Source organism: Mytilus californianus, unplaced genomic scaffold (genome assembly GCF_021869535.1).
Source record: "Mytilus californianus isolate M0D057914Y unplaced genomic scaffold, xbMytCali1.0.p SCAF_11, whole genome shotgun sequence".
Taxonomy (NCBI): Eukaryota; Metazoa; Mollusca; class Bivalvia; order Mytilida; family Mytilidae; genus Mytilus; species Mytilus californianus.
The window spans coordinates 25852112-25924200 of NW_026262593.1; the positions used below are offsets into that span (position 1 = coordinate 25852112).

General features: G+C 33.4%; 1 protein-coding gene across 2 annotated transcripts; it reads right to left on the minus strand.

Moving 5' to 3' along the window:
• Positions 1-1169: 1169 nt before the first annotated feature.
• Positions 1170-40300, minus strand: LOC127719787 (zinc finger protein 239-like). Of its 2 annotated transcripts, XM_052226060.1 has the most exons (3): positions 40267-40300; positions 35465-35521; positions 1170-3500 (listed from the first exon to the last, which is right to left on the minus strand). In XM_052226060.1, exon 3 carries the CDS (start codon positions 3479-3481, stop codon positions 2507-2509), a length of 975 nt encoding a protein of 324 aa, XP_052082020.1. In that variant the 5' UTR covers positions 3482-3500; positions 35465-35521; positions 40267-40300; the 3' UTR covers positions 1170-2506. The 2 variants fall into 2 exon arrangements, with proteins under 2 accessions (XP_052082020.1, XP_052082021.1); XM_052226061.1 differs by lacking the exon at positions 35465-35521 and having other exon boundaries at positions 40267-40294.
• Positions 40301-72089: the final 31789 nt, after the last annotated feature.

Below are 72089 nucleotides of genomic sequence, written 5' to 3' on the forward strand. Positions count from 1 at the left end.
TGGTTAAAGGGTGGGGATCTTGACTGTTTACAAGTTCTCAAACAAGAGGGGGTGGGGTGTCCCCATGGACTCCCCCTCTATTTCATTTAATTTGTTTATTTTATATGTCCCATACATGAATATATATGGTTTAGGGGTGGGGATCTCGACCATTTCCAAGTTCTCAAACAGGAGGGGCTTGGGTGACCCGAGGAACTCCCCATATATTTCATTTGATTTGTTATATTGTCCCATACATGAATATATATATGGTTTAGGGGTGGGGATCTTGACAGTTTACAAGTTCTCAAACAGGAGGGGGTGGGGTATCCCGAAGGACTCCCCCTATATTTCATTTGATTTGTTCTATTGTCCCATACATGAATGTTTATGGTTTGGGGGTGGGGATCTCAACCATTTCCAAGTTCTCAAACAGGAAGGGTTGGGGTGACTCCAGGGACTCCCCATATATTTCATTTGATTTGTTATATTGTCCCATACATGAATATATATGGTTTAGGGGTGGGGATCTCGACCGTTTACAAGTTCTCAAACAGGAGGGGGTGGGCTACACCGGGAACTCCCCTAAATTATTTTCATTTTATTTCTTTTATTGTCCCATACAAGTATTTATATTGTTTAGGGGTGGGGATCGCGACGGTTTACAAGATAAAAGTACATTTTCAAATTGAAGGGGTTGGGATGACCCCAAGGGATTCACCCTATATTTTTTTTATCGTCCTGTTCTCATTACTGAAGACTGCATGTGTCTATCACTTACTGTTTTCGAGAAATAGTCATTTGAAAATTTAAAAAAATAAAATCCCATAGTGTTCTTTAGTAAACCCTCCCTTCTTCAGGCCCCATGAACAATATTCCTGCGCATTTTGCCCTTTGGGAAATATAAACGACTTGTAATTACCGATTTTCGGCGATGAAATATTTCATACAATTGTTCTTTGACATCGTAGCCAAAAGCACAGGTGATAATAAACTACGTACGGGGGATTTCTATTGAGCACAGTCTACTTCCTATGTGCAACTTCAAAAACTTCAAAAGTTTTGGGTAGTTCGACGATCATTTAAGGTTTTTCTGGTCGTATTTTTTGTATTCCAGGAATAGAAGTATTAAAAAAATGTCCAATTATAATTATAAATAACATAATAGCCAGATAGATAATAACAATGGCACGTATTTCAGCATTTATTGGGTAGAACACAAATCTAGGGTGCTCGCATAAGGCAGCTTAACTGCCTAAAAATAATAAAATAAATTGTAGAAAACAGAATTATATCATGACATCGTCATATTACATGTATTAGAAGTAATGTTTAACATAGTTTAATACCCATGATACCCAGATGCAATCTCTCACATATTCATGACATTGTCATATCACAATAAATGTTTTAACATAGTTTAATACCCTGATGCACTCTGTCATACATTCATGACATTGTCTTATCACAATTATTGATTCAAAAGAGTTTAATACCCAGAAGAACTTATGAGGAGGGATAGGGGCCTGCCAAACATATTTCATCCAACCAGATTATGTATGTGCCTGTCCCAAGTCAGGAGCCTGTAATTCAGTGGTTGTCGTTTGTTTTTGTGTACAATGTTATCATACTTGTTTTGTGTTCATTATTTTGTACATAAATTAGGCTGTTAGTTTTCTCGTCTGAATTGTTTTATATTATGTCATTTTATGGCTGACTAGGCGGTATGGGTTTTGCTCATTGTTGAAGGCCGTACAGTGACATATAGATGTTAATTTCTGTGACAATTTGTCTCTTGTGGAGAGTTGTCTCATTGGCAATCATACCACATCATATTTTTATTTTTATCTCTCAAGCATTTACGACATTGTCATATCACAATTAATGTTTTAATATAGATTAATACCCGGATTAAATCTCATACAGTTATGGCATTGTAATATCACAATTGATGTTTTAACATAATTTAATACCCGGGTCGGGATGAACTCTCGTACATTCGTGGATATTCATCTGATCCTTTAACAAAGATATAACATTAATTTGGTAAACAACTGAACAACATGAACAATATGTATATACAATTCAGCTTTAACCTATGCATTATCAAATATGCATACATGCAAATCGCCTGAGTGCTGCTGATGAGTTCAATTCTAAAAATACATCACAGTTTAAAGACTATCTCCAGTATGTGTTCTTATACATCTCTATGAGTCATCATATCAAATAATGTTTGGCCCATAATTTAAACCTCACAGTATATGTTTATATGCGTCTGTCAGTTTCCATTATTATAAAACCCTCTTCTAAATTAAATACATCACATATATAAGGTTTAATAGGTATTTCCAGTATGTGTCTCTTTAATGCAGTTCTTCTGAAAACAACTTTTAAGCATGTACGCCATTTTTATGATGTTTGTCGCAAGTTTGTGTTCTCTGCAAGTCTGAATTCATGCAATTTGGTACGAAATTAGATTTGCCTTGATTTGACTAGTGTGTGTTCTCATGTGTCTATGTAAATATCACTCACACTGAACCTCAACTCCATATATCTCATTGTGAGTGTTATCTGCTTTAACCTCATTATGTATTCTCATGTGTCTCTTTAAACTACCAATCTGACTAAACCCTTTTCCACATACATCACAGTCATAAGGTTTTTCCCCTGTATGTGTTCTCATGTGTTTCTTTAAACTACCAATTTGACTAAACCCCTTTCCACATACATCACAGTCATAAGGTTTCTCCCCTGTATGTGTTCTCATGTGTCTCTGTAAATGACCAAGCTGAATAAACCCTTTACCACATACACCACAGTCATAAGGTTTATCCCCTGTATGTGTTCTCATGTGAATCTGTAAATTACCAAGCAGACTAAACCCTTTACCACATACATCACAGTCATGAGGTTTATCATGTTTATCCCCTGCATGTGTTCTCATGTGTCTCTTTAAATTATAAAGCTGACGAAATCCTTTACCACATACATCACAGTCATAAGGTTTATCCCCTGTATGTATTCTCGTGTGAATGTGTAAACTACCAAGCTGACTAAACCCTTTACCACATACATCACAGTCATAAGGTTTATCAGCTGTATGTGTTCTCGTGTGAATCTGTAAAAGGTCAAACCTTCTATATCCTTTACCACAGACATCACAGACATGAGGTTTTTCGGTTGAATGTGTTCTCATGTGCTCCCGTAAATAACTAATATGACTAAACCCTTTACCACATTCACCACAGTCATAAGGTTTATCCCCTGTATGTGTTGTCATGTGTTTCTTTAAGTTACTATCTCTAGAAAATTCTTTCTCACACATATCACATTTATGATGTTTTTTAGCAGTTCCTGTTCTCATGTGTATCTTAAAGTCTCCACCACGACTATTTTTTCTAGCACACACATCCCTTTCATTCAGTTTATTATCAGCTTCTGTTCCCACATGTCTGTGTAGAGTACCATTGATTGTGACTAGATTATCTACCAAATTCATCTTTATAATAAGGTTTTCTCTGTAAGATACAAAAAAAAGTTAGGACTAAAACCATTTTAAACCTCCCTAGTAAATTACCTATAAAATATCTATGTTGTATACACTGTTTTGGTCTATTACACGATATTCCGCATATATGCATCTTCATGTTTATAGGGTAATTCTACTTCAATACTATGTATGACATCTACATGTTAGGTTAGTTCTACTTCAATACTGTATATGATGTCTACATGTTAGGATAGTTCTACTTCAATACTATATATGACATCTACATGTTAGGATAGTTCTACTTCAATACTATATACATTGATATATGACATCTACATGTTAGGTTAGTTCTACTTCAATACTGTATATAACATCTACATGTTAGGATAGTTCTACTTCAATACTATATACAATGATATATGACATCTACATGTTAGGGTAGTTCTACTTCAATACTGTATATGTCATCTACATGTTAGGATAGTTCTACTTCAATACTATATACAATGATATATGACATCTACATGTTAGGGTAGTTCTACTTCAATACTACATATGACATCTACATGTTAGGATAGTTCTACTTCAATACTATATATGACATCTACATGTAAGTTGTTCTATTTTAATACTATATATATGACATCTACATGTTAGGATAGTTCTACTTCAATACTATAATTGGCATCTACGTGTTATGTTAGTTCTACTTCAATACTATATATGACATCTACATGTTAGGGTAGTTCTACTTCAATACTATATATGACATCTACATGTTAGGTTAGTTCTACTTCAATACTATATATGACATCTACATGTTAGGGTAGTTCTACTTCAATACTATATATGACATCTACATGTTAGGTTAGTTCTACTTCAATACTATATATGACATCTACATGTTAGGGTAGTTCAACTTCAATACTATATATGACATTTAGCTGTTAGGGTAGTTCTACTTCAATACTATATATGACATCTACATGTTAGGTTAGTTCTACTTCAATACTATATATGACATCTACATGTTAGGGTAGTTCTACTTCAATACTATATATGACATCTACATGTTAGGTTAGTTTACTTCAATACTATATATGACATCTACATGTTAGGATAGTTCTACTTTATTACTATATATGACATCTACATGTTAGGGTAGTTCTACTTCAATACTATATATGACATTAACATGTTAGGGTAGTTCTACTTCAATACTATGTATGACATCTACATGTTAGGATAGCTCTACTTCAATACTGTATATGACATCTACATGTTAGGGTAGTTCTACTTCAATACTATATATGACATCTACATGTTAGGGTAGTTCTACTTCAATACTATATATGACATCTACATGTTAGGGTAGTTCTACTTCAATACTATATGACATCTACATGTTAGGATAGTTCTACTTCAATACTATATATGACCAGAGGTGGATTTAAGAGGGGGACAGGGGGCCCAATCCCCTCTTTTCTGGGAATAATTTGGTTGATTATATAGGGAATAACTGGAGCATGACTGGAGCGGGCCCCCACTTATGAAAATTTCTGGATCCGCCACTGATGACATCTACATGTTTATAGAGTAGTTCTACTTCAATATGTTCAATCCTACATGCCATTTTAAATGTCATATAGTATTGAAGTAGAACTACCCTAAAACGTTAATGATTTCAGTTCTACAATATAATATGACATATGTACATGTTATGGTAGTTCAATTCTATTTATGACATCAACATGTTAGGGTAGTTCTACTTCAATTCTATTTATGACATCTACATGTTAGGGTAGTTCTACTTCAATACTATATATGACATCTACATGTTAGGGTAGTTCTACTTCAATATTATATATGACATCTACATGTTAGGGTAGTTCTACTTTAATATTATTTATGACATCTACATGTTAGGGTAGTTCTACTTCAATACTATATATGACATCTACATGTTAGGATAGTTCTACCTACGTGTTAGGGTAGTTCTACTTCAATATAAAATTGAGAATGGAAATGGGGAATATGTCAAAGAGACAACAACCTGACCAAATAGCAGAAAACAGCTGAAGGCCACCAATTGGTCTTCAACACATGGAGAAAATCCTGGATCTGAAGGCATGCTTAAGCTGGCCCCTAAACAAAAATGTGTACTAGTTCAGTGATAATGTAGGCCATACTAAACTCCAAAACATATAAATGAACAAAAATTATAAAATCATACAAGACATACAGCAGAGGCTCGGGACTTGTGATTGGTGCAAAAGTGCAGCGGTGTTAAACATGTTTTGTGAGATCTAAACCCTCCCCTTATACATCTAGCTATTTGATAGTTGTTAGACAAGTTAGCATGATACAATTTCCCAAAATATACCTTATTGTCGAGACTTCGACTTTTGTTGAAAAATCGAGACATAGCGATCCTACATTCCGGCGTCGGCGGCGTCCACAAATATTCACTCTGTGGTTAAAGTTTTTGTCGAGCCTGCGACTTTTGTCGCAGAAAGCTCGACATAGAGATAGTGATCCGGCGGCGGCGTCGGCGGCAGGTGGCGTTAGCTAACTTCTTAAAAGCTTTATATTTTAGAAGATGGAAGACCTGGATGCTTCATACTCTGTATATAGATGCCTTATGTTACGAAGTTTCCATCTGTCACATGTCCATTGTCCTTGACCTCATTTTCATGGTTCAGTGACTACTTGAAAAAAAAGTTAAGATATTTTTTGTACTGTTAATTTCTCTCTTATTATGAGTAATAGGATAACTATATTTGGTATGTGTGTACCTTGCAAGGTCCTCATGCCCGTCAGACAGTTTTCACTTGATCTCGACCTCGTTTCATGGATCAGTGAACAAGGTTAAGTTTTGTTGGTCAAGTCCATATCTCAGATACTAGAAGCAATAGGTCAAGCATATTCGGTGTATGGAAGGACTGTAAGGTGTACATGTCCAACTGGCAGGTGTCATCTGACCATGGCCTCATTTTCATGGTTCAGTGGTTATAGTTAAGTGTTTGTGTTTTGGTCTGTTTTTCTTATACTGTATGCAATAGGTCTACTATATTTGGTGTATGGAATGATTGTAAGGTGTACATGTCTAGCTGGCAGGTGTCTCCTGACCTTGACCTCATTTTCATGGTTCAGTGATCAAAGTTAAGTTTTTGAGTTTTGGTCTTTTTTTCTAATACATGTACTAAATGCAATAGGTCAACTATATTTGGTGTATGGAAATATTTTATGATGTACATGTCAGTCTTGCAGGTTTTATTTGACCTTGACCTCATTTTCACGGTTCATTGCTCTGTGTTAAGTTTTTGTGTTTTGGTCTATTTTTCTAATACTATAAGCAATAGGTCAACTATATTTGTTGTATGGAAGGATTGCAAGCTGTGCATGTCTGCCTGGCATGGTTCAAATGACCTTGACCTCATTTTCATGGTTCATTGGTCAATGTTTAGTTTTCTTGGTTAAGTCTGTATCTTAGAAACTATAAACAATAGGTCAACTATATTTAGTGTATTGAATGATTGTAAGTTGTACATGTATTTCTTGTTTGGTTTATATGACCTTGACCTCATTTTCTTGAATCATGTTAAGTTTATGTGATAGTTGTATTTAAGACTATCAACATATCAATGATTAGTAAAGAAGGCGAGACATTTCAGCGTGTGCATTCTTGTTGAAATTTTAATAACATTCCTAAACTATCTGGGATTTCTACCAAATTTGGACAAAAGCTTGTATATGATCATAAAATAGTACCCAGAAATAATTTTATAAAAAAAAATCCTGTTTATCCGTATGTTACTTATAAATGGACTTAGTTTTTCTGCCAGTTAACATTACATTCACTCTGTGGTTAAAGTTTTTACAATTTTAATAACTTTCTTAAACTATCCTGGATTTCTACCAAACTAGGACAAAAGCTTGTTTATGATCAGAAGATGGTACATGTACATGTATCCAGAAGTAAATTTTGTAAAAAAAAAAAATCCTTTTTTTCCTATTTTACTTATAAATGAACTTAGTTTTTCTGCCAGTTAACATAACATTCACTCTGTGGTTAAAGTTTTTAAAAATTGTAATAACTTTCTTAAACTATCCTGGATTTCTACCAAACTTGGACAGAAGCTTGTTTATGATCAAAAGCCATGAAAGCTAGTACTTATCTAGAAGGAATTTTTGTAAAAATATATTTCCTGGTTTTTCCGTATGTTACTTAATTATGTATGTAGTTTTCTTCCAGTTAACATTTATATACAATCTGCAGTTAAAGTTCCTGAACTATTTATAAGCTTCATAAAGTAGGCGAGACGCTGGGTTCCGCGGAACCCTTACAATTTTTTTTTACATTTAATCTTTGCTGCATATCAATCAATTTCATTTGAATTTTTCCCTTGAACTTCTCTAATCTTGCTACATATATACATGTAGGGATAATTGGCGTGTACCAGATAGGTATATACATGGTATAGAGGTTTTACTTTATAAAAAGAAGATGTGGTATGAGTGCCAGTCAGACAACTCTCCATCTAGGTCACAGTGTATATAAGTTACAAAGTTTGATTAACTTGTTTCGAGCTTGTTTCTAAGATCTTTGCATATTGAAGCAAATAAAATACGTTTAAACTATAATACATTTAGATAACTGTTACAAAATTATGTGGATGTGTGTAACCATAGTTGGGGGCAAATTGTTTTCCCCCTGTCTGTCCGTTATTACGCACCATTATGGGTAAATAAATATGCAATCCAACTCCTACAGTTTGATTGCAATCTAGGTCATGGTCAAGTAACTGAACTTATTACGAGTTTTTAATGTTATTTTCTGCTTAGGTTAATTTGGTATATATATCAATGATATTTTCTATGAAGTTGTACAATTAGTAAAGCATATAATGCATATCAGTTTGACAACTATTTTGATGTTCTATCCCCAGTATGTTCATGGTCTAGCAACTTCATATTGATATTAAGCAATTTTTCTGTCCATCAGATTATCTCTTCTGAATTTTTATTATGCAGACAGACGAGACGTATCTCTGCGTCAACAGTATTTTCTATTATAGATAAGAAGATGTGGTATGAATGCCAATGAAACAACTCTTAATCAAAGTTGCAATACATGAAAAATTAACAATTTTTATATACATGTAGGTCAAAGTACGGCCTTCAACACGGAGTCCTGTAAATAATGTTGACATTTACCAACATTGTTTTCCTTATGAATAAAGAGGATGTGAGGTATACATCAATGAGGCAGTACATCATATAAAATTCTTGTATGTGTTGTATATAGTATGGGATAAGAATTATCCAAACATACATGCAGATGCATAAATACAGAGAATGTCAAAATAGATATTTTAATATATATATATATATATGTGTAAATTGCAGAAAGGTATCAAAAGGTTTATATATCTTTATTTTTTTTTGTTCCTTACAGAGTCATACAAGAACGCACATACTGGAGATAAACAGGTGACATCTGGGTATTTTTTTTTGTCTTTTAAATTATATTTCGGCGTTTGTGTCATTCTGTGCTGTTCTAGTTTGCTGTTTTTTTTTTGTCTTGATCTATCTTCTTTTTTACTAGATCTTCGGTTTCTCCCTTTTGCGTATCAGGGGAGTGCGGTTTCACCACTATTAACTACACAATTAAATATATCAGAGTTGGTCGCAACACTTTCTCCCCCTTGTATCACTCATCTGAGTTTTATTTAAATTAATTTTGTCGCGGAAATTAGCGACCAATGTAGCGTCAGTCAAAATGAGAAAAACAAAGAGACAGATACAAACCAAGGTCCTAAATAATAAAATGACATATAAGGAAATATGTGCTCCAAAAAGATGAGCAATGCCTGCTTCTACCAAGACACCTATCCGTACGATTTTATGAATATCATGTTCGGGAATGTGAATCTAGGAAATACGGAGACAGTACAAAGCACTTCCAATAGCGATCGATCAGACATAATCTGAGAGATGACACTTAATATATATGTAGGGGTATCGATTATATATCCCGAGCTTATTTTCAAATCTAGAAAAACATACCTCTTTTATAATGGTTGGGGGCGCGGCAGGACTGATGAATTACTACAAATCTATTTACGAAAAACAAATATCACACTAAACTACCAGCTACTGACTTAGGACAACCAGACTCAAGCTAGCGAATAATAAACCAGCGAACAATAAGATGCATCAAGCTAGCGAACGATAAGCCAGTGAACAATATGAAAACGCGCCAACATGATCATGCCTAAAAACCGAAGACTTGCAATAACACGAAACGTCCTTTTAAATCTGATGACAATAATTTCCAGTTGGAAGACGAAATGCAATTCCAATTTAACTCAGGTTCCATAACTTTACCCACCTGGGTCTTTTAGTCCAGGCAACTTTAGGCAATTGCTCATCATTTGTACCTAGTAGGGACAAAAGCTTTGCCGTAGGGACTTTTTTATGAATTAAAGTTGGGAGGTGGTAGGGTCACCCTACCCCAAATTTTGACTTCAATTAAACAAATTCTGTAACTTTACCCACCTGGGTCTTTGGGTCCAGGCAACTTTAGGAAATTGCCCGTCAATTGTACCTAGATGGGGATAAAAGCTTTGCCGTAGGGACTTTTTTATGAATTAAAGTTGGGAGGTGGTAGGGTCACCCTACCCCAACTTTGAACTTCAATTTAAAAAAAAATCCGTAACTTTACCCACCTGGGTCTTTGGGTCCAGGCAACTTAAGGTAATTGCCCATCATTTGTACCAAGTGTGGGCTTGTTTAAAAGTTGTTTTAATCTTGGATTTAAAAAATGTGTCGTTACGATTTACCAAAAATCATTATATCAATTCATATCTGGTTCTATTTGTGTGTCACCCTTACATAAATCCCTATTACTATCGAAATTTATTTAAAAGGTATACAGGTTTATTGACATAATTTGGAATAATTTCAGGAAAAAAAAGTAGTTAATAGTTAGAAAGCAATGAGTTATTAGCTTTTACTTCAACTTAATAAATCTGACAACACAATGCTGTACTTGACGTTCCTTACATCCGATTGCATTGAGTGTGTAGGTAAAGGTAATATCTTTGATAAGCTTGCTTGCTAGCTGAACCGTGAAGTCATTATTAGGTAAGGTATACTACCCTCCTTTCGAAGTAGCCTAGTCATACAGACGGATAGATTAGTTATCTGTCGGACTAGTCAACTCTTAAAGCAGGGTAGTTTACCTAACCTAATAATGACTTCACTGTTCAGCTAGCAAGCAAGCTAACCAAACATATTACCTTTGCCTACACACTAAATGCAATCGGTTGTAATCAATCTGCTTTATTTTCTTTTTCTTTTTAAACGAATATAAGCTTGATGATTTAATTGTTTCGTTACACTAGTTTAGTATGAACTATGTCTATTAATTGTTTCATTATTATAAAGACTGCAAACCCATCTTTAATCAAATAACACTTAAAAGAGAAAGGATTAGCGAATAGGAACTTTTAAAATCCTATAAGAGATACCTGGCTGTCAAAAAAAAAATGTTTAGATAAATGAATAACTAATCAAGTTTGTCTTTGAGAGAATAAATTGCATTACGTCTTCCTCCTGAAAATGAGTGTCGTTAGATTTCAAAGAACGTTTCAGGTTAATGCAAGTCTTCGGTTTTTAGGCATGATCAGTTTGGCGCGTATTTCTTATTGCTCGCTGGCTTATTGTTCGCTAGCTTGAGTCTGGTCTTAGGACAGGCACATTAAGCCGGAATGCAGCGAGGTTAAAAATTATTTGAAAAGGGCTTGGTATACCGCAATCTCGAATTGTACAATCACAGTAAATAATCGGTCTAGTTCTTTGCCCAAATCTGCAAATTTCGAGACAGATTTGCAATTTATTGGTTACACTGTTTATTTATATAAAGAAAGCTTAGTTATTCATTGCATTAAAGAAAATGTTTTAACAAATACCAAATATTTGTGCTTTTAGAATTAATTTTTCAAATAAGCCATTTAAGGGGAGATAACTCTTTTAGTACAAAATTTATACTGGACATACACAGGGAATTTTCATTTTATACTTGTAGCAAGAAAACAAGTTCGGTGACACCATTTTTTCTTTTTATTTTCTAAAAATATATTATAAAACCTATCTTCTCATTTTTTATTTCAAAATTCTGTCTAATATATTTCTTTTTATGCACAAAAATGTGTTTTTTCATTAACAATCTAAGCAAATTTTGGCAATTTTGAACGATTCGTACATTGAAAAATAGCGCGGTGACCCATACTTTTTATCATTTGTTTGAAAAAAGCATAGTAAAATCTTCATTTTGGCAAGGGGCCTCGGTGGTCGAGTGGTCTTAGTAGTTACTACTGTAATCACTAGCCAGTCAGCACTGAGGTTGTGAGTTCGAACCCCGCTCGTGCGGGTGCATTCGACTCCAATCTTAATTGACTAGGATTGTCAGTTTTCCTTTCGAAGGTTGGTGGTTTTCTCCGGGCACTCCGGCTTCCTCCATCAATAAAAACTGGCCGCCACGAAATAGCCCAAAAGCGGTGCTTAAAAGTTGCGTTAAAACACCAAAAATTCAAAAACTAGAGGCTCTAAAGAGCCTGTGTCGCTCACCTTGGTCTATGTGCATATTAAACAAAGGACACAGGTGGATTCATGACAAAATTGTGTTTTGGTGATGGTGATGTGTTTGTAGATCTTACTTTACTGAACATTCTTGATGCTTACAATTATCTCTATCTATAATGAACTTGGCCCTGTAGTTTCAGTGGAAATTATTTTGTAAAAATTTACAAAATTTATGAAAATTGTTAAAAATTTATTATAAAGGGCAATAACTCCTTAAGGGGTCAATTGACCATTTTGGTCATGTGACTTATTTGTAGGTCTTACTTTGCTGTACATTATTGCTCTGTACAGTTTATCTCTATCTATAATAATATTCAAGATAATAACCAAAAGCTGAAAAAAATTCTAAAAATTACCAATTCAGGGGCAGCAACCCAACAACGGGTTGCCTGAATGGTCTGAAAATTTAAGGGCAGATAGATCTTGACCTAATGAACAATTTTGTTTTTGAAAGATTTGCTAGAAATGCTTTGGGTTTAGATATATGAGCCAAAAACTGCATTTTACCCTATGTACTATTATTAGCCATGTCGGCCATCTTGGTTTGAGGGCGGGGTCATCAAACAAAATTTTTAAACTACATACCCTAATGATGATTGTTTACAACTTTAGTTAAATTCATCTTAGTAGTTTCAGAGGAGAAGATTTTTGTAAAAGATAACAAAAATTTACGAAAAATTGTTAAAAATTGACTATAAAAGAGCAATAACTCCTTAAGGGGTCAACTGACCATTTTGGTCATGTTGACTTATTTGTAGAACTTACTTTGCTGAACATTATTGCTGTTTACAGTTTATCTCTATCTATAATAATATTCAAGATAATAACCAAATAAGGCAAAATTTCCTTAAAATTACTAATTCAGGGGCAGCAACCTAACAACGGGTTGTCCGATTCATCTGAAAATTTCAGGGCAGATAGATCTTGAGCTAATAAACATTTTTACCCTTTGTCAGATTTGCTCTCAATGCTTTGGTTTCAGAGATATAAGCCAAAATCTACATTTTATCCCTATGTTCTATTTTTAGCCATGGCGGCCATCTTGGTTAGTTGGCCGGGTCACCGGACATATTTTTTAAACTAGATACCCTAATGATGATATTGGCCAAGTTTGGTTAAATTTGGCCCAGTAGTTTCAGAGGAGAAGATTTTTGTAAAAGTTTACGGACGACGGACGACGGACGCCAAGTGATGAGAAAAGCTCACTTGGCCCTTTGGGCCAGGTGAGCTAAAAATCAAATCATTTTGGCAAAGAATAAGAAAATTCTGTAATTTTTTTTCTATACCCCTAAACTACCTTAACTCATCAGATCGATACAAAGCACACAAACTTTTAACACTTATACATACCGGACGTGACAGGGTATTCATACATCCCTCACAACAACAAAAACACAAAGTACAGATCTGAGAGTATTCGCAGCTATTGACAGCTAGTTCAAAGCCAGTAACAACTAATAAAATATCATGTATCTAAGACAATGTGTGACATTCTTGTCCCGCGTGTGTCTTTGTCAAATGATTTTCCTTCTCCTGGACCTACTCTTGGTTTGTCTACCAGCAGAATCGTCCACCTTATCCTACATTGACGAGTTGGATAAATTCAGCCATACTGGAGTAACACGTATAATATCCAAAACAGAATAGATTCTATATTTTATAAAAAAGCAAATCATACGCTGACCTCGCCGAATTTGTTGGAAATATTATAGTATGATGAGAATGTGTACAAATAATTCCCTGTATAACGTAATTCGAATTCTGCATATATTCACGTAATTAAATTCTGTATAGTGTGTATTTGCGTTTACGGTATGAAAATAATTGTTACGTCATGATACTGTTTATTTTTTACGGAATTCGAAGTCTATCCAAAAGGAAATAGTTTTGTTTTATCCGTTTTTAGCTCACCTGAAACCACTGGGCCAAATTTACCCAAACTTGGCCACAATCATCATTAGGGTATCTAGTTTAAAAAATGTGTCCGATGACCCCACCAACCAACCAAGATGGCCGCCATGGCTAAAAATAGAACATAGGGATAAAATGTACTTGGTAGATTTCCTTATTTTGCAGTTAACTTATCAATGTTAAAATATTGATAGACGAGTAGGTTTGAAAGATGGAATATTATATGATGCCTATATATATGAGTGTAATAAACACTTATATTTTTCTATGGTCAATACAGTCATGTTTTCCAGTATAGAATTTCTACAAAGAGAGATTCAATAAACTAATTTTAATCAAAAACTTAGTACATTATGTGTCTTGGTTAAATATAAAAATTTGAATCATCTATTAAAATTTTGCTTACAATGAACACTGACAAAGGCAATCTTGTCACTCAGAAGAAAAATATTTAGATATTATTGATTTTAAGAAGGCAGTTCATATGTTAATTAAGAATCAGTGCTCACCCATTGCATTGGGAATTGAAAATGCCAGATTATCAAAAAATCGTATTGCAAGACTCTGAGAGCAACTGTTTAAATTGTACAGCTGATAAAGTTGAGGATGAGCGTCATTTATCAATCGAATTCTCACTTCATAATAATTTGAGGGATGAACTCTTTCAGCATATTTCTAGAACTTGTCAGAACTTTAAAAAGTTAGATAAACATGATAAATCTTCGAAATTTGTTTTGATGTTAACACAAGAAAACTTTACTATTAGGGGGGAGGGGGGTGATAATTTCATTGTTAGTTCTTTTGACTTAAGTAGAACAGGTCTTGATACTGTTATTGAATATCAATGTGTTAGTTGTTTTTTCTATTTTGTTTTGGCTCCGATTCTGACTGAGGACCATGGTGATATAATGATAATTTTATTATACTAGTATTGTAATGTCTTGATGTTGACCCAATCATTATACCGCCGCTTCTAAAGTGGGGTATACTGTTTTACCTCTGTCCGTCCATCCATCCGTCAGTCAGTCAATCAGTTCGTCAGTTCGTCTGTCCGTCCCATGCATGATTTCGTTACATCTTTCTCATGAACTACATTACAAGGATTTCTGAAATTTGGTATTAGAGTTTATTGAAGTCAGCTATACCGTGTGATGCGTTTTCAGATTAATCACTCAACAACTTCTTGTTTACCGAACACTTTCACATGATAGCCAAGTGGAAAATTTTCGTCAGATTTTTCTCAGAAAGTACAATACTAGAATTTCTGAAATTTGGTTTCAAGGTTTATATAAGTCAGCTATACCTTGGATGCTTTTTCAGATTCATGACTCAATAAGTTATATAGATACAATGGATAAGCGTTGATTCTTGTTTTTCATGAATCAACGCTTATCCATTGTATCTATAACTTAAACTATTGTGTTAATGTCTTTTCAAAATATTAGAATATAGCAAAGTGCTCTCGACCAATGAAAGTGTAGAATTTGGTGTTCCTTAATTGTGAAGAATGAATGTAAATCATGTTCTTAGTAAGGGATTATCCTTTTGTTTAGGCCTATTTACAGTTCAAAACAAAGAATTTGTATAGATGAGTTACAACTGCCTGAAGCACATTTATTAGGATTATTGATTTAAAGTTGATTTTGAAACAAACACAAATGATCAAAATAAGTTTGAAGTTTACTTGTGCAGTACAATGATACCGTTTGTGTTATCATGTGAATACTTAGAACTTTCAAATTACCAAAAAATAAGCAATATCAAGAAGACAAAGAAAAAAACTTTTAAAATCAAATATAACCTAAATCTTTAGCTACATGTGTTACGCTTATCAAAAGTCAGATAACTGTATTCGCAGTTAGTAAGAATCGTCGTTTCCAAAATACCGGTACATACAGGAAATTGAATATACTTTTGAATTTCCTATAAAAAGCAATTCCTTTCAAAATTTAAAATTTAGTTAATTAGTATTTAATGTAAAGAGCTGGAATAAAATTGGCCGTGGAATACACTTTAGTTGTAACTCTGATTTTGAATTTATCTAATTGAACTGTAGATAAACAAAAAGATAATTCCTCGCTAAAATATTACATAATTTACACTCATACTCACAATTAGGAAACTTATACAATTTCTACAATTGCATTGTAACGTTGTGTCATCTAATGTCTAAAACACAATTTATTAAAATTTCCCAAATTAAAAGTAAGTCCATACATCACTAAGACCAATACATAAATGAAATGCCTAAAAGGGAAGTCATCCATTAATTATAAACATTTCACGGACAATGAAACAAATTCTTGAATAAAACCAATCAAGAGATCATTTGAGCCTTGAGCACTTTACAATATTCTAAGTTTGTAAGAGAATGATAATCCCTTTCATCATGATAAGTACTCGCTAACGCTCGTACTTAATCATGAAGAAGGGGATTATCATTCTCTTACATATACAAAGCCTATTCTTAATTAGAAGGTATTGTAAGTGAGTTTAAATAACCTTGTTATCGTGTCCAACGATGCATTAATAAATTTAATACCACAATTAAATGGTTAAAAAAATACAAATATAACACAACACGCCTGCCTTTATATATCTTCATATTATCAGGCATCTGAATAGTATATGTTATTACAAAATAAGACATATTCGAACTTATTTCTAATGAAATTGAGAATGGAAATGGGGAATGTGTCAAAGAGACAACGACCCGACCAAAGAGCATACATAAAGTATAAATAATAAGTATGTTACAGAAATTTCTAGCAAGAAGCCTAATTCTAGGCACATCACGATTTTCTCGCATAGGAATTTGCGAATAAACATTTGTAAAATTATGTAGTAAAACAGATTAAATCATACTGTATTAATTTTATAAAACAAAAATAGACAAATAGAATGTAATCATTTTCGTATCAAATATGTGAAATAGCCAAAATAATAATCCAAAAATGAACGGTAAACTCGCTATTATAACAAAAATATCCATAATAACATACAAAACAAGAAAAAATAAAATGCTTCGCTGGGCGCAGCTTGATACGACCGCAGAGGTCGAACCCTGAACAGTTGGGGCAAGTATGGACACAACATTCAAGCTTGATACAGCTCTGAATTCGGATTGAGATTAAATATTTGACACAGCATAGGTTTCTGACACAGAAAGAATGTGGTCTAAGAACTTCGATTTTTTTAATTTACCTATTATGGTCCAATGTCCAAAATCAAAATACATGGTTAGATTCAGCATATCAAAGAACCCCATATATTCAATTTTTGTTGAAATCAAACAAAGTTTAATTTTGGACCCCAACTTGGACCAACTTGAAAACTGGTCCCATAATCAAAAATCTAAACACATGTTTAGATTCAGCATATCAAAGAACCCCAAAAATTCAATTTTTGTTAAAATCAAACTAAGTTTAATTTTGGACCTTTTGGACCTTAATGTAGACCAATTCAAAAAAGGGACCAAAAATTAAAAATCTAAATACACGGTTAGATTTGGCATATCAAAGAACCCCAATAATTCAATTTTTGATGAAATCAAACAAAGTTTAATTTTGGACCCTTTTGACCTCAATATGAACCAATTTGATAGCGGGCCCACAAATAAAAAATCTAAATACATGGTTAGATTCAGCATATCAAAGAACCCCATATATTCAATTTTTGTTGAAATCAAACGATAGTTTAATTTTGGACCCCAATTTGGACCAACTTGAAAACTGGGCCAAAAATTAAACTAAAAATACATGTTTAGATTCAGCATATCAAAGAACTCCATATATTCAATTTTTGTTGAAATCAAACAAAGTTTAATTTTGGACCCTAACTTGGACCAACTTGAAAACTGGGCCCATAATCAAAAATCTAAACACATGTTTAGATTCAGCATATCAAAGAACCCCAAGAATTCAATTTTTGTTAAAATCAAACTAAGTTTAATTTTGGACCTTTTGGACCTTAATGTAGACCAATTTAAAAAACGGGACCCAAAATCAAAAATCTAAATACACGGTTAGATTTGGCATATCAAAGAACCCCAATAATTCAATTTTTGATGAAATCAAACAAAGTTTAATTTTGGACCCTTTTGACCTCAATATGAACCAATTTGATAGCGGGGTCCACAAATAAAAAATCTAAATACATGGTTAGATGCAGCATATCAAAGAACCCCATATATTCAATTTTTGTTGAAATCAAACAAAGTTTAATTTTGGACCCCAATTTGGACCAACTTGAAAACTGGGCCAAAAATAAAAAATCTAAATACATGTTTAGATTCAGCATATCAAAGAACCCCATATATTCAATTTTTGTTAAAATCAAACAAAGTTTAATTTTGGACCCTTTGGACCTTAATGTAGACCAATTTGAAAACTGGACCCAAAATTAAAAATCTAAATACACGGTTAGATTCGGCATAACAAATAAATAAATGTGGTCAAAGATTTTACAAATCTAATGCGCCATACTGGTCTTCCTTTATAAATATGCATTTCTTTAAACATAATTTAAAAGCAGTGTAAGTGAAGTAACCAAAACGTTGTATTTGGATTACCTCCCTTACACTGTTTTAAATTATCTTAATTGTTCATTAACCATTACTTTATACATAATTTAAAAGCAGTGTAAGGGAGATAATTTCAATGATGTATTTGATTTATCTCCCTTACACTGCTTTAAATTATGTTTTGTACTAAAGTATTTGTCCATTAATGAGGACAACCTTGTTTTTCCCCCTTTTTTGCCCCTAATTCTTAAACGGTTTGAGCAATAACCCCCAAAGCAAATCCTAACCATCCCTTTGTGGTATGGAAACTTGTAGTATAATTTCAGAGAGATCCATACACCGTTCCACAGTTATTGTCTGGAATCTAGAAAATGCTTATTTTTGGCCCCTTTTTGGCCCCTAATTCCTTAACTGTTGGTACCATAACCCCCAAAATCAATCCCCACCTTCCTTTTGTGGTATTGCACCTTATGGTAAAATTTCATAGAGATCCATTCACTTAAACTAAAGTTAGAGTGCGAAAACTAATGCGTCTTCGGACGACGAACCAATATACGACTTTTGCGGTCGTATAAAAAACGAAAAACAACAGGAAAACTAGACTAGGGACAACAAAGGGAATACAGGGATTCGAACCTAAACCGACAAGTCCCTACCTTTAACTCATTGATCTTAACCATGTTAACCTCGCGGCTACCAACTTATAGTATACGTTTGCCTATTATGTATATTTAAAGGTACAAGCCCTGTGTGTCCGTTGTACCGATGTATATCATATGTTCATTTATATATATAATATAGACATTTAAATCGTAACCTATTGGTAGCCGAGAGGTTTCGTCGATATGTTGATGTCAGTAACACATAACAGATTTCGAGGACGGGTTCGATTCCCAGTGAAGGCATATAGAAATTATAAAAATATAAATAAAAGGTAAGTTTTTAAATTGATTCCATTTGTGAGCAGAAAATTAGCCAATTCAAACTTAATGAAATTAGGCACACAAAGGAAACAATTGAATATAATTGGTGAGTCCATTTCAGCGACGGATTTAGGAAGCGTTGATTCTAGAAAAAGAATCCACGGTAAATGAATAGGTTGACGTCACGACAATGGTTTAACGTCTTGTTAACCGAAATATTTTGGCGGGGGTATCATCAGTGAGCAGTAGCTCGCACTTTCACTTGTTGTTTTTGATTTATATGCTCTTTATAGACCCTGTAATTGGGAAAATGAAATATTCTATTCTGTTCTATTCTACATACAGATTTCGAATTGAGTATATGGAAAGTATTCGAACTACCTATGTGATATATACGGAGTTATTTCTTAAAATATGTTATAACATATACATTTTTGTACGTAATAATACAATTTTTTTTTATTTTACCCTGATACCCTGATACTTGACTAATGGTGTCGGACTAATGGGTTGTCGGATTATTGGGCTGTCGGAGCAATGGGTTGTCGGAATATTGGGTTGTCGGACTAATCGGTTATCGGACCAATGGACTGTTGGAACAATGGCGTGTAACCATAAAGTGAGAAACGGAAACGAAACGAAATATAACAAAACATGACAAAACGCAACAAAAATATAACGAAATGAAACGAAATATAACGAAACGAAACGGAACGGAAAACGAAGAAACGAAATACAACAAAATCAAAGCGAAATAATATTTATTTTTACTCGAATAGTATTTTAGGTTTAATGCAATTGTGAGGTGCTCTTAATAGTTATCATTGTTACAACCATGTTAAAAAAAAGTATCTTTAAGATGAAAGGAAATACCCCTATGATCTCTTAATTAATTATCTCTTCATTGATGATTGCAAATTTATTTATTGTTATATTTGTGGACGTGCAGTACTTGTACAATTTATATGGGTAAGTTGTGAGCGTGAGAAAAAAGTTCAAAGGTCTTTGAAGTTTTCTAAAAAGTATTCAGTACCAGATGTTGCACTGGCTTCAGCCGGGTATGTATAAAAGGGATATTTTTAGCTCACATGGCCTGACAGGCCAAGTAAACTTTTCTCATCACTTGGTATCTGTCGTCGTCGTATTACACAAATCTTCTCTGAAACTACTAGGCCAAATTTTACCAAACTTGGCCACAATCATTATTAATATTTGGGTATCTAGTTTAGAAAATATGTCCTTCGACCCTGCCTGCCAACCAACATGGCCTCCATGGCTAAAAATAGAATGAAGGGGTAAAATGCAAGTTTTGGGCTTATATCTCTGAAACTAAAGCGTTTAGAGTAAATCTGACATGGGGGTAAAATGTGCATCAGGTTTAGATCTATCTGCTCTGAAATTTTCATATATTTTTGAATATTTATATTTCTGAAACTAAAGCAAAAGTATAATCATGATAATGGTTGCATTACTTCATGCATCAATCATGTCAATTGTAAACAAAAATATCAGGTGAGCGACAAAGGCTCCAAGCTAGTTTTTTCAAACGTTATTATGCAAAATGGAGTCCAATGAGAAGGAAAAAGAAAAGTAATAACCATTATACATGTACATTTTAAATATTATTTTGAGAGTGCTTATAGTTAAAGAAACAAAACTTAAAAACATTTTGATGTTGAACATGTTGAACCATTTCCATTTTCAGTAGCAAACTATTGGATATCTGATATTAATGGCAAAAGATACAGTATTTTAGTAGCCCAAGTCAATATATATATATATGCGAATAAAATTTCTGATTTCTCATATGCATTTAAGGGGTTTGGGGTACATGTATATGAATGGTTTTTAACTTCTAGTGGCAAGTTAAATGAATTAATGTTCAAGATGAGAACATTATAATACAGGCCTTCTAAAATTCAAACTGACCATTATTCCGTGCGTTCATCGTGTATCGTGCGTGTATCGTGCGTGTACCAATCGTGCGCTCATCATTCATCGTTCCGTGTATTTTCCGTGTAACGTGCGTGCATCGTGTATTCTTAATCGTGTATGGTGCGTGTATCGTGCGTGTATCGTGCGTTCATCAATCATTCATTCTTAACCGTGTATCGTGCGTTCGTCAATCGTGTATAACTGTGTACATCAGATAACGTGCATTTGTCAAACGTTCATTTCTAATCGGGTAATTTTCATTCATTGCGGTTTTTATATGATAGTCGGTTATAGAGCTCATCAAAGCTTATATTTTATCTCACGGTTAAAGTGTATATATATGTTCCGACTTTAAATAAAACTTACATTCATACTTACTTTCTTGTGAAAACTTAATTAACTTCATCGTACATAACGTTCATACAGATTCATGAATTTTTGTGTAAAATTTATTTATCATCTGTAAACATTTCGTGGTTATTCAGTGAATCTTGGCTGGGACTGACACATTTTAATATAATGATACATGTACTACGTACAAACAATAACATGGTGACATTTCTACGACAGAACAGTTAAAATTGGAATTTCTATTCATCTGAGCGAAATTGGCTTAAAATATACTGTTGGCCAACTGTTATTTGTTAAAAAATATTCCGCCAATTAAAAACAACAGTGCTTTTGCAAAATTTAGATGTGGGGTAGCTCCACTAAAAATAGAAACTGGAAAGTATGAAAGAAAAGAAGTCCACGAGATGACATGTGTTGTAGCTCTACTATTGAAGATGAACTTCATGTCATTTTAAAATGCCCATTTTATGTAGATTCAAGGATTTGTATACAAATCCTTGGTAGATTTAAGACAAATTATGATACATTAAGCTAAACATTTTAATGAACATTTTAACCTTTAATTATCAGATAGCGAAAAATTTATATTTTTATTTAATAACGGCAATGTTGCTGTTATAGTTGCCAAAAACATCAACAATATTTCATTGAAAAGAAATGGCATTTTATTTCCTAGTTCTCAAAGAAAAATGTTTTATTTTCATATAGTACAGGTGGACACTGTAAATTTTAACTGTAAATAAGTAAATATATTGTGTCTTAAAAGTCTCTCATTATTCTTTTTAAGTTTGGTACATACAATGCAAATGTTTTAATGTTTTATGTTTATTTCTGTGATTCTCATTTTATGTTTGTATGTGGTGAGACTATAATAAAATATTGAATCAGTATTAACATGATTAATGTTCAACTTGAGTCATTTCTCCAATGTTGAACAATGCAAGATTATAATTCTTCGCTTATTTAGCAAATTCATATTCTACTAAATATTCAAACATTTAAGTTTTGGTAAATACCATTACAAATATAATTTTTGTCTTCGTTTCTGATGGTCACGTTATTCCATTGAGAAAATACAATATACAAGATTGTCGGGTAAATGTGGATTGCGGATTAAGATTTTAGATGTCAAACTTGAATTAACAAATTAAACTGAGGCGAATTTAACATGAATATGTATTTTCTCTTCAACAGTGTTTTTATTCTCTGTTCTTTATTTTCATTTAAAATAAGCTAAATATGTTTTGTGGAAAATTGAATACAAATAAACATATGTATTTGAAGGCATTTTTTTAATTAAACAAGTATAAGATCACGCAAATATATCCCGTATTCCTTAAGAAGGATTTTAAATTGAGGAACTTTTTAAACTTGAAATTGTGTTTACGAGTTTAAGATATTCTTTTTTATTTTAATTTTTTGATAAAATAGTTAAATATATTGTATTATCATAACAAGTCTTTATTTAAATGGAATAAACATGGAACACTTTCACAGATTCACTTTTCATTGTGTTCATGGTTGCATATCAAGGACACCGTTTTTAATGTATGTCTAAAAGATTAATATCCGAAAAAATAATTCACAATAGTACTTTGTATTAAAGAATGACGGATTATTTTACCATGGGGGTATTTTTTGTTCCGTTACTGAGGACATTTTTTTTGTCCTTTATGAATCCATATGACAAATTTGACTCCAATAAGGATAAATTTTATCTCATAGAAAAATCGGTAGTTTTTATCCGATATATTTTGTGTTCATCTTTATCGGATATAAAAGATTGAAAAATACAAACAATTAATTGAAGTTTCGTATGCATATATCACTATCCAGCAACTTTTGACAAGTATAAAGGGTTGCCTTGGTTTTATAGCTCAAAACGGTATTATTTGTTTTGCTTTACATTGGATTAAATAATGAAATGTATGTTTCAGAAATTTACACAAGTTTGATTTCGGCTTTGACTCCCGGGGACACTGTCGTTTACAGTAAAAGACGAAAATCTACACGTGTACGTTATTATAAAAAAGAAGTTGTGGTATGATTGCCAATGTTCATCATTATATCATAATTATTGTACTCCCCCTAATAATGAATCTATAATATATGCCACTCATCTATTAATTCATCCATCTTATCCTTTTAGTTTTGTGATAATTTGCATATCAAAGTTTTTTCAAACGTTATTATGCAAAATGGAGTCCAATGAGAAGGAAAAAGAAAAGTAATAACCATTATACATGTACATTTTAAATATTATTTTGAGAGTGCTTATAGTTAAAGAAACAAAACTTAAAAACATTTTGATGTTGAACATGTTGAACCATTTCCATTTTCAGTAGCAAACTATTGGATATCTGATATTAATGGCAAAAGATACAGTATTTTAGTAGCCCAAGTCAATATATATATATATGCGAATAAAATTTCTGATTTCTCATATGCATTTAAGGGGTTTGGGGTACATGTATATGAATGGTTTTTAACTTCTAGTGGCAAGTTAAATGAATTAATGTTCAAGATGAGAACATTATAATACAGGCCTTCTAAAATTCAAACTGACCATTATTCCGTGCGTTCATCGTGTATCGTGCGTGTATCGTGCGTGTACCAATCGTGCGCTCATCATTCATCGTTCCGTGTATTTTCCGTGTAACGTGCGTGCATCGTGTATTCTTAATCGTGTATGGTGCGTGTATCGTGCGTGTATCGTGCGTTCATCAATCATTCATTCTTAACCGTGTATCGTGCGTTCGTCAATCGTGTATAACTGTGTACATCAGATAACGTGCATTTGTCAAACGTTCATTTCTAATCGGGTAATTTTCATTCATTGCGGTTTTTATATGATAGTCGGTTATAGAGCTCATCAAAGCTTATATTTTATCTCACGGTTAAAGTGTATATATATGTTCCGACTTTAAATAAAACTTACATTCATACTTACTTTCTTGTGAAAACTTAATTAACTTCATCGTACATAACGTTCATACAGATTCATGAATTTTTGTGTAAAATTTATTTATCATCTGTAAACATTTCGTGGTTATTCAGTGAATCTTGGCTGGGACTGACACATTTTAATATAATGATACATGTACTACGTACAAACAATAACATGGTGACATTTCTACGACAGAACAGTTAAAATTGGAATTTCTATTCATCTGAGCGAAATTGGCTTAAAATATACTGTTGGCCAACTGTTATTTGTTAAAAAATATTCCGCCAATTAAAAACAACAGTGCTTTTGCAAAATTTAGATGTGGGGTAGCTCCACTAAAAATAGAAACTGGAAAGTATGAAAGAAAAGAAGTCCACGAGATGACATGTGTTGTAGCTCTACTATTGAAGATGAACTTCATGTCATTTTAAAATGCCCATTTTATGTAGATTCAAGGATTTGTATACAAATCCTTGGTAGATTTAAGACAAATTATGATACATTAAGCTAAACATTTTAATGAACATTTTAACCTTTAATTATCAGATAGCGAAAAATTTATATTTTTATTTAATAACGGCAATGTTGCTGTTATAGTTGCCAAAAACATCAACAATATTTCATTGAAAAGAAATGGCATTTTATTTCCTAGTTCTCAAAGAAAAATGTTTTATTTTCATATAGTACAGGTGGACACTGTAAATTTTAACTGTAAATAAGTAAATATATTGTGTCTTAAAAGTCTCTCATTATTCTTTTTAAGTTTGGTACATACAATGCAAATGTTTTAATGTTTTATGTTTATTTCTGTGATTCTCATTTTATGTTTGTATGTGGTGAGACTATAATAAAATATTGAATCAGTATTAACATGATTAATGTTCAACTTGAGTCATTTCTCCAATGTTGAACAATGCAAGATTATAATTCTTCGCTTATTTAGCAAATTCATATTCTACTAAATATTCAAACATTTAAGTTTTGGTAAATACCATTACAAATATAATTTTTGTCTTCGTTTCTGATGGTCACGTTATTCCATTGAGAAAATACAATATACAAGATTGTCGGGTAAATGTGGATTGCGGATTAAGATTTTAGATGTCAAACTTGAATTAACAAATTAAACTGAGGCGAATTTAACATGAATATGTATTTTCTCTTCAACAGTGTTTTTATTCTCTGTTCTTTATTTTCATTTAAAATAAGCTAAATATGTTTTGTGGAAAATTGAATACAAATAAACATATGTATTTGAAGGCATTTTTTTAATTAAACAAGTATAAGATCACGCAAATATATCCCGTATTCCTTAAGAAGGATTTTAAATTGAGGAACTTTTTAAACTTGAAATTGTGTTTACGAGTTTAAGATATTCTTTTTTATTTTAATTTTTTGATAAAATAGTTAAATATATTGTATTATCATAACAAGTCTTTATTTAAATGGAATAAACATGGAACACTTTCACAGATTCACTTTTCATTGTGTTCATGGTTGCATATCAAGGACACCGTTTTTAATGTATGTCTAAAAGATTAATATCCGAAAAAATAATTCACAATAGTACTTTGTATTAAAGAATGACGGATTATTTTACCATGGGGGTATTTTTTGTTCCGTTACTGAGGACATTTTTTTTGTCCTTTATGAATCCATATGACAAATTTGACTCCAATAAGGATAAATTTTATCTCATAGAAAAATCGGTAGTTTTTATCCGATATATTTTGTGTTCATCTTTATCGGATATAAAAGATTGAAAAATACAAACAATTAATTGAAGTTTCGTATGCATATATCACTATCCAGCAACTTTTGACAAGTATAAAGGGTTGCCTTGGTTTTATAGCTCAAAACGGTATTATTTGTTTTGCTTTACATTGGATTAAATAATGAAATGTATGTTTCAGAAATTTACACAAGTTTGATTTCGGCTTTGACTCCCGGGGACACTGTCGTTTACAGTAAAAGACGAAAATCTACACGTGTACGTTATTATAAAAAAGAAGTTGTGGTATGATTGCCAATGTTCATCATTATATCATAATTATTGTACTCCCCCTAATAATGAATCTATAATATATGCCACTCATCTATTAATTCATCCATCTTATCCTTTTAGTTTTGTGATAATTTGCATATCAAATACATGAAACAATAGGGGCGGATCCAGCCATTTTAAAAAGGGGGTTCCCAACCCAGGGCAAAAGGTGGGAGGGGGGTTCCAACTATATGTCCCCATTCAAATGCATTGATCGTCCAAATAAAGGGAGGTTCCAACCCCCTGAACCCTCCCCCTGGGTCCGTCACTGAACAACTGCAGAGTTTCACTAAAGTAAGAAGGCCGATATTATTGCACATATAAAACAGACATTAACATCGATCCCTACGTTTTGATCCCCTCACAAAACAACACTTTATAAATTTCATGCATCTATAACGCTTTTCTGGATTTACTTTCACTAGGAACGCTCAATGCTAAATATTTGAAAGCCAAAGAATGTATAAATAAGATAGGAGTGTAGAGCTATATGACCAATAAAGGGCCTATACACATTCACAACATTCTGTGTATTTATGTGTCTGTCCAAAGTCAAAAATAATTCACAATAGTACTTTGTATTAAAGAATGACGGATTATTTTACCATGGGGGTATTTTTTGTTCCGTTACTGAGGACATTTTTTTTGTCCTTTATGAATCCATATGACAAATTTGACTCCAATAAGGATAAATTTTATCTCATAGAAAAATCGGTAGTTTTTATCCGATATATTTTGTGTTCATCTTTATCGGATATAAAAGATTGAAAAATACAAACAATTAATTGAAGTTTCGTATGCATATATCACTATCCAGCAACTTTTGACAAGTATAAAGGGTTGCCTTGGTTTTATAGCTCAAAACGGTATTATTTGTTTTGCTTTACATTGGATTAAATAATGAAATGTATGTTTCAGAAATTTACACAAGTTTGATTTCGGCTTTGACTCCCGGGGACACTGTCGTTTACAGTAAAAGACGAAAATCTACACGTGTACGTTATTATAAAAAAGAAGTTGTGGTATGATTGCCAATGTTCATCATTATATCATAATTATTGTACTCCCCCTAATAATGAATCTATAATATATGCCACTCATCTATTAATTCATCCATCTTATCCTTTTAGTTTTGTGATAATTTGCATATAAAATACATGAAACAATAGGGGCGGATCCAGCCATTTTAAAAAGGGGGTTCCCAACCCAGGGCAAAAGGTGGGAGGGGGGTTCCAACTATATGTCCCCATTCAAATGCATTGATCGTCCAAATAAAGGGGGGTTCCAACCCCCTGAACCCTCCCCCTGGGTCCGTCACTGAACAACTGCAGAGTTTCACTAAAGTAAGAAGGCCGATATTATTGCACATATAAAACAGACATTAACATCGATCCCTACGTTTTGATCCCCTCACAAAACAACACTTTATAAATTTCATGCATCTATAACGCTTTTCTGGATTTACTTTCACTAGGAACGCTCAATGCTAAATATTTGAAAGCCAAAGAATGTATAAATAAGATAGGAGTGTAGAGCTATATGACCAATAAAGGGCCTATACACATTCACAACATTCTGTGTATTTATGTGTCTGTCCAAAGTCAAAAGCACGTAGTTTAGTGGTTTTCGTAACATCAATTCTGTTATATACATGTATTTGGGCTTTTTTTGTGGCAAGATACATGTAGCTTTGAAATAAAGAAGGCCGTTAGTTTGCTCAATTAAATTGTTTCATATTTTTTTCATGTCGGGGCGGGGCCTTTAATAACCGACTTTACAGTTCCCGTATTTTTTCAATATTGAAGGTCGTATAGATATAACTGCTAACATTCCTCTTGATTTGAACTTTCTTGAATAGTCGACTCACTAGCAATTATACCACATTTTCTTATTTTTACATAAGCCTTCAATCCATCAAAAGCCAATTTAGTCTGCTGTAGCTGAAACCTACGTTTCTTAAAAAAAATCTAAATTATATACCGACAATTTAAGAAATGTTTGTCATAGATATCTGTTCGTGATATAAGTATCAAAATATTTTAGCTATGAAGATGTGTAAACCCTTAAATAAACCCTATTTCTTTGGGCAATACCTACGGGAATTAAAATAATAACAAGAGTGCACACGCTGAAATGTCTCGCCTTCTTTACTAATCATTGATATTATGTTGATAGTCCTAAATATAAAGCTTTATTACAACTGTCACATAAACTTAACATTAACCAAGTAAACTAAACATTGACCAATGAACCATGAAAATGAGGTCAAGGTCAGATGAACCATGCTAGGCAGGCATGTACAGCTAACAATTCTTCCATACAACAAATAAAGTTGACCTATTGCTTATAGTTTAAGAAAAACAGACGAAAACACAAAAACTTAACACTGAGCAATGAACCTTGAAAATGAGGTCAAGGTCAAATAAAACCTGCGTGACTGACATATAGATCATAAAATATTTCCATACACCAAATATAGTTGAACTATTGCATATAGTATTAGAAAAAAAGACCAAAACTCAAAAACTTAACTTTGACCACTGAACCATGAAAATGAGGTCAAGGTAAGATGACACCTGCCAGCTAGACATGTACACCTTACAATCATTCCATACACCAAATATAGCTGACCTATTGCATGCAGTATTAGAAAAAAAGACCAAAACTCAAAAACTTAACTTTGACCACTGAACCATGAAAATGAGGTCAAGGTCAGATGATACCTGCCAGCTAGACATGTACACCTTACAATCATTCCATACACCAAATATAGTAGACCTATTGCATACAGTATAAGAAAAACAGACCAAAACACAAAAACTTAACTATAACCACTGAACCATGAAAATGAGGTCAAGGTCAGAGGACACCTGCCAGTTGGACATGTACACCTTACAGTCCTTCCATACACCGAATATACTAGACCTATTGCTTATAGTATCTGAGATATGGACTTGACCACGAAAACTTAACCTTGTTCACTGATCCATGAAATGAGGTCGAGGTCAAGTGAAAACTGTCTGACGGGCATGAGGACCTTGCAAGGTATGCACATACCAAATATAGTTATCCTATTACTTATAATAAGAGAGAATTTAACATTGCAAAAAATCTGAACTTTTTTTTCAAGTAGTCACTGAACCATGAAAATGAGGTCAAGGACATTGGACATGTGACTGACGGAAACTTCGTAACATGAGGCATCCATAAACAAAGTATGAAGCATCCAGGTCTTCCATCTTCTAAAATATAAAGCTTTTAAGAAGTTAGCTAACGCCGCCGCCGCCGCCGTAGCCGCCGCCGCCGCCGCCGGATCGCTATCCCTATGTCGAGCTTTCTGCGACAAAAGTCGCAGGCTCGACAAAAACCATTATTAGAAAATCGGAATATATATGTGTGTATGACTCGGAGGTGCAATGGAGATCATAACGTTTGATGGCCACGCGTGAAGTGCGCTGGTCTGCGCCGAAGTGCGATGAGCTGTTCGGTGGTTTGCGATGGTTTATATAACGCGGGATACCTAGTTAAAGTCTACAGATGTGCAATTATTATGAGCAGTATATTTGTTTCAATGTCAGTATATAAAGCATTTACTAATGTTATTGTCTATGAATGTAATAGTTAAAGTTGCCGCGTACTAATTTAGAGATCGTCCTATTTGATGTTTTGCAAGTGGAAATTATTCTTGCTTCAACATGTATCTTTACTTAATTTGTTCCTCTAATGAGATCATCATTTACCGTTATATAATCATAAGAATAGTTTCACGGTGGACCCGTATGTATTGAGGGAAAGACACTTCATCGTACGTAAAAACAAATCTTTCCCGTTTCACAGTCCTACATGTATATTGAATTTTACCCACAACTCAGAAAGTTGACCAGCGCGGGGTATGCTTAAACCTCTTATTCTAGATGTCAGGTAACTTACTCGTGTTTATGTTGGATTGCTGTCTGTTTGACGAATATCCGTCACTTTATATACTAGTATATATATAACAAACAAATTTCAATTATATATATATATACATTTAAATTTGTTTTTTAGGGATGCATCCAGTTGCACCTTTTCATTTAAAATATATTTCCGTGAAGTAATCTCAAAAGATTACTTACTTCAATAAAAAATAAAAAAGGGAAATGAAACCTCTTCTCGCATGTTGCACTTTGTGTAATTGTTCTCTTCGACAAAATACTGCCTTGAACTCAGTTTTGGTATAAATATAAAGAAGCCACATTTGGTTCTTAAATGGATATTTTGTAAACACCTAAAGCTAGGTAAAGCCTATCTCTTGATATAGGCTCTTAAATTCGGCAACTTTTAGAGACCGACCGTGCTTGGGCTGTATAGCCAGTCAATGTCGCTAAACTCTCATTATCCGTTTAGGGATTTTCTGAAAATACGATGGTTACTGTCTCATTAGAAACTAAAACCTTATCAAATATGGTGGCCTTCGGCTGTCATCTGCTCTTTTCAGGTTGTTGTCTCTTTGACATATTCATCATTTCCATTTTCAATTTTAAAATAACTAAAAATATGATAAACAGTTGTCAGATCAATATTCATTTAACAAGCCAGTGCGTTGATACAGGTTATATTTTATTGAATTTACTATATCCGTTATTATAACGTAATTATATAAGTCCCGTGTCCAGGTAAAAATTACAATTTGTGGTTTGTATGTCAGGTGAAAGTGACAATGGGTGGTATGTATACTGAAAGGAAATACCCCTATGATCTCTTAATTAATTATCTCTTCATTGATGATTGCAAATTTATTTATTGTTATATTTGTGGACGTGCAGTACTTGTACAATTTATATGGGTAAGTTGTGAGCGTGAGAAAAAAGTTCAAAGGTCTTTGAAGTTTTCTAAAAAGTATTCAGTACCAGATGTTGCACTGGCTTCAGCCGGGTATGTATAAAAGGGATATTTTTAGCTCACATGGCCTGACAGGCCAAGTAAACTTTTCTCATCACTTGGTATCTGTCGTCGTCGTATTACACAAATCTTCTCTGAAACTACTAGGCCAAATTTTACCAAACTTGGCCACAATCATTATTAATATTTGGGTATCTAGTTTAGAAAATATGTCCTTCGACCCTGCCTGCCAACCAACATGGCCTCCATGGCTAAAAATAGAATGAAGGGGTAAAATGCAAGTTTTGGGCTTATATCTCTGAAACTAAAGCGTTTAGAGTAAATCTGACATGGGGGTAAAATGTGCATCAGGTTTAGATCTATCTGCTCTGAAATTTTCATATATTTTTGAATATTTATATTTCTGAAACTAAAGCAAAAGTATAATCATGATAATGGTTGCATTACTTCATGCATCAATCATGTCAATTGTAAACAAAAATATCAGGTGAGCGACAAAGGCTCCAAGCTAGTTTTTTCAAACGTTATTATGCAAAATGGAGTCCAATGAGAAGGAAAAAGAAAAGTAATAACCATTATACATGTATATTTTAAATATTATTTTGAGAGTGCTTATAGTTAAAGAAACAAAACTTAAAAACATTTTGATGTTGAACATGTTGAACCATTTCCATTTTCAGTAGCAAACTATTGGATATCTGATATTAATGGCAAAAGATACAGTATTTTAGTAGCCCAAGTCAATATATATATATATGCGAATAAAATTTCTGATTTCTCATATGCATTTAAGGGGTTTGGGGTACATGTATATGAATGGTTTTTAACTTCTAGTGGCAAGTTAAATGAATTAATGTTCAAGATGAGAACATTATAATACATGTAAGCAAGGATTCACTATACAAATCCTTGATGTAAGATATGAATGGTTTATCCTGTTTTGTGACAGAATTTCGTTTTTGAAAACAATTTATCATATTTAATGAATGCAAATAGGGGATACATATGCGTTTCTTAATTTGTTTTGAATCACAATTGATTTAAATTGTCTGATAAATATTTCACAATTAAAAAGTTCAGCTAGTACAGTAGTTTAGACACTTATTAAGTCCCCTACCAACGAGGTCGAAGGGGACTTTAGGTTTGCACTCCGTCTGTCTGTCTGTCTGACAGACTTTAGGCTTGCACTCCGTCTGTCTCTGTCTGTCTGTCTGTCTGTCCGCCAAATCAGTTTTCCACACTTTTTTCTTCATGTTTGAAGATATTGATTTGGTGTATTGTTTTATCATGACAAGTTACAGATCAAGTTCGAATTTTTTTCCGGTCTGATGATTTTGTGCAGAGTTATGGTCCTTGGACTTAGAAAATTCACTCAAATAATCAGTTTTCCACAATTTTTTTGGTCATGCTTGAAGATATTGATTTGAAAATTTTATATAAAGTTTTAAAATGACCAGTTACAGACCAAGTTCGAACTTAGTTCTAGTTTGATGATTTTATGCGGAGTTATGGTCCTTGGACTTAGAAAATTCAGTTAAATAGTCATTTTTCAACACTTTTTTTCGTCATGCCTGAAGATATTGACTTGATATTTGTTATATAGCCTACATCATGACAAGTTATAGATCAAGTTAGAATTTTGTTCCAATACAAAGAATTTTTAACTGGTAGGGGACTATGTATTGCCATACAATACTCACAGAATGCTTGTTTAGCTTATTATAACATGATATAATGCTTGGTTTTTTTTTTGTTACCTACATGTATTCTGACATTGTACTCTGACTTATTTTAAACTGAGTTTTACATGTTTTATTGTACGTATTGCTGGGTGGATTTTTTTCTACATTTGCCAGGGGCGTTTCCAGGATATTTGAAAGAGGGGGCGTAGACTACATTTTTTTGGAACTTTTTTTGGCTAAAAAACATAAAATAATTGTGAAATGCACTAATGTAACGGTTCCCGCGGAGTGACTTAGAGCATGTATATTTTATAGTTAAAGTGTCAGGGTTTGATATTTTTTATGCCGAATTCTCTCCATTAATTGTCTATGGTATATTAAAATGATTGGATGGATCTTAACAGCAGTAGACCAATAACGAGAAATTCCAAATTCTAGGGTATAGGGCGTTACTTTACATTTCAATAGTCCTAGGCCAGGATTTTATGAACGGGAGGCGTAATTCCGGTTGCCCTGGTATAGGGTCCATGGGGAAGGTCAGAAGCTCCTGGATTTCAAAAATTTAGCATCAAATTATAAAGTATTAAAACAGACTCCATGATAGACAAATTGGTGAAAATAGTCTGCCTTCGGATCATTCAAATTATGTATTGATTAACATGTGGATATCAAATCTTTGGAAGAAGTTGTAAATTCAGTTTAAAGGTTATATGAAATGGGCATGAAAAATGAAAAATAAATCTTTAACGATAGCTTTTTCTGAACTTTTGATATATGTATTTATCCATACCCGACTGTTTTGTTAAAATATTCCTTTTCACTGTTTTGGTCTTTTGGAAAATGTTGTTTGTGCTGTATTTAGACCCCTTTACCAAGAAATTTCTTTTGCATGCACACGTATAAAGATTGCGGTTTTTATCCAACGCAATCATAGGTTTGAACGTTGTTTTCAATTTAGTAGATATAAAAAGATGTGCTATGAGTGCCAATGAGACAACTCTCCATCCAAGTCACAATTTATAAAAGTAAACCATTATAGGTCAAAGTACGGTCTTCAACACGGAGCCTTGGCTCACACCGAACAGCAAGTTATAAATGGCCCCAAAAATTACTAGTGTAAAACCATTCAAACGGGAAAACCAACGGTCTAATCTATATAAGAAACGAGAAACACTTATGAACCACATCAACAAACGACAACTACTGAACATCAGATTCCTGACTTAGGACAGGTGCAAACAGTTGCAGCGGGTTTAAACGTTTTAATGGTACCAAACATTCACCCTTATCTGAAACAATAGTGTAACATTGTATTTATAATACCCGTTCTAGATAGTCAAATCTGACCCCTTCCAATGCAAGGCGAAAAAAACATAACCCCATTTCAGACAATTTAGCTAAAAATGCAACCCTGTTTGTCGGAACATACCCGGTATCATATATATATAGCGAATATCCCCCGGGTAGATGTAGAATGGCCATTGGGGAAGTGTCACACAAAACAACCATTTCATGTATAGATTTGCTTACCGCTTTGGTTGTTTAAAAAAGGTGTCCAAATCACCCATCGGATGGGGGAATCAGTATAAAAAGAAATCAGAGTATGTGTTTAATTAATGAATATGATAAATTGCCATATTCAATACAATATAAGCAGATAACGATAGTTTTTTTTTGTTTTTTGAAAAGGGGGGCGTACGCCCATTACGCCCTTACCTGAACCCGCCCCTGCTATGTGGAACACTCCAGAAATTTTTGACCTGAAAGATCTTTAGATGTTGTATGTACAATGATGTATATGAATTTTTCCAATTTCTTTTAATCAATTAATATGCAGCAAAAGAGCAATATTTGTTTTTCAAGTTTAGCTTCACAAGCTTCTAATGTAATTATGTACATGATGTATGTAAATAATGAACTTAAAACATCTTTTCTTTACATAAACAGTATATATTTCTTATAACACAGTTTACATGGTTTAACAAATTCTTTTTTTTTTAATGTTAGTATATCTTTGACTTTTTTTAGAAATAACTTTAAATCCGTATTGTCACCGGCATTGTTTCACTATTGATTTTCTTGACTTTATCATAAGAGCCATTGACACATCTTAAAAAATATGGCTGTGTTTACAATGATTTACTTACATGACTTACATCACAAATTAAACTCTCAGTTCAGATAATCCAGTACAAATCCAGGACCTAGGTAAATAAAATCTAAATGAATATTTTCTTAAAGAATTATTTTCTGACGGAATTGCTTCCCTTAGAAAATTTAGTAGATACTTAGACTTAGTCAGCCGTAAGCGGTTGAGCTAAGGAAGTACTTCTTTAGCTCAGTCGTTTAACGCGATGCCTTGTAACACAGAGGTCCCGTGTTCGAGTCCCGTTAGAGACATGCGATTTTGCAAGAAGAATCATGCTCTCTGGTTACAATTTAAAACTATCCTGGATTTGAATATGTATTTTTTTTCAGTCAATATGAGTGTACAAAATAGTTATAATTTATTAGTATCTTTATTTTGGCTTTGCACAAGGTCATGTTTTCTCGACTGTTAATAACGTCTTTACACTAAATCCATTGGATGTTAGACATGTGCGGATTTTTTTTGTCTATAGATACATGTACATGACATTCTTTAACTAGACTAAGTAGTTAGTGTAAATTCAGAAATTATTGTGAGGTTTTTCTAATGTAAATAATACGACTACTTGAGTATCCCAATAATAAGAACTTGCATTCTGATATCAAATATATACTTCTGTATGACAGTATGTGACTTTTCGGAAAATTGCAATATATTTAAACTTGCATTTTTTGTTAATTCTTCAAAGTTAATTAATTGATGCACTCAATAATTTCGGAATTTACAGTATTGGTTTTTGACTAACTTGAAGTAACTGATATGTGCTTTAATTTGTGTCTTTTGCATTTTTGTTAGTTCATGTAGTTTTGTGTGTGAATTGACCTGACGACATGGACGAGTAAAGCACTTTTAATAGATATAAAAAGTGAAACAAGCTTGACCACAAGCAATTTAATTTTAACTAATTTTATTTGAAAAATTAGCAAAAGAGATTGGACACTTAATTAGGGACATTGTTTGTTTTTCTTTTTTGTAAATGGGCGCAAAATGGCAAAACTCAAGAACGGTAAAAGTGACACGACCTAATTAGGTCTTTCCACTTTTCTGTGGAAAGACCTATTGTATTTGTTCTGATTATTATTATTTTTCTTTCGCCAAATTTTGTTCTCGTGTAAAATTTTTGTTTCGCAATATGTAGCTAAGATTTTTCTTATATAGTATCATACAGTTTATGCACTTTTTATTTTCGCACATTCTAAGCCGAACAATTTTCTTTGTAAGAGTTCTCTCCCTAATCACTGTTTATCAAGTGTGTGCATCTCCCTCGAAACAAAAAAAGATATCGACAAAATTCTTTTTCTAAATTGTTTGTTACATCCTCAGGAATTTTTGGCTAATTTCGATCGATGCTATGCGAAGAAATTTTATAGGAGTTACCTACCTTTACCAAATAAAGTTGTCGGTATGTTTTTTTTAACTCATAAACCGTTAACCGTATAACCATGGAATCTTTCTATTTGAGGTCCCTAGGTCCTAACTTAGAAAATGAGGTCAAGGTCAAAGGTCAAGGTCAAGTTCTCAATTTTGACTTTCCTTGTTTTTGCATTTTCTCCAACACTTTTAAAGATATATATGAAAGAACAAGTGCAAAATGTTTGCTTTATTGTAATGAAGATATGTTCCATTTGGTTAGAAACAATCTAATGGCATCATATAGGAGTTAGTGCCCCATAAATGTCTAATTATAAGGTTAATTGATTATTACTTCAACTTGGTTCATTATAAAGCCATATGATCTTTTACAAAAGGTTGGGTGACATATGACCTTTAAAAATGGCAACCGGAAGTGACCTTCAGAAAACCGGAAGTATCCATTTTTGCACTTTCTTCAAGGAAAAGTACTCGGAATCTATATATTTTGTAATTTTAATACATTAACTTATCATTAAAGACTAGAAATGACTTACGATAAACCGGAAGTGGCCAAATTATTATCTCCTGGTTTACAGGCAAAAGTATATAGAAACTATATTTTTGGAATCAGTGTGAAAGAAACTATCATATGAGACCGGAAGTGACATTTACTTCACCTGGAGTAACTAATTATCTCCCTTATTTCACTCAGAAGTATATTGAAACCACTTATTTATCGCATCAGTATGAAGAAACTGATAAGATGCCAATTTTAACTTTGAGTAAACAAGAACTAGCTTCTTTTCAATAAATTTGAAAATTGCTGTGGAAAGACCTTCAATTGTTCTCTGAACATTATTGGTTTTTAATTTCAAACTTGATCTGTGTTTTGTGTTAATAAACATTGTGTAGTATTTCAATTACAAACTAAATGTAGAGAACGGAAACAACAGATTTAGCACTAAGTCTTTGTCAATTTGTAAAGGGGCAAAGCTCATGAAGCTCAAGAATGGTGAAAGACACACCATTCAATAGCAAACTTGAGTTGTGTTTTGTGGTAATAAGCCTAGTGTATAATTTAGATTTATAACACCTGTTTGAGGCAAACGGAAACCAGTTCTTGGAACGTACGCATGCGCGACGGACGGACTGAACTGACGGACAAGGGCTAGATTAAATGCCTCCATCATGTAGCTGCAGGGGCATACAAAATATTTTAACACATAATTCGTAACCGGTCTCACTAATTAGCGACAAGAAGCATCAAGAAACGACAAGAAGCGACAAGAAAAGTCAAGAAGCGACAAGAAGAAACAAATTAGCGACACAAAGAATAACAAAGTCCCTAATTACAGTAGAGAGTAGAAAAATCAATAAAAAATAAAAAAAAAAAAAATCAGGAAAATTTCCCGTAATTTTCATTGTACTAATGAACTCAAAATGGGTGCAGGCCGTTTCGTAACCTGGTCGTTTCGTAACTTACTAGGTCGTTTCGTACCTGAGTCGTTTTGTAACCTTATATCAATATATAATAACAATATGAGTCGTAGGTTGCGTAAAAAATAATAAAAAGATTTATTGATGTATATATATATCTATATTTATTTATCAAATAATTGATAGCACATAGTTTTACACTTTACAAGTACAATTTTGCACACATGCGAATAGAACAGAAGAATTTGAATTGTCCATCATCATTTAGATGTACCCCGTCATTATCAAAGTACTTAGTCTTCTGAGTGAGTGCCACGTGCTTTCAGGTCAAGTTAGTATCCGAAAGTAAACTAAAAAGGTATCAGCGTGTTAGGATCCGCTGCATACAAGGACACATTTTCTCATTCTGGGATAAATACACTCAAAACCAGATGTCATGTAGTACTTTGTTAAGGAGGTGTGCTTTTATTTACGGACCAACTGCTGCTGCTGCTGCTCCGGCAAACTAAGACTTTGTTTCATTTTTATACCAGGGTTTTTCGGATGAAAAATCAGGCTTTATGCCAGTATAAACATGCAAACAAAGGACAACATAGTGATGTATCTGAAAGAAGGAAAAAGAAAAGAGTAAGATAAAGTGTTCTAAAAAAAAAAGCCCGGGTGAAAAAGGAGGAGGGTTATGCAATTGCATGTAAAAGTGAAAAAAAAGGAGAAAATTATTTTTTTCAGGTCGTGTGCCATAGGTCGTGTGCCATTAATCTACTTAATCACTTTACACCTACTGTAATTACTTTTTATTACCTGTCATTATTTGTCGTAAAACCATGAAAGCTGTCACCGAGCGCAATTACCAATTAGCCAATTAGCCAATAATTAAAAAGATTTAAGAAAGTATTAAATTAAAAATATTACAATATTGTTATTATTAGATGAACAATTTGATCATTTTTAAATAATAACTTTAACTGTTTCATTTAAACTAATTAATTTTAACTAACACTTTATAACCATATATAACCATGTCCCGCTTGAACTTTTGACGTCATACAACAATCACTTTTCCATTGTGGCGTCAGATATTTTCTATTATGACGTCAAAATTGTACGGGAACTTTTGTGATGTCCAGTAATGGCGGACAAATAGCGATAAGGTGTATTACACCAGGTACGAAACGTCTCAGTTAAAAAACAACGTAGTTACGAATCGACCAGGTTACGAAACAACATGCATTCCTCAAAATCGTTAACTTTTTTTTGTAACTTTTTTAAATTCCCCCATTTGTGCAGAAATCTACTTGCTTCTTCCGGTCTCGTTTGTCATGAGACTTTGAGTGAAATATATATTTATCAGCCCAGTAACATATAGGAAGGAACACAATAACAATTTCATTTCTAATTATTCTTTGATATGAAAAAACGTTACCTGATGATAGTGTTTCTTTGTTTACATTGAATATGACGTCAAAACTAAAATCCCTAACAGTAACAACATAACCAAAATCGGGAACGTTACGGTATTTCCATTTCTTTTTTAAAAGATTTAGAAATTAAAATAATTTATATAGACTTCGTCCCCTTTCACAAGTTATGCCTGCCTCATGTTATGTTTTTCGTTTATTGTTTTGAACTTTAATCAGGCCGTTAGTTTTCCCAATTCCAATGGCTATAATATTGAACTGTTTAATATTTGTGATTGCATCATGGCCTACTATAGCTTGTTATACGGTATGGGTTCTACTCGTTGTTGAATGTCATACGATAAATTTGCCTATAATACACATATGGACCTACATTTTGTAATACATTTGATAACTAATTGTCTCATAATTTTGCAATCATAACACAACAGTTCAACATGTTATTTACGGTCTCAAAATATCAAATATAAGTCTGTACAAGTGAATACTATCTTCTTTAGTTTTCAAGTTATAAACAGTATTAAGTCTCCCCATATATTATTCACTCCAGTTTGTAAAATATAATATAAACCATTGTCTTCTCATAACTTACTTTTCTTTACCATTGTTTACAGGGAGAATATAAGTCGAGGGAAAGAAACTAACGTTATCTTTCTTTTTACAGGTCCCTTACCTACCTTATCTGTAAGTTCCGCCTTTGTCAGGCGCACTTCCAAGACGGCGTATGTAAGTATTTGATTTGGATGGAAATGCACTCCTACATAGTAGCGCTATTCGTTCAATCGTCGATTAAAGATCATCATAGCTTATTTTATGTCCTTATTTTCTTATATACTATGCCGACTCTACACTGATAAAAGCTTATTTATTATTATTATTTACTCGGTCAAAACTGAGTCGGACTTTTAAAATGGCATTATGCATTAAAAATTACTACCGATAGCCCAGCAAGCATAACATTATGTGGATTAAACAATTAATGTTATGGGTAATGGCTTCTTAGGTTAATATAAGACATTATAATTATAAAACTTTGAACATCAAAACCTACATGAAAATGTTTAAAACCACAAACGGGTTATTGTTTATAAGTAATACCACATTTAGATAACATGATACCGAATCATACGTGTCTCTGTAAGTTCCGAGCTTTCAGTGGACCATGATTGACCACTTACACGACCACATTGATAAGGCTTATCGTCAGTATATGTAAATATTAAACATTTTTGTTAAGGGGCAAACTGAAGCTCGCCTCCGGGAGACGGCTGGTGGCCCTAGGCTGTTTTCAGTTCTTTTGTTGAGTTGTTGTCTCGTCTCTTTGACAAATTCCCCGTTTCCATTCTCAATTCTAATTGTCTCTCTCTCTCTCTCTCTATCTCTCTCCGAATTCTTGCTGTCAGTGAAAATTTGCATGAACACCACACTAATTAGGTTTATCACCAGTATGTATTCACATATCTCTCTGTGAATTCTGATTGTCAGTAAATCATTGAACACTAACACCACATTAATAAGGTGTATCACCAGTATGTGTCGACATATATCTCATTGTGAGTTATACATGTTATAGCTTGAACATAACACCACATTGATTATGTGTATCACCAGCATGTGTCCACATGTCTCTCTGCGAGTTCTGGCAGTCAGAAAAAACATTGAACACTTACAACACATTAATTATTTTTATCACCAGTATGTGTCCACATGTCTCTATGTGAGTTCTGGTGGTCAGTGAAAGATTGAACACTAAAGTCTTCTAAACCACATTGACTATGTTTATCATCAGTACGTGTCCACATGTCTCTCTGTGAGTTCTGGCAGTCAGAAATATATTGAACACTTACAACAAATTGAAAATGTTTATCACCAGTATATGTAGTCTCTTTGACAAATTCCACGTTTCCATTCTCAATTTTACTTGTCTCTCTCTTTCTCTCTCTCTGAGTTCTAGCTGTCAGCGAGACATTGAATCCTTTTTCAATGAACCAGTTTAAAGTTTGTTTATGGACCAAAAAAAAAGAGGGGCGAAAGATACCAGAGGGACACTCAAACTCATAGATCAAAAGAATAAGAAAAACAGATAAATAATAGAACACTATACACAACATAGAAAACTAAAGACTAAGCAAGCAACACGAACCTTACCAAAAACTGGGGGTGATCTTAGGTGTTCCGGACTTAAGCCTGCCTCCGAGTGCGCGATTTTCTCGCCGTGTTACAGACGCATTGGTGACCATCGGCTGTGTTCTGCTCTTTGGTCGGATTGTTGTCTCTTTGACACATTTTCGCATTTCTATTCTCAATTTTATTTTATTAAGTATCGACTTTAAATAAAACTTAATTGAATCGAATTGAATTGAAACATTGACCGTCCACTAAGCATTAATATGTGTTCACATGTCTCCAAGTTCTGACTGTCATTGTCCTATTGAACATTAACACACAATATATATGTGTTCACATGTCACCATTTTCTGACTGTCATTGACCTATTGAACATTTGCATAATATTTATATGTATTCACGTGTCTCCAATTTCTGACTGTCATTGACCTATTGAATATTTACATTACATTTATATGTGTTCATGTGTCTCCAATTTCTGACTGTCATTGACCTATTGAACATTTACACAACATTTATATGTGTTTACATGTCTGTAAGTCCTGGCGGTCATTTTCCTATTGAATATTTACACAACATTTACATGTGTTCACATATCTCAAAGTTCGGACTATCTTTGTCCTGTTGAACATTTTCCCAACATTTATATGTGTTCACGTGTCTCCAATTTATGACTGTCATTGACCTATTGAACATTTACACAATATGTATATGTGTTCACATATCTCCAAGTTCTGACGGTCATTGCCATATTCAACATTTGCAGAACATGTTTCCACATTCTGACTGTCATTGTCGTATTGAACATTTACAAATCATTTATATGTTCTCACATGCCTCAAAGTTCTGACTGTTATTGAAACACTAGATATTCGTGTTTATGTAGTTTATTGAGTATCGACTTTAAATAAAACTTAATTGAATTGAATTGATTTGAACCATTGTAAAACTGTTATTCGACCTGCTTGTCAAATGCGTTTTGTTAAAATATACTTTTTTCACTCATTTGGTCTTTTGAAAAATGGTGTTTGTGCTGTATTTAGAAATTGTTTTGCATGCACACGTATAAAAATTGCGATTTTTATCCAACGCAATCATAGGTTTGAACGTTTTTATCAATTTAGACTTGTTTATATTTTTTTCGTTTGGGCTTGGATTATATTTGTCTTTGGGTTTATATGATCCGTTCATCCTATTTTGACTCTTTCAAAATTCAAGAGTCTATCCTAAATTGAGGTAAATTATATGGCCTTCGAAATACCGTTTCGATTCCTAACATTACTGAAGAGACATTAATTGTCGAAATCCGGATATGGTGTACAAATTTTTGCACCTCATGTTTGCGGTATACCATCTTTTCCGCAAGTTTTTTGTTTTCTGTTTGGTAATAAATAAGTTATAAGATCTATTTTGTTACATCTTGTGATCCGTTTATTTGGCAATCGCCAATGGCAGTCAGCAGGGTTAAAGAACATCAGTTGTTCGACCTGCTTGTCAAATGCGTTTTGTTAAAATATACTTTTTCACTCATTTGGTCTTTTGGAAAATGTTGTTTGTGCTGTATTTAGACCCTTCTTCGAAGCAAGTTGTTTTGCATGCACACGTATAAAAATTGTGGTTTTTATCCAACGCAATCATAGGTTTGAACATTGTTTTCAATTTATTTAGACTTGTTTATATATTTTTGTTTGGGCTTGTATTATATTTGCCTTCGGGTTTATATGATCCGTTCATCCTATTTTGACTCCTCAAAATTTAAGAGTCTATCCTAAATTGAGATAAATTGTATGGCTTTCCAAACCGTTTCGATTTCTAACATCACTGAAGAGACATTAATTGTCGAAATCCGGATATGGTGTACAAAAACCTTTGCACCTTTTGTTTGCGGTATATCATCTTTTCCGCAAGTTTATTGTTTTCTGTTTAGTATTAAATTTATAATTAAGATTCATTTATTACATCGGTGATCCGTTTATTTGGCAATCGCCTATGGCAGTCAGCAGAATTTAAGAACATTTGTTGTTCGACTTGTTAGTCAAATGCGTATATATATAAGATTTTAAATAGAAATACGCAATATTTCGCTAAACAAACTAGCTTCATCAGGCGTGTGCATCTCTCAAGGTGAAATCGGATGCATGACAAACAAATATTTTTGTAGCTTGAACTACACAAATTTTGAGTAAAAGTTTAACATATTTATTGATGTTCTATAAAAAATATATGTTTGTAGCTTCAACTACATAAAGTTGGAGTAAAAGTTTAACATATTTATTGATGTTCGATAAATTGTATGAATTTCTATAAATTGTATGAATTTCTATAAATTAATTTGTATGATTTCAAGATTTTAGTTTTGATTTGTTTTTAAATCTTTTTTCGTCTCTCTCATTGAGTCCATCAGGTTCAAGAGTTCGTAACTGGTGCATCCAAAATCTCTCTCTCTCTTTTGTCTTCCTTGTGTATCCCAATTTTGGGTTTTCTCAATGATTTGAAATGTGACGTTTTCAAAATCATGTCCTGCTCTTAAAAGATGTTTTGTGATTGGGCAGTTTCTTTCTTTTGTATAGAATGACCGATGATTATTTAGTCGGATGTTAAATGGTGTTTCTGTTTCACCAACATATTGCAACTTGCAAGTTCCACACGTTAGAACATAAATACAATTTTGCGTTTTGCAATTTGATGTTATAAATATGTTGTATTATATATATATATATATATATATATATACACGTCTTAACATGTGACAACTTTATGACAGACATTCTCCATCGGATAACACGTGGTTATACAGGGCTAACACCATATATATATATAATTCGTCTCATGTTTAGCCCAACAATATTAGGTCTTCAAATTTTTGTTATTCCCTCAGCGGAATTCGAACCCTTGCGTCTGTGACATCGTGACAACACCGCCTGAACCGTGTCCAGTGCCCTAGACCAATCGACCACCTAGGCTACATAAAAATATAACTTTCGGTGGTCGATGTAATGGATTTCCTAGTCGCCTTTATCTAGGGTTGTTACACAGTACATTATGTACAGTGGCAAGCAGATGGTGTAACTTTGCTAACGCAAAGGAGTAGGTCCGGTAAGGGCCGTTTTTGGCCTCAAAATTCAGGTTCATCTGATGAAAGATTTTGGACACTTTTTAAACACTTAAGTGTCTACTTCAGTCGATTCGATTAGTTTATGTGAAAGATTTGAACTGATTTAGTCATTAACGACGCTCAAATTCAAGCTTAAATATGAAAAATCTATCAAGTATGCCATAATATGTCACTTTTCAGATGGTTTTTGTCAAAAATGAAAGTGGCCGCATCCGTGTTCATTCTCAACCTTTATATATGTTATGTATTATCATCAAATACAACTTGCATTTAAATATTAAGAATGAACACAAATGCGGCCACTTCCATTTTAGACGGAAACCGTCTAAAAATTAACCAAAATGCTAAAATTTCAAAGATTTCAGTAATTTAGCATGACTTAATGATGCTAGTACCCGATACATGTGCATTGTATTGTCGAAAACAGCCCATATTTAAGTAACAGAAGTATTCTTCTTTCCAATAAATAGCTAAAAATTTACATTTTAACAATTTTGTAAAACTGCTATATTTTGGGGCCAAAAAGGGGTCTTACTGGGCCTTCTCCTTTTAAAATCGTATTGACAGATACTCCGGCTTAACAAATAGCCTTCGTCAGTGTCAATAATTTTTACAATACTATAAATATATATATTTGAGACGAGATATATATATATATTATGGTGTTAGCCCTGTATAACCACGTGTTATCCGATGGAGAATGTCTGTCATAAAGTTGTCACGTGTTTAGACGTGTATATATATGTATATATATTACAGTGTATTGACACTGACGAAGGCTATTTGTTAAGCCGAAATATTTGTCAACACGATTTTATAACATCATCTTCGTATATTACCATCTTCGTTTATTGCCATCTTACTGTGTATGACGTCTTTACACTAAATCCAGTGGATGTTTGATGTGTACTGATTGATATTTTAGTCTTAAATGCATGATTTTTTAGCTCACCTGGCCCGAAGGGCCAAGTGAGCTTTTCTCATCACTTGGCGTCCGTCGTCCGTCGTCCGGCGTCGTCCGTCGTCCGGCGTCGTCCGTCGTCGTCCGTCGTCGGCGTAAACTTTTTACATTTTGAACTTCTTCTAGAGAACCACTGAATGGAATGAAACCAAACATGGCATGAATGTTCCTTATGAGGTGCTGACCAAGTGTTGTTACTTTGTAGCCGATCCATCATCCAAGATGGCCGCCAGCGGGGGACTTAGTTTAACATAGGACCCTATGGGAAATGCATACAAATGACTTCTTTTAGAGAACCACTGAATGGAATGAAACCAAACATGGCATGAATGTTCCTTATGAGGTGCTCACCAAGTGTTGTTACTTTGTAGCCGATCCATCATCCAAGATGGCCGCCAGCGGGGGACTTAGTTTAACATAGGACCCTATGGGAAATGCATACAAATGACTTCTTTTAGAGAACCACTGAATGGAATACAACCAAACATGGCATGAATGTTCCTTATGAGTTGCTGACCATGTGTTGTTACTTTGTAGCCGATCCATCATCCAAGATGGCTGCCATCTGGGAACTTAGTTTAACATAGGACCCTATGGGAAATACATACAAATGTCTTCTTTTAGAGAACCACTGAATGGAATGAAACCAAACATGGCATGAATGTTCCTTATGAGGTGCTGACCAAGTGTTGTTACTTTGTAGCCGATCCATCATCCAAAATGGCCGCCAGCAGGGGACTTAGTTTAACATAGGACCCTATGGGAAATACATAAAAATGTCTTCTTTTAGAGAACCACTGAATGGAATGGAATGAAACATGGCATGAATGTTCCTTATGAGATGCTGACCAAGTGTTGTTACTTTGCAGTCGGTCCATCATCCAAGATGGCCGCCAGCGGGGGACTTAGTTTAACATAGGACCCTACGGGAAATACATACAAATGTCTTCTTTTAGAGAACCACTGAATGGAACGAAACCAAACATGGCATGAATGTTCCTTATGAGGTTCTGACCAAGTGTTGTTACTTTGCAGTAGATCCATCATCCAAGATGGCCGCCAGCGGGGGACTTAGTTTAACATAGGACCCTATGGGAAATACATACAAATGTCTTCTTTTAGAGAACTACTGAATGGAATGAAACCAAACATGGCATGAATGTTCCTTATGAGGTGCTGACCAAGTGTTGTTACTTTGCAGTAGGTCCATCATCCAAGATGGCCGACAGCAGGGGACTTAGTTTAACAAAGGACCTATGGGAAATACATACAAATGTCTTCTTTTAGAGAACCACTGAATGGAATGAAACCAAACATGGCATGAATCTTCCTTATGAGATGCTGACCAAGTGTTGTTACTTTGTAGCCGATCCATCATCCAAGATGGCCGCCAGCGGGGGACTTAGTTTTACATAGGACCCTTTGGGAAATACATAAAAATGTCTTCTTTTAGAGAACCAATAAATGGAATGGAACCAAACATGGCATGAATGTTCCTTATGAGATGTTGACCAAGTGTTGTTACTTTGCAGCCGATCCATCATCCAAGATGGCCGACAGCGGGGGACTTAGTTTAACATAGGACCCTATGGGAAATACATACAAATGTCTTCTTTTAGAGAACCACTGAATGGAATTGAACCAAACATGGCATGAATGTTCCTTTTGAGTTGTAGACCAAGTGTTGTTACTTTGCAGTCGATCCATCATCCAAGATGGCCGCTAGGGGGGGGAGGGAGGGGGGGGCTTAGTTTAACATAGGACCCTATTGGAAATACATACAAATGTCTTCTTTTAGAGTACCACTGAATGGAATGAAACCAAACATGGCATGAATGTTCCTTATGAAGTGCTGACCAAGTGTTGCTACTTTGTTGCCGATTTACTATTCAAGATGGCCACCAGGATATTTTATTAAATAACGGGACCAATATTAATCAAAATTTGGCCTCAATCATTATTTGGGTATCTGTTATGATTTTTATCTATCTTTACATGATTTCTAAAACCAAAGTAGAGTCAGGTGAGCGACACAGGCTCTTGAGAGCCTCTAGTTTTATTAGTTGTTATTGGCTTTGAACTAGATGTCAGTAACTGTGAGTACTTTCAGATCCGTACTCAGTGTCTTTTTGTTGTGGGGATATATAAGTACCCTGCCATGCACGTCCACTCTGTGTTTTTTTTACTTGTTTTTGCTTTGTATCTATCTGATAAGTTAAGCCTTTTTCAATTGGTTTTTATAGTCTGCTTATATTTTGTACTGTTACACCATTGTCCCAGGTTAGGGGGAGGGTTGGGCGCCCGCTTACATGTTTAACCCCGCCACATTCTGTATGTGTCTGTCCCAAGTCAGGAGCCTGTAATTCAGTGGTTGTCAATTGTTGCTGTATATCATATTTGTTTTTCGTTCATTATTTTGTACATAAATCAGGCCGTTAGTTTTCTAGTTTGAATAGTTTTACATTTGTCATTTCGGGGCCTTTTAAAGTTGACTATGCGGTTTTGGCTTTGCTCATTGTTGAAGGCCGTACGGTGACCTATAGGTTGCACTTTGTAAATACAGCTGTTTCACAAACCACGCCTCTTTTGGGGAATTATATAATATTCATAGATATTTTGTTTTGTATACGTAGTTGTTCCCAGATATGATTTCTATGTTTCATCTCATAGAGACATAACTTGGGAATGTTACCAGTATAAATACACATGGATAGCGGCGAAATTGAATAATGAGGAGGACCATAAGTGAAGGCAGGGGTGGTTCAGAATTTTAGTATAAGTTTAAACTCTTAGAAGTTCGGGGCATATAAATGTTGAAAATATGCCGCACAGCCCTACACTGTATATTTGGACCTTTGAAATAAATTGTAGCAAATATAAACTTTCCATTCTAAGATATAATTTTGTACGAAACTTCATAGTAAAATTGGCATAGTTTTAGCCGTAAAAGGAGTTCCTATTGTCTATATTTACAGAAGTGCAACCTATAGTTGTTAATTTCTGTGTCATTTGGTCTCTTGTGGAGAGTTGTCTCATTGGCAATCATACCACATCTTCTTATTTTCATATTATATTAGTACCGTTTAGACTTTTATATATATTATATTATATTGTTTCATTAGAGCACCTGTTCTTTTAACATGGTGTAGAATTGAAGATTTAACAGGAAAACTAGTTTTTAGTGCCGTTAAAGTTTGAAAATATAAAATTCTTAAGAAGATTTAAACGTACATTTTTGTCTTTTGTTACTGTTATTACAGCGCAGTACAGAAAGTGTGTTTCATGTTCCACAATTTCACAGGTTAAACACATTTCTTGATTTCGATGTAAATATACTAGTCAACAAAAGAAACGATACAAGGCAATGCATTTTCCATATATAATGAAATTGGATACACTGTACGAAGGTAAATAATTGCTCAATTGGTCTAATATTTACAGAGTGTCATTTTTTTTTTATCAAAACCATTGATTTAAGGCAAATACGCGATTTTTTTTTTTTGCAATTTATGTTATTTCAAAAATCGTATTTTCAACCAAAAATTCAAAAATCGATATTAGAACTCATTATAAAACTTTAAACTTAAACATGGTTTGCTTATAATTTTGAATGCCTTTGCAGATATTTGAACGCTTAATTCTCATCTTCGAAATTAAGTAGATATAAGAAGATGTGGTATGAGTGCCAATGAGACAACTCTCCATCCAAATCACAGTTTGTAAAAGTAAACCATTATAGGTCAAAGTACGGCCTTCAACACGGAGTCTTGGCTCACACCGAACAGCAAGCTATAAAGGGCCCCAAAAATGACTAGTGTAAAACCATTTAAACGGGAAAACCAACGGTCTAATCTATATAAAAAACGAGAAACGAGAAACACTTATGAACCACATCAACAAACGACAACCACAGAACATCAGGTTCAAGTGCCAACTTTTGTCATCATTTTCCGCAAAATAAATTTGAACCCTGTGTTCAATAACACGGTATTTTCTCACTTTCCAATTTGGTCTGATTCTTTTAATCATATGCATTTGCTTTGCAAATGAACGTTTTTCATTGGAAAATTGAACAGTTTTTCCTATTCATTATATTTTTTTTATAAATTGGAGTTCAAACTTGTGTATCGTTACTTTTGTTGACTAGTATATAAAAAAACTTAATTCCATGAAAGCAATTATGGCTAATGAGAAGAATAATTCAGGAATAGGGAGAGACATCACATCTGCAGTTACATGCACCTCTTTCACATTTAAGGTACCTCGATTCTTTTAGATAAGTAGAATATTAAACACTCTGTTTTCTTTCGACGAAAATATAGCTGACGTCTCGCTACCTTGGTAAATACTTTCGGTTTTAAAGAAAGTCCAAAATAACTGTCCATTCCTGTGAAATAATGGAGAGGAGCCACATAGCTTGAAATACACCATATATATTGAAAAGAAATCTTGAATGTCCAAAATTTTGAATGTTTGTTTTTAATTTTGTAGTGGTTTTATAATACTTTCCTTTTCCTCTTGTGTACATAATTACTCTTATATAGGCAGAATTTCAAATCAAACTGACCATCTATTCACTAAACAGAGTATTTTTGAACATTAGTATATACACTATAAAAAGATCTTGTGAAAAGTTCATCTAGAGCACTTTTTATCAAGTAGGTTATAAACTGGACTTTTTCAACTTTGATTAAGAGATCACAATGAGATAACAAATCGGTCAACATGTGCAGGAAACGGTATCAATGATGAAACTTTTTTCTTAATCAAAACTTTTGTTCTTGAAAACATTTGATAACTGTCTTAAAAGAGTTAACAAAACCAAAGCGTACATATGCAGTGCTCTCATTGACTAAGTTTAAGATGATAAAAATTAATGCTTTATTGATTCATATAGTCGATCAGATTTCGAAAACATCATGATCCCTCAGTTTTTATTTTCATTCCTTCAAATAGAACTGTTTCAATGTTTATATTCAATTCCTTCTAATTTAAGAATTAAAACTAACGAAAATGATCTTAGAAGAAGAAAATAGAAATAAAACTTTATCGTAAAAAATAAAATCAATAAAACAAAAAGTTGAACGAAAGGAATTTGAGGACAAAAAAAAAGAGAAAGTGAAAGGATTTTAATGTAGAAAAGAAGGACAATGAAATTGGTATAGCATATATGTACACAGCCTAAAAAATACATAATTTATAAATACGAGCTTAAAACCGGTCGAAAGCGAGGTTTTCAAAATTTTCCCTGGTTTCGCAGCGATTTTGGTTTTCGGACAGTAGACTCTATTGTTTTCATCCTGTAATTCAACCCTTGCACTATAACGTTTAGTTTTTCAATTCCAAATCGTTGCCTTTGATTTTGATGGAGATCGACATGGCTTAAACGCGGACCACGAAGGGTGTCACGAAATAGAAGTTCCTTCATAATATGTTCCAAGTGAAAGAAATATTCTTTAATATTATTTCCACTGGAACAAATATTAAAGTAGTTGTTCTTTACGGAATAATAGGTATAGAATTTTTTTTCCCAACAGGAACAGATATTATGGCATTGTTTATAACAAAGTATCCAGGGGAACTAATGTTAGACAGAACAAATATACGTTGATAAGGGGACACCAAAATGAACTGTTACGTATAAATAGTAATATTAACAATACTGTTTGATCAAGATTGGAGAAAGATAACTGGAGACTATTATTTGAACAATATATGGCTGATTACAGAATACAATGAAAACATGTTTGTAGAATTGAAAAAAAAAATGAAAATAATGCGAATAATTGATTTTTGAGAAAGGTAAAATGCATCAAAGATAACAGGTTAATATGTTCATTGGTAAAAAATAAAAAAAGATTTGTTGGAGGAGCTGGGTTTGAAAAGCAGGTTGAGCGAAAGCTTTGAGAAACCTTGGAGCTGACTCTACTTTTATTTTAGGCCACACCAATTTGATTAATAGTTCTGTGGATTTTCCCGCTCCTGTTTTGGAGAAATTGACTTTTCAATAAAAAAAAATAGTTACCGCTTCCGCCAATTTTTGAGCCGCATGCCGCTCCAAAATTAGTTTATCCTTGACATTTTTTTTTCTTTTAGACGTTTTTCTTGTGCATATATTGCTCCGATCGATTCAAACGCACGTGTGATAAATCGATTTGTAAATAAAAGGTCAAAAATCGGGTATATTACAGTGTATTGACACTGACGAAGGCTATTTGTTAAGCCGAAATATTTGTCAACACGATTTTATAACATCATCTTCGTATATTACCATCTTCGTTTATTGCCATCTTACTGTGTATGACGTCTTTACACTAAATCCAGTGGATGTTTGATGTGTACTGATTGATATTTTAGTCTTAAATGCATGATTTTTTTTATTAGTTGTTATTGGCTTTGAACTAGATGTCAGTAACTGTGAGTACTTTCAGATCCGTACTCAGTGTCTTTTTGTTGTGGGGATATATAAGTACCCTGCCATGCACGTCCACTCTGTGTTTTTTTTACTTGTTTTTGCTTTGTATCTATCTGATAAGTTAAGCCTTTTTCAATTGGTTTTTATAGTCTGCTTATATTTTGTACTGTTACACCATTGTCCCAGGTTAGGGGGAGGGTTGGGCGCCCGCTTACATGTTTAACCCCGCCACATTCTGTATGTGTCTGTCCCAAGTCAGGAGCCTGTAATTCAGTGGTTGTCAATTGTTGCTGTATATCATATTTGTTTTTCGTTCATTATTTTGTACATAAATCAGGCCGTTAGTTTTCTAGTTTGAATAGTTTTACATTTGTCATTTCGGGGCCTTTTAAAGTTGACTATGCGGTTTTGGCTTTGCTCATTGTTGAAGGCCGTACGGTGACCTATAGGTTGCACTTTGTAAATACAGCTGTTTCACAAACCACGCCTCTTTTGGGGAATTATATAATATTCATAGATATTTTGTTTTGTATACGTAGTTGTTCCCAGATATGATTTCTATGTTTCATCTCATAGAGACATAACTTGGGAATGTTACCAATATATTTATGTACGTAAGGCGTATGAATTTTCAATAAGAAAACGCGGGCTAATTGTAATAACAATAGAATAAAAAGTCCGTTAGTATTTAAAGTGTTGCGTGCACGAGAAAAGTTTATCGACAAGGGCGGCGACCATCGAGTTGTGTACTATGAGTTGTGTATATTTAGGAAGATTTCGTGACAAGTCATGTCTGATAAAGAAACTGGAGAGACGCCTGAGCCGGACAGAGTTTCTGACGAAGAAGTAACTAATGCAGATTTATTGTCGTTATTTCAGACCTACATGAATGGAAAATTAGCTGGGCTGGAGAGAAATTTTGAAGACAAAACTCATACCCTCGCTAAAAAGGTAAAGAAAAGTGAGAATTCTTTCCGTTTTAAAGGCAACCAGATTCAATACGAATTGAATGCAGATATCATAGACAATATTGAGAGAGCCGTAGAGTTTATGGAGAGCAAAAGGTCCGCCAGAGCTACGAGGCTCCTTGATGAGTCTTTACAGTCACTTACGCAACAAGATGATCAGGATAGCTGATAAGTCCGAGGGTGGCTGGAACACTGTTCAGGAGTACCTTTCAGATGACGTCGCGAGCGATTCTGAAGATGAAAAGCGTATCAGGGCGGCGGAGAATCGAGCAGTCCGTAAGATTAAATCAACTAAGACGGAGAAAAGACAAGGCCGTAAAAGACCCGCAGAAGCCGCTGGGGCACCAAGTCAATCTACGCATAACGGTGGGAGTGTAATTCAAACTATTTCTACTCAGCAGCCCTTTCGTGGGAGCCAGGGCCAAGCGGGCCCGAGTCGTAAAGATAAGTCCGGAGACATGTGTTATTCCTGTGGGAACTACGGACACTGGGCTAGAGATTGCCGAGCCAAGGACAAAAAAGCTGGATTCAATTTTAGTAGAGGGGCCATTTAATCAGTATGGACCACACTGACATTTTTCAGGTACAGAATAATTTAGATATTTTCAAATCTTTTTGTGACTATGAAGAGGGTTTAAAAAACATACATGTAAAAGGTAGATTACAAAAATCTCTCGAGTTTTGGAAAAGTATTGGAACATCTGATTTTATTCTCGACGTTATCGAAAATGGCTATAAAATTCCATTGCGAACTGAGCCAGAAAAAATTGTGTTGCAAAATAATAAATCCGCTTTCAAGTATGAAAAATTTGTAGATTTAGCTATTAAAGATCTTGTTGTTTCAGGGTCAGCTGAGGTCGTGTCGGAAAGACCACATGTAGTTAATCCGTTAACGGTCTCGGTTAATTCCAAAGGTAAAGAAAGGTTAATTTTGGATTTAAGACACGTTAATGAACATGTAGTTTTAAGTAAAATAAAATTCGAAGATTTGAGAACAGTATCTCAATACATTACTTCTGAGTGTTTCGGTTTTATTTTTGACTTGAAGTCGGGATATCATCACGTAGATGTATTTAATTTACACAGAAAGTATTTAGGTTTTCAATGGAAAAACAAATTTTATGTTTTTACAGTTCTCCCCTTTGGTTTGAAGACTAGTGGTTATATTTTTACGAAAGTGGTCAGACCGCTTGTCAAACATTGGCGAAAAGGGGGGATAAGAGTAGTGGTATATTTGGATGACGGGTTCGGTGTAGCCGAAACGGCCGATCTATGTACTTTACATTCTCAAAAAGTAAAAAGAGATTTAATTAGTTCAGGGTTTGTTCCAAACAAGGATAAATGTAAATGGAACCCATCTCAAGATATTGACTGGTTAGGATTCCACTGGGAATTGAATCTGGGGAAACTTTCAGTCCCTAGCAAAAAACTTTTAGATATTATTCAACTATGTAATTTATTACAAACCGGTTCAAGAGTGAGAGTCAGAGATTTAGCTGGGTTTTGTGGTAAGATTATTTCTTTGAAGCCTGCTGTTGGCAATGTAACACAAATTATGACCAGAAATATTTTTTCAGTGATTAATCAACGTGAGCACTGGGATCAATATATTAATATTTTTAAGATCCCAGGATGTATCGAAGAGTTAAGATTTTGGCAAGAGAACATTTTGTCACTAAAACCTTCTGAATTGTTTAGAATTTATTCAGATTTTCATGCATTTACGGATGCTAGTGACACAGGCGCTGGCGGTTATGTGTCAAACACAACCTACGTTTTTCACCAGATGTGGTTAGATCATGAGAAAACTAGAAGCTCCACATGGAGAGAGATCAAAGCGATACTAATTTGTCTGAAATCTTTTCATAATATACTCAAAAATAGCGTAGTTACAGTACACACTGACAATCAAAATGCTGTGAGTATAATCCAGAAAGGCAGTAAGGTGTCAGAGCTGCAAAATTTAGCTTTAGAAATTTTCAAGAATTGTGTTTTATATAATATTTCATTACATGTACAGTGGATCCCTCGGGAACAAAATGAAAAGGCAGATTTATTAAGTAGAATCGTAGATGTAGATGATTGGGGTGTTTCCCATGAATTTTTTACGTTTCTTGATACGATGTGGGGCTCTTATAGCTTTGACAGATTTGCAAACTCTGAAAACTCAAAAATAGAGAGGTTCAGTTCACTTTATTGGAACCCAGGAACATCTGCTGTAGACGCTTTTACGTGTAACTGGGCTGGTGAAAATAATTGGCTAGTTCCGCCAGTTTCAGTAGCATCTAAGACTATTAATCATTTAGTAAAATGTAGAGCAGAAGGTACATTAGTTGTTCCTAAATGGCCTTCGGCGCCGTTTTGGCCATTGCTATTTACAGAGAACTTAGGTTACAAGAAATATGTTGAAGACGTATTAGAGTTTCATGAGATAGACAGAATTTTTGTACCTGGTAATTACTTGAATTCTATGTTTGCAAACGGAAAATTTTCCGGTACAATTCTTGCAGTTAAAATGAATGCTAACATCTAATTTTAAATTGTAGAGAACGTTTGTCACTGGACACCTGGTCATTGGACTAAAGCTACAGAGCTGTTACAGTATTTTGTCACTGGACGCATTTAATTGTATTACTTTTGGTCACTGGACCTCAGTTCATATGGTTCCTTTTTGGTCACTGGACCTTTTTTGTGTGTTCACCGCTGGGTGATAGCTGGTCACTGGACCTTTTTTGTGTGTTCACCGCTGGGTGATAGCTGGTCACTGGGCCATAATTGGCCATTAAAGGTAATTATGCTTATTTATTTAATTGCTTACCTATTTACATTTTTTAAAAAATAAGATTTTGTTTACAGAAAATATTTTCGGCCGGATTTTGGAATAACAGTGACCTCGTACAAAGTTCAGAACTGAAAAGACTTCTGTCTCATTTACGTTCTACAGTTATAGATTCAAGAGCAAAGACAACTGTTTCCAAGTATGCTTACGGTTTCAAAAGATTTTTGGCGTGGGCACAAAAATTTCCGGAAATTGACTCTATTTTACCTGCTAGTGAACTTTATGTAAGCCTTTATTTAGAACATCTTTTGCAGACAGTCAAACATTTTAGTTCCGTTGAAACAGCTTTTTACAGTATAAAGTGGGCACACAAGTTAGCTAATTTACCAGATCCTTGTGATTCTGATTTAGTTCGTAGTATAGTAGAGTCTTCTAAAAGAAATTTGAATAGGCCTATACAGAAGAAGGAACCCATAGATGCAACTATTATAAAAACTTTGTTTAACAGATTTAGTAAACCTAGGACATTAAAAGATTTACGTCTGCTATCTTTGTGTGCTGTATCATACGCAGGATTTTTAAGATATAGTGAACTTTGTGCTATTAAGGCCAAGGATATTTCGTTCATATCAGAATATGTAGAAATTTTTATTGCTAACAGCAAAACTGATTGTTACAGAAAAGGGAAAAGTGTTGTTATAGCAAAAACAAACACACCCTTCTGACCGGTAGAAACTTTGTTAGCTTATATAAAAGCAGGTATTATAGATCTAGATTCTGAAATGTACATATTCAGGTCTATTTTGTATGTTAAGAAACATAATAATTTTGTTTTACGAAAGAAGAATGTAAAATTGTCATATACACGTGCAAGAGAAGTTGTCAAAGGTGCACTTTACACTATTGGCTTAGATGCTAAATTATTTGGTTTACATAGTTTTAGATCAGGTGGGGCTACAGCAGCCGCAAATAACGGTATTTCTGATAGACTTTTTAAAGTGCATGGTCGTTGGAAAACTGAGAACGCTAAAGATGGATATATTGCTGACGATCTCGAAAAACGTTTGTCTGTTTCTAGAAAACTTGGCATCTGACATGCTTTCTTTGTACGTTCGAAGATGGTCACCGCACCTGACAGTCTCTATAAAGTTGTTTGTCTTTATTAATACAAAAATGATTTCATTGTCAGTCACAAATATTAGACAATTGGTATTTGCTTTTCTAGTTGGTAGTAGTTTGGTATAAGAAAATTGGTAGTCAGAGTACATAAATGGTTTATTTTCGGTTGAACAGAGTGAATTAAGAAAATAAATATATTTATGTACGTAAGGCGTATGAATTTTCAATAAGAAAACGCGGGCTAATTGTAATAACAATAGAATAAAAAGTCCGTTAGTATTTAAAGTGTTGCGTGCACGAGAAAAGTTTATCGACAAGGGCGGCGACCATCGAGTTGTGTACTATTAGTTGTGTATATTTAGGAAGATTAATTTTAAGTACATTGTTTCGTACTTTATATGTTATGTGCATATTTTAATTATGTGTTTTTCTTTGTAAATTGCATGATATTCGCTTGAAACTGAAGTCAGTATTTGTAGCATTACACATGGACATTTATTTTGCTTGTTTATATTAATAAATATTTGAAGATGGTCACCGCACCTGACAGTCTCTATAAAGTTGTTTGTCTTTATTAATACAAAAATGATTTCATTGTCAGTCACAAATATTAGACAATTGGTATTTGCTTTTCTAGTTGGTAGTAGTTTGGTATAAGAAAATTGGTAGTCAGAGTACATAAATGGTTTATTTTCGGTTGAACAGAGTGAATTAAGAAAATAAGTATAAATACACATGGATAGCGGCGAAATTGAATAATGAGGAGGACCATAAGTGAAGGCAGGGGTGGTTCAGAATTTTAGTATAAGTTTAAACTCTTAGAAGTTCGGGGCATATAAATGTTGAAAATATGCCGCACAGCCCTACACTGTATATTTGGACCTTTGAAATAAATTGTAGCAAATATAAACTTTCCATTCTAAGATATAATTTTGTACGAAACTTCATAGTAAATTTGGCATAGTTTTAGCCGTAAAAGGAGTTCCTATTGTCTATATTTACAGAAGTGCAACCTATAGTTGTTAATTTCTGTGTCATTTGGTCTCTTGTGGAGAGTTGTCTCATTGGCAATCATACCACATCTTCTTATTTTCATATTATATTAGTACCGTTTAGACTTTTATATATATTATATTATATTGTTTCATTAGAGCACCTGTTCTTTTAACATGGTGTAGAATTGAAGATTTAACAGGAAAACTAGTTTTTAGTGCCGTTAAAGTTTGAAAATATAAAATTCTTAAGAAGATTTAAACGTACATTTTTGTCTTTTGTTACTGTTATTACAGCGCAGTACAGAAAGTGTGTTTCATGTTCCACAATTTCACAGGTTAAACACATTTCTTGATTTCGATGTAAATATACTAGTCAACAAAAGAAACGATACAAGGCAATGCATTTTCCATATATAATGAAATTGGATACACTGTACGAAGGTAAATAATTGCTCAATTGGTCTAATATTTACAGAGTGTCATTTTTTTTTTTATCAAAACCATTGATTTAAGGCAAATACGCGATTTTTTTTTTTTTGCAATTTATGTTATTTCAAAAATCGTATTTTCAACCAAAAATTCAAAAATCGATATTAGAACTCATTATAAAACTTTAAACTTAAACATGGTTTGCTTATAATTTTGAATGCCTTTGCAGATATTTGAACGCTTAATTCTCATCTTCGAAATTAAGTAGATATAAGAAGATGTGGTATGAGTGCCAATGAGACAACTCTCCATCCAAATCACAGTTTGTAAAAGTAAACCATTATAGGTCAAAGTACGGCCTTCAACACGGAGTCTTGGCTCACACCGAACAGCAAGCTATAAAGGGCCCCAAAAATGACTAGTGTAAAACCATTTAAACGGGAAAACCAACGGTCTAATCTATATAAAAAACGAGAAACGAGAAACACTTATGAACCACATCAACAAACGACAACCACAGAACATCAGGTTCAAGTACCAACTTTTGTCATCATTTTCCGCAAAATAAATTTGAACCCTGTGTTCAATAACACGGTATTTTCTCACTTTCCAATTTGGTCTGATTCTTTTAATCATATGCATTTGCTTTGCAAATGAACGTTTTTCATTGGAAAATTGAACAGTTTTTCCTATTCATTATATTTTTTTTATAAATTGGAGTTCAAACTTGTGTATCGTTACTTTTGTTGACTAGTATATAAAAAAACTTAATTCCATGAAAGCAATTATGGCTAATGAGAAGAATAATTCAGGAATAGGGAGAGACATCACATCTGCAGTTACATGCACCTCTTTCACATTTAAGGTACCTCGATTCTTTTAGATAAGTAGATTATTAAACACTCTGTTTTCTTTCGACGAAAATATAGCTGACGTCTCGCTACCTTGGTAAATATTTTCGGTTTTAAAGAAAGTCCAAAATAACTGTCCATTCCTGTGAAATAATGGAGAGGAGCCACATAGCTTGAAATACACCATATATATTGAAAAGAAATCTTGAATGTCCAAAATTTTGAATGTTTGTTTTTAATTTTGTAGTGGTTTTATAATACTTTCCTTTTCCTCTTGTGTACATAATTACTCTTATATAGGCAGAATTTCAAATCAAACTGACCATCTATTCACTAAACAGAGTATTTTTGAACATTAGTATATACACTATAAAAAGATCTTGTGAAAAGTTCATCTAGAGCACTTTTTATCAAGTAGGTTATAAACTGGACTTTTTCAACTTTGATTAAGAGATCACAATGAGATAACAAATCGGTCAACATGTGCAGGAAACGGTATCAATGATGAAACTTTTTTCTTAATCAAAACTTTTGTTCTTGAAAACATTTGATAACTGTCTTAAAAGAGTTAACAAAACCAAAGCGTACATATGCAGTGCTCTCATTGACTAAGTTTAAGATGATAAAAATTAATGCTTTATTGATTCATATAGTCGATCAGATTTCGAAAACATCATGATCCCTCAGTTTTTATTTTCATTCCTTCAAATAGAACTGTTTCAATGTTTATATTCAATTCCTTCTAATTTAAGAATTAAAACTAACGAAAATGATCTTAGAAGAAGAAAATAGAAATAAAACTTTATCGTAAAAAATAAAATCAATAAAACAAAAAGTTGAACGAAAGGAATTTGAGGACAAAAAAAAAGAGAAAGTGAAAGGATTTTAATGTAGAAAAGAAGGACAATGAAATTGGTATAGCATATATGTACACAGCCTAAAAAATACATAATTTATAAATACGAGCTTAAAACCGGTCGAAAGCGAGGTTTTCAAAATTTTCCCTGGTTTCGCAGCGATTTTGGTTTTCGGACAGTAGACTCTATTGTTTTCATCCTGTAATTCAACCCTTGCACTATAACGTTTAGTTTTTCAATTCCAAATCGTTGCCTTTGATTTTGATGGAGATCGACATGGCTTAAACGCGGACCACGAAGGGTGTCACAAAATAGAAGTTCCTTCATAATATGTTCCAAGTGAAAGAAATATTCTTTAATATTATTTCCACTGGAACAAATATTAAAGTAGTTGTTCTTTACGGAATAATAGGTATAGAATTTTTTTTCCCAACAGGAACAGATATTATGGCATTGTTTATAACAAAGTATCCAGGGGAACTAATGTTAGACAGAACAAATATACGTTGATAAGGGGACACCAAAATGAACTGTTACGTATAAATAGTAATATTAACAATACTGTTTGATCAAGATTGGAGAAAGATAACTGGAGACTATTATTTGAACAATATATGGCTGATTACAGAATACAATGAAAACATGTTTGTAGAATTGAAAAAAAAATGAAAATAATGCGAATAATTGATTTTTGAGAAAGGTAAAATGCATCAAAGATAACAGGTTAATATGTTCATTGGTAAAAAATAAAAAAAGATTTGTTGGAGGAGCTGGGTTTGAAAAGCAGGTTGAGCGAAAGCTTTGAGAAACCTTGGAGCTGACTCTACTTTTATTTTAGGCCACACCAATTTGATTAATAGTTCTTTGGATTTTCCCGCTCCTGTTTTGGAGAAATTGACTTTTCAATAAAAAAAAATAATTACCGCTTCCGCCAATTTTTGAGCCGCATGCCGCTCCAAAATTAGTTTATCCTTGACATTTTTTTTTCTTTTAGACGTTTTTCTTGTGCATATATTGCTCCGATCGATTCAAACGCACGTGTGATAAATCGATTTGTAAATAAAAGGTCAAAAATCGGGATGCCAACATGAAGTTGTGTCAGATCATTGCCGAGGACAAATAGTTATTAAACACACAGTTATTTTAAACGCGTTTCGTTTTACCTATGAAGACCTGTTCTAGGAGACAAAAATAAAAAATCTTTCGTAAGGTGACCACGATCACATCAGTACTTGTTAGAAGTTAGAACCATTGTCATACCCGATCATTGTTTCAACAGACATAGTCCGAGATTACTCTGACGTCCAACGGCTGTTTTGCCAGACAAGATGGGGCGCTGTTGTCCCACGGCCTCAGCTTGTCCTGCAAAACAGCCGTTGGACGTCAGAGTAATCTCGGACTACAACAGACATAGAAAGAGCTATCTGTCTTGGATGAAATTAATATTAAATTCACATGAGTTTTTAAAAAATGACAGATTAATCTTATTTTGATGAAAACCTCATATCCCCTTGTTAGTCTATTGACATGCAATCAGAACTCTTTTGCATGGGAACATTTAAGAGTTCCAACGTTCGAGACCAAAGTGTAGTCCTATAATACAAGACTTCGGAGTTTTATATCATTTACATTCAACGTTTTTTATCGGATATTTTTTTTTACTATCAATGTTGTGTTTCAACATTGATAGTAAAAAAAAATATCCGATAAAAAACGTTGAATGTAAATGATATGAAACTATAATACAAGACTTCGGAGTTTTATATCATTTACATTCAACGTTTTTTATCGGATATTTTTTTTTACTATCAATGTTGTGTTTCAACATTGATAGTAAAAAAAAATATCCGATAAAAAACGTTGAATGTAAATGATATGAAACTCCGAAGTCTTGTATTATAGGACTAGACCAAAGTGGTGGTAAAGGGATTGGCATGCCAATAATAATTAGGGATGTGTTATTGGTGCAACCACTTACAGAGTATTTTGCTAAGTCAGAATAATGCATGTGAATGTGGTTAACGGTATTTTAAGGGAATGTTTTAATACATTGAGATCTACATGCATAGCAATATAACTATCTTACTGAGGATGTTGTTGAACTATTCACCTTACTCATTATGTTGATCCTATTATGGATAAATAGTTCCAACTGGATGTCAAGCAGCCAATCATTACCATATAATAAAAACAACTATATCAAAAGATAATTAATATTTTTCTAGGGCATTTTTTGGAATACATACACATATTTTAATTGTATTCAACACATTTCATTTAAATTTACCTCACTAACATAATTCCTCTTGCTAAATTGCATCTGCTATGCTTCCTTAATATATACGCATGTATGAATTTAATTTTTAATGAAAATTCACGCAGTCAAAGATTATTTGACAAAAATAATCAAAATTATACTAAACCAAAGCGAACCAGACAGTTGTGTATGGTACAGACTGTACTACAGGCACGTACAGGCACAAATACATCAAATTATATGCATAAGAGCATGTTTATCTTCCTTTTTCTTTGAAGTAACCAGTTTTACATGTACATAAAATTCTAAATCGCACAATTTAAAAAAAATATTATACCGCTCGCTCCACTTGTAGAGCACCCGCCTCAACAAAACTCATTTTCAAGAAATAAATACATTCAAAAAAATTTCGCTCGCTCGCCCCATATTTTTTGGAGCTTTCGTCCGAAAAACTAAAAATCAAATTGGTGTGGCCTTAGTATTGACTTTAAAAAGTACTCAGTCTATATTACAAGGTTATAACGAAAAGTTATTGGAATAGCCAATGACAATTTTATAATAGGCTTAATTATCACTACTATATCTTTCCACAATGTGAGCAGAATGAAATTATTCCTGATGTATATAGTTTTGTAAATTTGAATAGTATACCATTGGGAGAGAACTAAAATTAAAATATATAAATTACAGAAATAACAAACAATATGCGCACATTACTTATAAATGATGTGTGTATCTGATGAAATTGAATGTTTGTGACATAAGGAATGACAACTAGAACATATTCTGATAATGTTGTGACACGAAGAATGACAATTAGAACATATTCTGATAATGTTGTGACACGAAGAATGACAACTATAACATAATCTGATAATGTTGTGACACGAAGAATGACAACTAGAACATATTCTGATAATGGTGTGACATGAAAAATGACAACTCGAACATATTCTGATAATGTTGAAAATGAACAGAGTTAATCTTCTTAGAACCACACAGACCTAAATACCTACAAAAATAAATTAAATGTTCCAAAGATATTCAAGAGCGTTATAGCCGATTAACAATCTCATTACTTCTCAAAGTCTATCTTCATGATTTGCCCGATTAAATGGAGAAATGTAGATATGTTGTTTACGTCGTAGGACAAAAAGACATCCTTCTACACACACACACACACACACAAAACATCAAGATCTTCAGCAATATATGTTTATATAGTATGTCAATCTGCTGCACCGGGTTCGAAAAACGTTGGGAATAAACGGGGAGGTATGAATAAATCAATTGAAAAGGGATTACCTAATCAGATCAGTACTAGGCACACAAAAAAAACGAACTAACAAAACCATACACAACATATATATCATTGATGTAAGATCTATAAAAAATATAGCTTTCATAAGTCGGGTAATGCCTATCCTCTGCCTCTGAATCTGGGGTTGTAAAGCAGTCATGAGATTGTAAGGCATTTAGTACATTGGAGATGGTATATCTGTGCAGTTCATCTTTATCTTTAATATATCATAGAGAATGACAGTGATACTTGTCATATACATAATTACATATTTATTAAATACACACATCGTCTTTTCATTTGCAACAACGGATATGTTTTCTTCTTAAACACAAAACAAATGAAATAAACTTTAGGGAGCAAACTCATAGTTTTTTTCTGTTTACTTTAAGGTACAATTCTATCGCGGCGACAATTATTAATTGAGTGATTGAGGTTATTGATACAAGACCTCTCTCCAAAATAAATAGTACCTTATTTTGTATTGGTCTGATTATTGAACTCGTTTGAGGTTTAGATGATCTGTATTATTCTTCCAAATTTGAGAAGGATTTAAACAAAATTACGGTATGATCCCAGCGATAATATGGAATGGTTTTACAAGTGTCCTCCAACACCGCCATTCAAATTTTTTCTGCTTGTCGAACTCATTTATGTTGCTGTTAATGTCTCATCCACTCGAAGTCGAATTCTACTATGGAAGCGATATAAAACAATTTTTAATTATGTTCGCCTGAAGCCCTTTTCTGGATTTATCTTTACCAGGAACGCCCAAGCTCAAAAATTTAAAATTATTACTTTATCCTTCAGGATTTTCGAAATCCTATAGGCTTTTGTAAATTTTTATGGGATATTAAAATATCTTGTATGAATCCAGGCGAGATTTCAATAAAATATTTTGGGCGTGTATTACATGTATCACGAAAGACATGTTCACAAAATTTAAATGCCGTATCTTAAAAAAAAACGATGTACCGGATTTGCACTAATGAGAAGTGCGAATTAATCCAAGAAACTGTTGCTAGCTAAAAGGGACATAAAAATAGCCAAATTCATCTCTAAGGTCAACTTTGACTGAGGGAGTTAAAACCCTGGTTTCTTTTTTATTTCTTTATTTATCAACGGACAATTTTAAGAAAAGTTTGTTTAAAAAAAAATGCAAGTGAAAAAAGGAAGTTTTAATGATGGTTGTTTGGCAGGATTCAAGACATAAAAAGTGAAAGCCTTATTTAGCCACTGGCTATTCAGTAGTTCTCTGAGAGTAACCACAAATTTAGATCCCTCTACCAAGAAATTTGTTTTGCATGCACACGTATAAAAATTGCGGTTTTTATCCAACGCAATCATAGGTTTGAACGTTGTTTACAATTAAGACTTGTTTATATTTTTTCGTTTGGGCTTGTATTATATTTTCCTTCGGGTTTATATGATCCGTTCATCCTATTTCGACTCTTCAAAATTCAGGAGTCTACCCTTCATTGAGGTAAATTATATGGCCTTCCAAATACTGTTTCGATTCCTAACATCACTGAAGACATATTAATTGTCAAAATCCGGATATGGTGTACAAATTTTTGCACCTCATGTATACCATCTTTTCCGTAAGTTTATTGTTTTCTGTTTGGTATAATATTAAAAATTAAGATTCATTTTGTTACATCTGGTGATCCGTTTATTTGGCAATCGCCATGGCAGTCAGCAGGTTTTAAGAACATCCGTTGTTCGACCTGTTAGTCAAATGCGTTTTGTTAAAAATTTTTGGTCTTTTGGAACGTTCAAACCTATGGTTGCGTTTGATAAAAATACAAGTCTCAATTGAAAACAACGTTCAAACCTATGATTGCGTTGGATAAAACCGCAATTGTTTGGTAAAGGGGTCTAAATACAGCACAAACAACCTTTTCCAAATGACCAAAAAAGTGACAAAATATATTTTAACAAAACGCATTTGACTAGCAGGTCGAACAACGGATGTTCTTAAACCCTGCTGACTGCCATTGGCGATTGCCAAATAAAATGATCACCAGATGTAACAAAATGGATCTTAAATATTAATTTGATATCAAACAGAAAACACTAAACTTGCGGAAAAGATGGTATACCGCAAACAAAAGGTGCAAAAATAAGTACACCATATCCGGATTTCGACAATTAATGTCTCTTCAGTGATGTTAGGAATTGAAACGGTATTTTGAAGGCCATATAATTTACCTCAATTTAGGATAGACTCTTGAATTTTGAAGAGTCGAAATAGGATGAACGGATCATATAAACCCGAAGGCAAATATAATACCAGCCCAAACGAAAAAATATAGTCAAGTCTTAATTGAAAACAACGTTCAAACCATTGATTGCGTTGGATAAAAACCGCAATTTTTATACGTGTCCATGCAAAACAAATTTCTTGGTAAAGGGGTCTAAATACAGCACAAACAACATTTTCCAAAAGACCAAAAGAGTGACAAAATATATTTTAACAAAACGCATTTGACTAGCAGGTCGAACAACGGATGTTCTTATGCCCTGCTGACTGCCATTGGCGATTGCCAAATACAATGATCACCAGATGTAACAAAATGGATCTTAAATATTAATTTAATATTTAACAGAAAACAATAAACTTGCGAAAAAGATGGTATACCGCAAACAAAAGGTGCAAAATTTAGTACACCATATCCGGATTTCGATAATTAATGTCTCTTCAGTGATGTTAGGAATCGAAACGGTATTTGGAAGGCCATATAATTTACCTCAATTTAGGATAAACTCTTGAATTTTGAAGAGTCGAAATAGGATGAACGGATCATATAAACCCGAAGGCAAATATAATACAAGCCCAAACGAAAAAATATAATCAAGTCTAAATTGAAAACAACGTTCAAACCTATGATTGCGTTGGATATATATGTGTGTGTGTGTGTGTGTGTGTATGTGTGTATGCGTGTGGTCTCTAATAGACCGTATTCATGTACAACAAAATGTGAAACAGAGAAAACCAACAGTTTTGTACTGCGACAATAAACGGGAAACAAAAACAACAGACAGCAACCAACGACTGTGTATTACAATGTTCTTGCTTAGGACAGGCACATGCAGAACAGGGTTAAACATGTCGGTGAGCACATTAACGCCTGTACCAAGTCAGGAATATGTCAATTGTTTTCTATTCGTTCGGTTGATCGATAGATCAGAGTGTTAGTTTTTTTCAGGTTTTATGGACTCCCCCTTTTTTAATTTACCTTGGAGTTCGGTAATTTTGCAAACACTATTTTTTTCCTAGCTTGAGATATCAGTCACTGTATAACAACACAACATAATGAAAAACTGATTAAATCTGTTGGATAAAACTTGACTCTTCAGAACGTCTCGAAGCACAAAAACAAATAACAAAAAGGGAAAAATGACAAAGTACCAATCTAAGAGTATTCTTATCTACTGAACGCTAGTTCAAAGTCCAATTTCAGCTAATAAATAAACCAGACTAACATATCATTCTGTAAACATCCAACGATAAAGTGTAAAGTCATAAGCAGTATTAGTATTAATAAAAAAAACAAGAGGCTGAAGATACCAATCAACAAAAACTAACATCGCCTATGCAAAAAAAAAAATCGAACAAGAATGTGTCAATAGTACACGGATGCCCTACTCGCATTATCATTTTTATATGTTCAGTGGACCGTGAAATTGGGGTAAAAACTCTAATTTGGCATTAAAATTGGAAAGATTAAAATCATAGGGAACATGTGTATTTAGTTTCAAGTTGATTGGACTTCAACTTCATCAAAAACTACCTTGACCAAAAACTTTAACCTGAAGCGGGACAGACGGACGAACGGACGGACAAACGAACGGACGCACAGACCGAAAAACATAATGCCCCTCTACTATCGTAGGTAGGACATAAAAATGAATGCCAGATGAACATGAACCCCAACCCCCAAAACCTTCATTTGGTTTTAAATATGATTTGAACTGAATTCTGATTGATAATAACAGGTGTGTAAAAACCGAACAAAACATTTGCAAATACAAAAATGTATGATCCACCTACGTCTCGAAATGTATTACACATGTATGCATTTCTCAGATTGTGTTCTTCTATCATATCTACAAAGTCTTTAAAGAAAGGTAATCTAATTCTAAATTAGATTTGGAAAGAATATATAGGAGGCATATGCTTATACTAGTTGTCACTATTTCAAATTTTATTATGTGTTTTTAAAACGTAATTTCAAAATATTTTTCATGGAAATTCCGATAGAATTTCTCGAAATTTTGAAATTGTTTACAATTTTTTTATTTATTACTTGTTAGTTGCTTTTAAACGTCCGGCAATTTTTGAAGTAAATCGATTATTTTATAAAGTAAAAACAAAACAAATTCAAAAATGTTTTGTCTTTTATTGAATTGTCACTCCACATATAGATGATACATTAAAGTGTTTACATGAAAATGTTTTTATAAAGTAAAAAATTAAAAAAAATCTTTTGTTTTTTTTATAAAATTGACACTCCCCATAAAGATGAATCTTTTGATACATTAACTTGTTTACATGTCCATGTCGAAACGATATTTCTTAGTATTCATTTAGCTACTCGTCAACCTCTACGCCAATAATAAATTGCTGATGGCTTCTCACCCATGAAAAAATACAATTAAATAGATGCTCTTGATGGATGAAATAAAATTAGATCTGCCATGATTTGTATTCCTTTCGTCTATATCTTAGATACCATAATTTCATTGTTAGAACTTGATTTATCTGAAATGCATATCTCCTATATCAAATAGTTTTTGATCATACAAATTAAACTTGACTAATGATAAAAAGTTCGCTTAAACGCCATTTTGTCTTCTGTCTGTATATTTTCTCTTTTGTGGTAAAAGTATGAACATTATTCAAATTGACGTTTATTATCGTGAAATGGAAAAAATGTAAAATTTGAAGGAATGGAGAAAATATAGACTAATCAATCTTGTCAATTTTCTTCTTGAGATCAATTCTGTTCTATTTACAACCTTTAATTTACTGACTATTAGTATTCAGTGCTGGAAGTGCTTGTCTCTATTTCTTAACTGTTAATAGTGTTACAATCTATCTTGAAATGTCTGTGGTTGTTAATCAAGTACACCTTTATTTGTTTCAAGTTTCTACGTTGTCTTCTTGCTCAATTAAAAAAAAGGCTTTCTTTTAATGTAAAACCTCCAACTTTTAGAAGCAAATATAAAGTACAAATAGTTATAAGTTCGTCATGACTTCTGATGTTTTGTAGTATATAAGTTGCAACAACAACAAACAATAACATATAAAAATGTTGTCTTTTCTTTTTTATCTGTATACTCTATCGCATAAGACTTGGTATACAACTCTAAAAAGTCAAGGTAGGGTGGGTTGGTTTGGGGAAAATATTCAACTTGAAGTAAAAAATCTCTTTACTTTATGTCTGAATGGCTTTTTTCCTGTATATTCATTTCATTTTTTAAATATATTAATAGTCAAACAACAAAAGAGCATAAATACACCAAAGGGACAAGCAAAATGTATAGGTCGAATAGAAACCGATTAAATCATGCCCCAAAAAAGTAAAACGACTAAAAGACAAACAACAATCTGAAAAGTACTACATACAAAACTAAAGACTGAGCAACACGAACTCCACCAAAACACAGGGCTGGTCTCAGGTGCTCCGGAAGGGAAAGCAGATGCGGCTCCATATTTAGCCGCTTGACCTGTCTTGTTGCTCATGGTACGTACAAATCCGGTGAAATGTCTCTCTCGAAGTTTAAGTATTTTGGGTTTCTTAATTTACGAATTATCAAGGCAACAACAACATGCACTATTTTTTTTAATTAAGCAATTATGGATTCCAATAAACTAATATTTCACGTATTGCACAGATACAAGTAAAACATACTAAATATAACCGTTTTGAAGATTTCTCGCGGTCGCTGAAAGCCAGCTTAAAGTACTCAGTGGGAAATCTCGTGACAAAATATGACCTCCCCTGTAAACACTGAAATCTAGATCTTTTCAATATTTGTCCCGTTTTAGCAAGGACGCTATCAATTATAAATGAACGAGAAAACGTTCTGGTAAATAGTAAAAATAGAAATAAGTTGAAATAAAAACAAAACCTCCATTAATGTTATCATTTCCCTCCTTGAATAGCAAACGAAGAGTACAACACTTAGTTACAGGCTATCGGAGCTTGATGTAAAATTTGTTTAAAATGTTGTTTTGCGAATACATTCCTTGAGTACAAACTTCAACTCATTTTTCTACTGATTGTATACCTCTTTGGAACCTCCTAATTATCCGTATATATATGCAGCTAGATCAGATTAGTTCATGGAAGAAATTCCAAAGGAATCGATTGATATGCAGTAAAGATTAACACTTTTGAAATTAAGCTTCTATGCAAATTCAAATGGACCTTATTCCGATGTAAATATTGGATGTAAATAGATCGAGAAGACCGCAATTATATGTACAATTCGAGACGACCTTTTCTTAAAATTGTATAAATAGTTAAACAATACCTACTTTATAAAAACATTTATCTTTAATTTTTGAACCTGCACTGACAGACTTCTAAATTTTTATATCCACGAAAAGACAAAATTTATATATGATATGTTCACGTGAAAAGAGCAGACCGGTGTACTCGAAAACTAAGATGTGAAAAATAAGTATATTTTGGGAAATTGTAACATGCTAAGGACTTTGTGGTACTATACTGAAAATTGGTGACCCGAAAAATCTTTAGATTTTGTATGTACATGATTTTTCCTTTTTTCTGACGCAGTCAGTATTAATTTCGGTTTGTGACCAATTTAAAAATGACGCTTCACTATGGTAACGGCATGCATGATGTCGCAAATCTTTACTCTGATTGGACGAAATAGCAGAATTGAACAAAAACCAACAAAAAAGATATATGCTACAATAAAAGGAAAACATTACGGACATAAAATCAAACTTATAAATGAAAATCCAGATAAATAAAAATAAATTCAGGTAAAGAAGGTGTCATTATCACCACTGTCAAATTCTTTAGATTTTGTAGGATTAGCCTTTACTTATAAATAAGAAGATGTGGTATGAGTGCTATTGAGACAACTCTCAATCCAAGTCACAATGCATTAAAAGTTAACAATTATAGGTCAAAGTACGGCTTTCAACACGGAGCCTTGGCTCACACCGAATAGCAAAAGCTATAAAAGGACCTAAAATGACTAGTGTAAAACAATTCAAACAGGAAAACCACCGGTCTAATCTATATAAAAAACGAGAAACGATCGAGAAACACTTATGAACCACACCAACAAACGACAACCACTGAACAACATGCTCATTTAGTACATGAGTAGGTGCATATCACTATAGGTTCATTAGATCTACAAGGTCATGCCATGTTTAGGCTATTAATAGCTCGAGTATAGCTATATCTTATCTACTAAAACTTCCAAGGCGTAATGATAATCCCAAAGAGTACAAAATATTATAATTGAAATAAATATTATCAAAATACATTTATCGCAAATTTAATTACCTGTCAAAAGCTGTATTATATAGATCATCTTCCTTTGGCATCCGCCCGTCCCCGATATACACACAGAAATAGGTTGTATCTCTAATTGTTAAAGTTGTTCTTGACATATAGCAGAGACATATATAGATCTCTGCATATAGTTATAACGGACATTTCTTCATGGATCTAAACTGTTTCAATATAAAAAAAGAAGATGTGGTATGATTGCCAATGAGACAACTCTCCACAATGAGACCAAATGACACAGAAATTAACAGCTATAGGTCACCGTACGGCCTTCAACAATGAGCAAAAACCTGGGACAGTGGTGTAACAGTACAACATAAGAACTAACTATAAAAATCAGCTGAAAAAGGCTTAACTCATCAGATGGATACAAATAAAAATACATATAACAAAAACACGTGGACGTGACCGGGTACTTGTACATCCCAACAACAAAAAGACACTAAGTTCAGATCTGAGAGTACTCGAAGTTACTGACAGCTAGTTCAAAGCCAATAACAACTAACATAAAAAAAATCATGCATCTAAGACTAAATTATCAATCAGTACACATCCAACATCCAATGGATTTAGTGTAAAGACGTCATAAACAGTCAGAGAAAAACATGACCTTATGCAATGCCAAGATATAGGAGACGACAGATTGTAGATCCATGAAAGTGCATATGTATATAACAATA

What these genes read in the sequence shown, in the direction of transcription:
- LOC127719787 (XM_052226060.1), bottom strand. Translation starts at nt 3,481, where the DNA reads ATGAATTTGGTAGATAATCTAGTCACAATCAATGGTACTCTACACAGA.